Genomic DNA, 72,089 nt, shown 5'->3' with positions numbered 1-72,089 from the left:
TTGAGAGTTGGGTTGGATTGCGTATTGATGCAGAAGGGTAAGGTGATAGCTTATGCTTCTAGACAGTTGAAACCCTATGAGAAAAATTAACCCACCCATGACCTTAAGTTTGCTGTTGTTGTGTTTGCTTTGAAAATCTAAAGACACTATTTGTATGGTGTCGATGTTGATGTTTTCACTGATCATAAGAGTCTGCAGTATGTGTTTGCCTAGAGAGAATTGAATCTTAGGCAGAGATGATGGTTAGAATTGTTAAAGGACTATGATATGAGTATGCTGTACCATCCGTCCAAGGCCAATATTGTGGTGGATGCCCTAAGTAGAGTGTCCATGGGTAGTGTTTTGCATGTGGTAGAAGGTAAGAAAGAGTTGGCTCATGATGTACATCGTTTGGCTAGATTGGGGGTTAGGTTGTTTGACTCTGCTGAAGGTAATATAGGGGTGCAGAGTAGTTCTGAATCCTCCTTGGTTTTGGTAGTGAAGGAAAAACAATACTTAGATGCAAGGACCAAAAAGTAGAGGTTTTCTCCCAAGGGGGAGATGGTGTGTTGAGATTGCAGGGTAGATTCTGTGTCCCGAATGTTGATGATCTGAGAAAGAGGATTATGGCTGAAGCGCATGGGGCGCGATATTTTATTCATCCTGGTGCTACCAAGATGTACCAAGACTTGCGGGAAATCTATTGGTGGAGTGGCATGAAGAAAGATATAGCAGCGTTTGTAGCTAAGTATACAATATGCCAACAAGTTAAGGTTGAACACCAAAGACCTGGTGGTATGATGCAAGAGTTTAGTATTCCCACCTGGAAGTAGGAAGAGATAAATATGGACTTTGTGATTGGTTTACCTCCTTCCCAATGCCATGATGATTCCATTTGGGTTGTGGTTGATAGGTTGACTAAGTTTAGTCATTTCTTGCCTATTTATACTTCATATACTACCGAGGATTACGCTAGACTGTATATCCGAGAGCTAGTCAGACTGCATGGAGTTCCCTTATCTATTATTTCGGATAGGGGTACTTAGTTCACTTCACAATTTTGGAAAGCTTTTCAGAAGGGTTTTGGTACCCAAGTGCTATTGAGTTCTTCTTTTCATCCGTAGACCGATTGTCAGGCTGAGCGGACCATCCAGACCTTAGAGGATATGTTGAGATCTTGTACACTTGACTTTAAGGAAAGTTGGGACGATTACTAACCGTTGATAGAGTTTGCTTACAATAACAGTTTCCACTCTTTTATTGGCATGGCTCCATTTGAAGCCTTATAAGAAAGAAAGTGTAGATCACTTATAGGTTGGTTCAAGGTGGTAGAAGCGGCTATGACTGGTCCTAATGCGGTATTTGAGGCTATGGAAAAATTTATGTTTATTAGGGAAAGGATGAAAACGGCGCAATGTCGTCAGAACTCATATGCGGATATTAGAAGGATAGACCATGAGTTTGAAGTTGGTGACCTAGTGTATCTGAAAATTTCACCCATGAGGGTGGTGAAGAGATTCAGAAAGAAGGGGAAGCTTAGTCTCTGTTATATTGGTCCTTACAAAATTCTTAGCTGTGTTGGTAAGGTAGCTTATGAGGTCAAGTTGCTTTCCGAGTTGTCCTCTGTTCATCTAATATTCCATATCTCCATGCTTAGAAAGCATATTAGGGATGTTGTGGTAGTGGATTCCTGTGAGTGCTGACATTCAAGAAAATCTTTCTTTTGATGAGATTCCTGTTGAGATTCTTGATTTCAATGTCTGAAGACTAAGGAACAAAGAAGTTCCCTTGGTCAAGGTGTTGTGGCGAAACCAACATGTTGAGGGTGAAACTTGGGAAGCTGAGGCAGATATGCGATCTAAGTACCCGCACCTATTTTCCGCAAACTCCGATCAAGCCGAAGCTACATTTCTTTGTTAAATCATGAACTTTTGATAAAAGCTGCAACAATTCAGCTATCATTTATTATGTGTTCAGCTGTAGTTTCTTGAATTTATGCATTCTATGTTGCATTCGGAGTGAGAAACAATGTGGTGATGAGTCTAACGAATGGTTTCAGCTGTATGCTCTATTTCCTATCTAATCTTGGCATGTCTAGGGTCATTCGAGGATGAATGTTTCCAGGGGGGGGATGATGTAATACCCTGGGAAATTTTTCATTGAAATTTTGTGCGTAAACGTGTTGGGTTCTATCTTCTAGAATGAATTATTAATTTTTTCACCATTGCATAGAGTAACGAATAATATTTCCAACGATATGTGGATCATCCTAAACGGACACCCGAACGCGAGTTACGAACATTTCGATCGAACCGTGAATAGTAAAACATGCAGGAAAAAGTAATGAGGCTTGGTGTATTTTTTCTCCAAAGTTAAACGATCATAAATCCTTGTACATATGATCTGGGTGATCTACTATATATCAACGGAAAGCTCTGCGAGTCCCTTTTCCAATGAAATTAGTTTCATCTAATTTTTCAATCGGAGCAAAAAGTTATGGTCGATCTACTTCAGCCTATCAAAAGAAAATTTTTTGATCAAGTCCAAACAATCATAACTCCTCGTACAAAATGATCTGGGTGAGATACTATATATAAATGAAAATATATGAGAGTCCTCATTATAATGAAATTTGTTTCATCCAATTTGGATAACGGTGTAAAACCTTATGGTTGATCTACTTCAGACTATCAAAACAGTCCACCAAAGAACAAATTCAAGAATTATTTGATTTTTAGGGGTGTTTTAGTCATTCCTCCTGACCCAAAATCCGTCCAAACCCTGTATTAAAGTCTATTAGAAGCATTATTTATTATCTTTCATCAAATTCTCTCAAAAAGAAAACTCTAAGCTCCTACATCCAACTTCAAGAACCTCCAAAGTTCACCATTAATTCTGCAAGTTTATTCAAGATTCCAAGTTCCTAGTACTAGAACTCCAAGAACCATCATTCAAAGCCACGATTAACATCTCAAAAATGAGTATCGATCTAATTTTCATCATTTAAGGTATGTAGTGTTTTTCAACAAGAACTCATCATTTAAGGTATGTAGTGTTTTTCAACAAGAACTCATCATTTAAGGTATGTAGTGTTTTTCAACAAGAACTCTCTTTCATTCTTGTGCCCAAAAGTAATTTTCTTTACAAAAGCATGATTTTTATTTGATTTTTACGAATTTGAAGCATGAACCCATATCTTATGATGATTATTATGAAATCGTGATGTTTATCATTTAAAAATATGAATTTACACGTGTGGAGATATAAAGCATGAATTTTGAACGATATTTATCATGATTTTTAAATTTCGGTCGTGAATCCCCATTGAAAATTGTGTGTTTTTTTAGAAAGTGTGTGTTATAAGCACGTTGATGTTGAATATTTGAGATATTTTGAATGATTTGACCTTTTTTTCTTAATGGAGTTGTATTGAACTCGAGTGTGAAAGAAAATCCACAACGTTGTTGATTTTGATAGATGGGAAGCATGATGGCTCCCGATGCATATTTATATATTACTGAAATTGTTTTGATGTGGATTGTCTTTGAAATGATATGAGCTAAGTCCGGGAGAAATCTTTAGCACCGAGTGGGAGGAATAAAGTAACCTTAATTACCCAAAACTACATGCCCCCGTAGCACGTGAGCTTAAGGCTGATTTATATAGTGATCATTAGTGTTTTTGGATTGATATTAGAAGTCCTATTCCGATGGAAAGGATAGGACGACTCTCCCCAATGTGGGTTGTAAGTTGGACTCCATGTAGCTCACATGGATTATGTCGGTTATAGGATCTCCCAGTGTGTGTGTGTTTCCTTGTATCTATGGTGAATGGTGATGTGATTTGAAAGTCGAATTGTGAAAGTTATTCTTTTGAAAGATTTAAATGATATTTACATTATGAGAATTGATATTCTTGAGGAACTGAAAGTGATTGACAAATTATATGATGACTCACATGTGTTATTGTACTTATTTCATCCTCTCATGATTATGATGATTTTTCTTCGAGCTATGTGAGTGTTTCATACATCCTGTGTATTTCTTATAGATATTTATGATGATGATATTTATACAACTGCATACACCCCTATATACAAGGTTCCTTTCCATGGTACTGACCCACATCGTCAGATGTGGGCTGCATTTTCTCGGAATGTAGGTTCAGGTGCTCAGTTTTAGGTTGGACAGTAATTCTTTGGGCACACTGTTCTACATCCTCTATTATGGTGAGTCCTCATGTTCTGAGGACATGATGTCTGATGTTGGTTTCACGGAATTGTTTACATTTGATAACAATTCAACCGAACAAAGTTCAGCAACTAGAATTCTAGATGTTAAGTCATCAAGAAAAATAGTCACTTAGGGGTCAACTGGTTATGAAATAACCAACTATTATAGGCAATATTCCTTAGTTAATCGATTTATCCAATACTATCTAACGTTACTAGGTAAATCCTCAATTAATAGAAAATTTCCCACTACAAACTTTTCCTTGTACATTATCTGGCATATAGCAATTCTACTAACTATTTAACACTAGCAAAAAACATACCGCATAACGAGTGACTAGCATTGAAGAACTGTAACTGACAATACCAAGAATAACATAATACCCTCAAGCACATATAGATGTAATAATATAAAATTATAATCACACACACAACATATATGTACATTCTTACCATGCATATCATCATTATATCCTCCATGCTTATTGGGGATTATCATATCATCATTATTTTTTGGTACTTACTAGGCATCATAATATCATCAATATATCCTCTTAACTTGTTGGCCATACAAATTCATCAATATATCCTCCATACTTGTCGAGCATCACTATCATCAATATATTCTTAGATATGTCAGACATTATCATAGCAGCATTCTATTCTCTAGACTTACAAGTCATGATCATATCATGAATATATTTTTCAAACTTATCAGGCATCATAATTAAATCAACATATCATCCGTACTTGCTGGATATCACTATATCATTAATATATTCTTCGTACTTACTAGGAATCATCATATCATTAATATATTCTCTAGATATTCTGGGCATCACCATATCATCAATATATGTTTCAGACTTATTGGACATTATTATTTTATTAATATGTTCTTTGAACTTGCCGAGGATCACCATATCATTAATATATCCTCAAAACTTGTCGGCCATTATCATAACATAAATATTCACCATAGAATCGATATTCATCATAAAATAAATATTCATCATAACAATAATATTTATCATAACATCAAAATGTAAGTGTGCAATCATATCAAGAATAAATACAAGCCCTACAAGTGATAGAGTGAAAGAAAAGTAAGGAAATACATGTCATCATACCACATCATTTATTATAAACACAACATATTAATAGGTGCATGAACAAGTATATTCATATGGGATTAACACTCACTAGTTAACCAGGCTTTACATAACCATTAACATTTTAAAGTAACAAGCCTTAATTTATCTTTTAGAGCCTCTCTTTAATAGCATAATTTACAATATTAGCATAAGTGAATCATTATAAAAAATATTAGTTTAGTCACTAGGCTTGAACATAATACAAATAATATCATAATCAAAGACCCACATGGTAATTATTTCAATGATGTAAGTGACAGAATATTTATGGGTTCAAAATATTAGACAATTCATCGCTATCCAGACATTACCAATAATCTAGCAACCAATCATGTATACCATTTACACTACTAAAATCATAAACAACCAATTTATTGGGGTTATCCCTTAAATTACCAAAGGCAAAATTCTAAGGGTTTAACAAATATCTATGTCCCTAGTGAAACTACTTAATCAAAACTTAGGCGGGTCAAGTTTCACTTATAATAACCCAATATCCTCTTTATGTCTAACTTCTATCTAGAACTAAGCTAAGACATCTAAGTCATGTCTTAGAGGTTTATCATTCCACACTAGTCCTATGGTAAAATATTTCCTCAAGTATTACTCTTATTTAATCCAAAGTCACTAGGGAAATTTCCATAACTACGCATGACTAAGGTAAACTTATTATTTATCGTGAGTGAACAAGGTCACTCCTATCTAACTAACAAAACTTGATCATTATCTTTCTACTCATGGGATTACAAGTCCAGCATACCAAGGCTCTAGAATATAAGCTAAGTACCACACTCTATGAGTTCAATAGCCTAAATGGTCCAAGTAATCCCAACTTTACCATTTACCCTTTAAATGCCTAAAACCCTGCCCAATCTTATAAAGATATCAAAGTCCTACGATGATAAATATCAATCAAGCAATCAGTAAGCCTAACCTACTTTGAATCAATATATAGCTCACGAACCGATAACCTTTTGCTTTCCCTTTATTCAAAGCTTCTTTAATTAGACAAGCTATTAAAACACTATCGATGCATTATTACGAGAATATCAATACTGACATTGCAGCATTGTACTCTGAGTCCAAAAAGATAACAAAAATCCCTCGACTGGGTCCCACATATGAGAAACATTCTTCTGAGACCAACCCATTGATCAATTACCATTAAGGAGTTATATCCCTCAAGAAATTTGTGCAAATCTATCATATTTAGGCTTAAATCAATCCTCAAGCAATTTGGGGCTTCGGGTTGAATAATCAAGAATTCAACACTTAATAATGAAGGATTCATACCTTAGATTTGATGTTAATCACAAGTATGCATGTTATTCAAGATCCCAATCAAAAATCAAGATTCACTTTGAGTCCAACACACTCTACTATGATTTATAGGACTCAAGATAATGGAGAAATGGCCAATTCTTGGCCAAAAGAGCATTTACATAACCCTTTCCAGGCCCCTAGATAGAGGTATCAACAACTCATATGGGACACAATTATGGCATTGCAATAGAGCTAAATCATCCACTATAGTGGTACTTTTGTTGCACTACATAACTACTTAAACTTGGAATTTATTCCTAGTTTTGGACAATGCATTAGGAGTACAATATAAGAAAATGAAATATATAACCACACAATTTTTGACATTTCGGATACATTGGAGAAGTAAAATTTTCCATCCAATGTTATTTCAACAAACTATGATCCCTACACCCAAAATTTTAAGTTATCAACTTTCAGACTATAAGGTCAAAATGAGTTTGGGTGTAGCGGAACCTAAACCAAGGGTCTACCCAAACCTATAACTGATATTCTTCACTTCATGGCATTGTCTAAATTTTAATCTGACATTGTTTAGCTAAACTTTTAACTCAGTGGACATTTAGAACGAGCAAAGACATCTAAATAGGGAAATAGTTATGAAAACCAAATGAACTGCCTGGTAACCAAACTATTAGTTCCATCAAGTGATAAATGACTTAGGAATCTGTAGAGAAGATCCAATGACAAAAATAAGACAAATCACAAGTATTCGGCTAAAGGGTCATTACAAAAACCCCTAACCTTTGTTTTAAAACCATTATAATTCCATATGAGCAATACTTTAAAATGTATGATTCTAACAAATTAACAATTAGGAAAGAGTAACATGCCTTAAATACCAAGAAATTTGGAGAGAAATTGACCCTTGAGCCCTTACATGACCAACCTTGATGAAACCCTAGCCTGACTTACTTGAGGGAATTTAGAGAGCCATTGGAGTGTTTGAGAAGTAAATTAAATTTGTTTATGAGTGCTAATAACACCCTGAAGGAGTTAAAAAATGTTCATTCAAGTTGGGTAAGAGGTGAAATGTCTAGAATACCCTTAAATTGAAAATAGGAAAAGTGACTCCCTTGATTACGGGTTAACCAGTGGCTCATAGCCACCCCCTACAACTCATCACAAGGAGTTATAACCAAAATAATCTCTAGGACCCGCATACACTATTGAACCTATGGCTCATTGGTACCATTGGTAATGAGACCCTACGACTCATAGGGTCCAGTCATAGTCAATATAGAAAACAAATGGATAAACACTGGACATCCTATGATTTCCACCCAATGACTCATAACAAGTCCTTATGACTCATAGAGAGTCACTCTTAATAAGAGCAGAACTTAGTCATTTACTTAATTGATTCAATTACTATCTCATCAAAATGACTTGCCATGATTCTTTATGACTCATATCCCCAAGTCATTCCAAAGATAGTAAATCAAACATCATTCACAGGAAACCTAACAACTCGGGTCAGCTGACGTATCAAGACATTATTTGACTTATAGGGTGATTCATAGTCAAGGCAATAAGCTTAAAGCTCAAGAATTTTTCAACGATCAAAATTCGAGGTGTTTCATATTAGAAGGTAATATTGAGACATAGTTGAGGTTAGATAAAAATCTTTAGAGTGTGCAAAATTATATAATTACTAGAACAAACTTGTTTGAGATTTTTTATAGATCCTTGAATTTTAACACTACGATTGTAGAAGACACTATCATAGGTGGAGCCTTTATAATGGTATAATGGGAGCAAGCCATTGAATTCTTACACAATATTACAAAAGCCAATATAGAGTTGAATGCTCGAGAGGGCAATGAACCAACTAGCAATTATGCAATTAGAGCCTCCAATAAGAAGTAAAAATTGAATAAGATAAAGGCACAGAATGTGGAATAACTAAGTCTAATATTGGCTTGCTAGCAAAATCACAATGTACTCGTCAAAACAAGAACAATGATACCCATACTGAAATAATGTGTTTCAGGTCTAAAATTACGTAAAAATGTCATGCGAGGATATCACGAAATCTCACATTCATAACCAATAGAATATCCCTCTATGCTCAATGAATTTACCCTGAAAATATATGCATTTCAATCTATAATAGTTCTAAAATTAAGTCACCAGGATTTTAGGGATTTTATCAAAAGTATTAAGAAATAAAACATGAAAACAATGAAATATTAACACAAATTAAATGAGAAACCTCGTAATTTATGATACTAAAACACCTCAATTATCTAAAATTGATTCTCCCAAGAATACCCACTTTATAGGGTTTATGATTCTAGAGAATGGATATAAATAATGAAAAATCAGGCCAAGTGGGTATTTATACCTTTTCCAAGTGCATGGGTATTTTTTTTAGTGAACTTTTGGTATATTACACAATACTTCTGCCCTTTCATTCTTGTCGCTTATGTGATCAGCTGATTGCTTACTCAATATCTGAATGCCTGAGAAGATGTCGCATATGCGGCACTATTATCACTTACACGATAGACCTGCCTCTGCCAAGTCACTGAACTGAATAAAGAGTTAGTGGAACATGTGTCCAAGTCACTCCATCTAGCAACTAAATAGTAAATGTAGAAATAATCATATCATCCTCAAATAAGAAGGACTCACTGCAAACTCTGAACATTAGAATGCTACTGCTGATCTGGAGCTCGTGTCTCTGAACCTATGGTGTAACATAAGAGAAAGCACCATAGCGCAAATGCATCATTTCATCTGAATGTACTGAGTATACGAGTGAGGTAGACTAAATTTAAACAGTTGTATGCATGAACAATGCTGACTAATATGAGTGTGAGAATACATACATGCATACATAACTGTAACTGAACTCGTTGAGATACTGAGTAATGAGTTTGAATACTGACAACATGTTTTACTAATACTAAGATACTAAATAGATGAACGACTATTTCTGACAGTTCAAATTATAAAGAATTGGTCTGGTTGACTGTGTCTGACAGTCCTGAAGCTGCATACTGATATCATGAATTTTGATAAATGATATGACTGATACATGAGTTTAGAAAACAAATATAAATTATATAACAATGATGATCAGCCTAACCTATGTAAATGACACTAAGCGACTATATCTGACAGTCTAAGTTCTGATGGAACTATCTGTGTTCCATTATACTTGGAGTAACTAAATCTGAGATCAATCCTATCTAGCGGGTGATCATGAGTATACTGGTAATAAGGATGATTTATCTTAGTCTGAGATCAATCCTATCTATATGGTGATCTTTAAATCTAATTATTCAGATACTGATTAATTATAGTTGAGATCAGTCCTAGCTAATGGGTGATCTTGAAGTCTATTTACAATGATAAGCATTAATTATATCTTACAGTACTGAATCTGTACTACTAAGCTTAGTTGATTGTATCTGACAGTCCTTAATTTGTAACTGAAATTGTGGGACGTGTTTATCTAACCGACATGCCCCAAGCTAAGCTGATTGGGGTTCAATCTCTGCTGACTGAAAGGGTGTCAGTACCACGCAACCAGTAAAGACATCTGCTGTTGAGTCAGTCCTAATCTTGAGGGTGACTCTTGGGATCAGTCCTATACATATAAATATGCTAACGGGTGACCCCTGAGTATGTCAGTCCTATCTAACGGGTGACATCTTGTACCTACATTGTCTACGTAGTTCTGGAACTTAGGGATTGCTTCTAAGTATCTATATCCTAATCTTGCCGGTGAGTCCCCATCCCTAGGCTCACTCGGTGCTGAATCCTACTGCCATCGAAAAGAAACTAAACTAAATAATTGGGATGAACTGACTAACTAAACTGAACTGATTACCTGAATTGATATTGATTAACTTGAATGATACTAGTGGTATTGTTTAGCGGAGCTAAACTAAGTTTACTAGATTTCAATGACTGACGGAATGTACTGAGTTCAGAGGACTCTTTGAGAGCACTGAATTTACAAAGATTGACTTTCAATACTGACGTTACAGATATTATTGAGAACTAATATCACTGAGATTATTTAACAATTGAGATTACTGAGCTTACTGTATTTTCCTGAGTCACATGATTGACTAAATTCTATAGATCATGGATTGAATGAGAGTACTGTGATAATATGACATGGCTCTAGGCACACAACTATATTTTTCGATATGAATACTCCCAGGAGAAACTGACGCAACATGACTGACTTGATCGTAAGAATGGAGTCCACAATTCAAAATGTCATAAGTAGGGGATATTATACTTCGTGTAGTTCTTCAACATCTTAAGCATGGTAAGGAGTGCATGGATATATTTCAGGTATATATAGTATATCTCCATTATCATACATGCTTTATACAAAAACAATAGCAACACATCAAAAGCATAGAATTTATATTGAAGTATATAGATAACATGGTCTTGTCAATTAGATATCATGGAACCATGTAAACATGAATTTCTAACATCATAAGAATTTTATCAAACACCTTGCATGCATAATATTGAGCATAGGTGTACTTAAAAAATTTAGAAATCTTGAAGCACCCAAATTCATAGGTTTCCAACAAACCTATTCACATGATTCATGAAAAACAAATCAAGACACAACCTTAAATCCAAAAAACAATCATTAACATGAATATTGTCATAAAACGACAAAGAAATCACAATTTATAATTTAAAACATGTTTTTTCAGTTCCATGGATGAAAGGGACCCATGGATGAACACTAAGCATAACTTATATTAAGAATTTGTGAAGATTGATGGCGAAATATCCTTGAAATAGACTCTTCTATGTAAACCCTAGGGCTTGTTCTTGAGAGTTTTGATCTTGAGAGAAAACCCTAATCTTATGGTTGAGAGTGTATGAGAGAGCTTTTTGATATGTTTAAATAAAGTGAATAGAAGATAATATGCTCCTTGAGGGTTATAAGTCGTGGGAAGTGAAGTAAAAAGACCAAAATACCCTTACTAAAATGTCCCTCAATTGCTGCAAAAATATACTTGACGCCATCTGTGACAGACCATCAGGTCCGTGATAGGCCGTCACGAATGGTCGACACAAAAGGGGCCCAAATTATTAATTTTTTGCCCAGGGCAGATGACGTCATTAGAAATGTCGTCATAATGTGATGACGTCATCAAAAAGGTCATCAGAAATGTGATAGCCTATCAGAAACATCGTGACCATTTTCCAACTTGATATGCTGGAATAAAATGGGGATAACTCTTTCCTACGATATCAAATTTAGGCAAAATTAGTATCATTGGAAAGATAATTCAAAGATTTTTCATTTGATATAGATTAAACCTCCCAGTTCATCATATACAATGAGTTATGGTTTATTGAAGTTGACCCATGGTTTGACGCTCACTAAAACTTAAATGATAGGAAAGCTTTCAACTTGTACTTGAGTTAGGGGACCTATATGATCTAAATTCATGCTCACATAGATTACCACATACATAATTGATTAACACACTAAATTTACTTATGATTCTAGGCTTTTGAAATATCTACGCAAAGGAATGACAGATTTTTATCCTAGTCAATAATGTGGGGTATTATAATATCTCCCACTTGGGAACATTCGTCCTTGAATGATACTGGTGGAGATGAGAGAAAAGACCACTTACACGAATATATAGCATGAATGAATGATCATGATTTCATGACTGATATGACTGAAAACTGAGCATATCATAATGTACATGCATATCTGATGCATGGGTAGCTGATTTATGTATGTAGGACTGAGTGTGAATGCATAACTTATGCTTAACTGATAAATTGAATCCATACATATCTGATTTATGATTATATGAATAAGATGATACATGAATGCATGACTAAAAGTACTGATAAGCTAACCACGCATATCTGATGTATGAATACATGACTGAACTAACTCACGAACTTGCAACATAACATGCAATGGTAAAGGCACTAAGATTGAACTGAAACATGAGAACATGACTGATTCTGCTACGTAACATATGGACGAAACATTATTAACTGAACTAAACCTCTGAAAACTTGACATACAGCTGAGGTCTAACTTGAAGGTCAACTTACGAGTACCCTTTATTCAATACTGAATTCGTTATACAAGGAGAAATTAAAGGATCTAAGCCATGAGAGCATTAAGATAAAGTGGTGTATCTCCCTCTAGGGACTCTATGTCTCTCTAAGAATGCTTACCTTAATGAGATACTGGGTGATTCATAGGGCATCTATGAACTAGATTATAACTAAACTTTGGGAGTCTGAAACTAATACATGATGTATAAGATGAACTAAACTTGAAACTACTAGGATGTTTTACCTTTAAATAGTTACATTCTCTGAGATTTTGGATAGCATGAATAGACGAAAGAATGAGAAAATGAGATATACAAATCTGACTGTTCACTGGCATGACATGAATCCTGAAAGAAAGAAAACTGTTCCTAAAACATTTCATAGACTCCTGCACATAAGTGTGGTTCACAACACACATATTTACAAGACTCTACTAGATGCAGCTTTTAGACTTCTTAGGACTCTATTGAACCTTAGGCTCTGATACCAAGTTTTTAACACCTCAATTTTCCAAACCGAAATGCTACATGGTGCTCATCACCCCAAAGGACCACAAGCTAAACCATGACTGATATCTGTACCTATTTACTGCATAATATATCATAAAATACAGAAACATAAACATAAAAGTACATAAGGTTTGAACTAAACAAAAGTTTGATAACAAAATGCCTAAAAAAGGTATAACAATACCAAAATAAGTCACAAATACTGAAAATAATGAGATTGGAATATCTAATCAGACATCTAGTCTGAAAGCTTCTAACTAAACTAAATAAGGAGTTAAAGGAACATATCTCCAACTCACTCCATCTAGCAACTATATAGTAAATGTAGTAATAATCATATCGTCCTCGAATAAGAACGACTTACTGCAAACTCTGAACAACGGAATACTATTGTTGATCTAGATCTCATGCCTCTAAACCTATGGTGTAACATAAGAGAAAGCATTATAGAGTAAATATATCAGTACGTCTGAATTTACTGAGTATACGAGTAAGGTAGGATAAATGCAAACGGTTATATGCATGAACAATGCTGACTAATATAAACGTGACAATACATATATGTATATATAACTGTAACAGAACTCGTGGAGATACTGACTACTGAGTCTGAATACTGACAACATGAATGTACTGATACTGAGATACTAAATAAATGAATGAGTATTTCTGATAGTTTGAATTATGAAAATCTGGTCTGCTTTACTGTGTCTGACAGTCCTAAAGCTGAATACTGATATCACGAATTTTGATAACTAATATGACTGATACATGAGTTCAGAAAACTGATATAACTGATATAACTATGATGATCGGCCTAACGGATGTAACTGATACTGAGCGACTGTATCGGAAAGTCTAAGTTCTGATGGATTTATTTGAGTTCCGTTCTACTTGGAGTAACTAAATTTGAGATCAGACCTATCTAGCGGGTGATCATTAGTATACTGATAATAAGGATGGTTTAACTTAGTATGAAATCAGTCCTATCTAGTGGGTGATCTATAAATCTAATAATTCTGATATTGATTAATCATAGTTAAGATCAGTCCTAAGCTAATAGGTTATCTTGAAGCCTATTTACCATGATAAGCATTGACTATATTTAACAGTACTAAATCTGTACTACTAAGCTGACTTAACTATATCCGACAGTCCTAAATTTGTAACTGAAACTATGGGATGTGTTATACTAACCGACATGCACTAAGATAAGTTGATTGGGGTCCAATCTCTTCCCTGACTGGAAGAATGTCAGTACCACGCCACCAGTAAAAAATTCTGCTGTCGAGTCAGTCCTAATCTTATGGGTGACTCCTGGGATCAGTCCTATACATATAAATATGCTAACGGGTGACCCCTGAGTAGATTAATCCTATCTAACAAGTGACATCTCATACCTGCGCTGGCTACATAGTTCTGGAACTTAGTGATTGCTTCTAAGGATCTCAGTCCTAATCTAGTGGGTGAGTCCCCATCCCTAGGCTTACTCGATGTTGAATCCTACTCCCATCTGAAAGACACTTAACTAAATAACTAGGCTGAACTGAGCTGATTAGCTGAACTAATATTGATTAACTAGACTGATACTAGCGGTATTGTTTAGCAGAGCTAAACTAAGTTTACTGGATTCCGATGACTGACGAAATGTAGTGAGTTCTGAGGACTGGTTGAGAGTACTGAAATTACTAAGATTGACTTTGAATACTGAGGTTACAGATATTAATGAGTACTGAGATCACTGAGATACTGAGGTTACTGGATTTTACTGAGTCACATGACTGACTGAATTCTATTGATCATGGCTTGAATGAGAGTATCGTGGTAACATGAGCTAGCTTTAGGCAAACAACTATATTTTCTGCTACGAATACCCCAGGACTCGATGGAACGAAACTGACACAACATTACTGACTTGATGATTGGAGTCCATAATTCACATTGTCATACGTAGGGGATACTATACTTCATCTAGTTCTTCAACATCTTAAGCATGGTAGGGAGTGCATGGATACATTTCATGTACATATAGTATATCTCCATTATCATACATGCTTTATACAAAAACAATAGCAACACATCAATAGCATGGAATTTATATTGAAGTATATAGCAAACACGGACTTGTCATTTAGATATCATGGAACCATGTAAACATGAATTTCTAGCATCCTAAGTATTTTATCAAACACCTTGCATGCATAATATTGAGCATAGGTGTAGTTAACAAATTTAGAAATCTTGAATCACCCAAATTCATGTGTTTCCAACTAACCTATTCACATTATTTATGAGAAACACATCAAGACACAACCTTGAATCCAAACAACAATCATTAACATGAATATAGTCATAAAGCAACAAGGAAATCAGAATTTATAATTTCAAACATGATTCTTGACCTCCATGAATGAGAGGGTCCCATGGATGAACACTAAAAATACCTTAAATTAAGAATTCGTGAACATTGACGGAAAAATTTCCTTGAAATAGACTATTTTTTTGAAAACCCTAGGGCTTGTTCTTGAGAGTTTTGATCTTGAGAGGAAACCCTTATCTTGTGGTTGAGAGTGTGTGAGATAGCTTTTTGAGATGTTTAACTAAAGAGAATAGAAGATAATACACTCCTTGAGGGTTATAAGTCATGGGAAGTGAAGGAAAAAGACAAAAATACCCTTACTAAAACGTCCCTTAATTGCTGAAAAAATATACTTGATGCCATCTGTGACAGGCCGTCAGGTCCGTGATAAGCCATCACAAAAGGGGTCCAAATTCTTGATTTTCTGCCCAAGTATGACGATGTCATCAGAAATGTCGTCAGAACGTTACGACGTCTTCAAAAAGGTCATCAAAAACGTGATAGCACGTCAGAAACGTCGTCACCATTTTCCAGCTTGACATGCTAGAATAAAAGGGGGATAACTCTTTGCTCCGATATCGGATTTAGGAGAAATTGGTATCGTTGGAAAGCTAATTCAAAGAGATTTCATTTGATATATAGTAAAACATTGTTTATCATATACAATGAGTTATGATCAATTGAAGTTGACCCAAGTATTTAGGCTCACTAAAACTTGAACGATAGGAAAGCTTTCAACTTGTACTTGAGTTAGGGGACCTATATGATCTAATTCATGCTCAAATAGATTCCCACACTACATAATTGATTAACACACTAAATTTACATAGGAATTGAGGCTTTTGAACCATCTACGCATAGGAATGACAAATTTTCTTCCTAGTCTGAAATGTGGGGTATTACACTATGCTACCCTAGCAAATTAAATATTTTAGACTGGACGGTATAGTCAAAAATAGCATCTGAGGTTATTTTGACAAAAAGTGGGTCCCACACTCACTTCAATATTTGGAAGTTGTTTGAACTATCAAACTTAGCATAGGAGGTTATTTGACTGAAGTTTTTGCGGGTATCCCATTTGAACTAGCAAAGTCTTCCTAATGGGAAATTGCCTTAAAAAACCAAACGAACTCTCTAGTAACCAAACTGTCAGTCCCATCAAAATAAAGTAAAGCTCTAAGTAGTGAAAATGAGTAGAAATACAGAAAATGACATAAAGGGTCATTACAATATCCACTACTAAAAGAACTTTTTTTTCATGAAAGTAAATGATTAGGATGTACCTAAAGCCTTGAAAAACTGAGGATACTAGGCTCGTATCTAGGTCTCGATATTTAAAGTTGACTCCTCAACTAGGAGGTGCCTCCACTGAACCTTAAGTACTTGAATCTCTCTAGTGTGTAACCAACTAACGTCACTAGACAACATGAGCCCAAGATTTTCTATAAAGGTCAATCGCTTAGCCAACTGATCTAAGTCCCATCTAATCACAATTAGATGCGTCAGGAATATATCGCCACAACATAGAAACATGGAAAATCGAATAGACAGAAGCAAAATCTAGGGGTAAGGATACCTCATACTCTACCTCACTAATTGTGCAAAAAAACTCAGAGGGTCCTATATATATGGGGTTGAGCTTGCCTTTTCTCCCAAAACTGGTTACACCCTTAATCGCCGATACATGTAGGAATATAAGATCATTAAATCCAACTTTCCAGGTATGATGTCTACGATATGCATAAGCCTTCTTCCTCCGTTCATCTACCCTTAATCTATCCTAAATTACCCTTGCTCTGTCAAATTATTCCTGAAGCAAGTCAGTATTGCGGGGTCTAATATAGGAAGTATCAACCAATCCATTAACGTAATGACATCTCTTATGATACAAAGCCTAAAATAACTCCACCTCAATACTCTATGGTATCTATTCTTATATATGACTCTACCAAGGATAACTGTTTATCCTACTTACCTCCAAAATTCTTAACACATGCTCAAAGTATATCTATGAGAACCTAAATAATCTGCTCGGATTGTCCATTGTTCTTAGGATATAAGGTTGTACAGTGATCCACCTAAGTATCAACTCCCCCTAAAATGTTCTCTAAAAGCTAGAATTTAAAACTGAACCACTATATGGAATGATAGATATAGGCACACCATGCAAACTATCTCACTAACCTACTAAAAATGAAGAACATCTGAATAGAAATGAACATCGGTAAGAGATGTACGTCTGGATCAATCATGAATACACTCAATCTTTATCGAGTCTTCCATAATCCTATTCTCAGACAGCACATGCCCAAGGAATGTGAACAACTTAAGCAAAAAACTCAAACAGAGAGAACATGGAAAAAATATATGATCTGTCAAGGTTTAGAGCACAATCCTCAAATGTTGCATATGCTCCTCTCTACCTGTTGAATGCACAAGGATGACATCGATGAACACAATCACAATAAAATCCAAATAAAGCCTGAACATGTGGTTCATCAAATCCATAAATGTAGCTGGGGAATTATTCAAACCAAAAGACATCACAAGGCACTCATAATAACCTTAACGACTCCTAAAGGTTGTCTTTGAGATATGATTAACCCGAATACTCAACTGATTGTAGAAAAACCAAAAGTCGATCTTAGAGAACACTGATGCTCCATAAAACTGGTCAAACAAACCATCAATACAAGGCATAAGATACAGTTCTTCACCATCATCTTATTAAGTTGCCTATAATAAATATGCATACACATGAAACCATCTTTTCTCTTTATAAACAACACTGGAGCTCCCCAAGGAGACACACTCGGTCTAATGAAAACCTTACTAAGAATATCTTAAATCTGAAAATTTAACTCCTTAAGCTTAGTAAAAGTCATACAATAGGGTTCCATAGATATAGGTTGGGTTCCCAACTAAAGATCAGTAACAAACTCAATATGTTGCTTAAGAGGAAGGCTAGGTAGATCGGTAGGGATAACATCAAAAACTCACAAACTATAAGAATAAAATCAAGTGATAGAGTCTCCACACTAACATCACAAACATAAGTGAGATAATACTCGCAACCCCTAGAAATAAAACTCCTAGCACGAATATAAGAAATAATCCATATCAGTTCACAAATACTAACTCTCTGCCACACGATCGGGCGTCTGTCAGTCATGGCTAAGGTAAAAGTTATGGTAAAACTATAAAGGATTGCATGATAGTGGGATAACTAGTCCATACCCTAAATCACATCAAAATCCACCACATCTAACACAATAAGATTATCCTAAGTATCAAACTCTCAAATAGTTTTAACAGATAATCTAAACACCTGATCAACTACGAAAAAATTACCCATGGATGGAGATACACATAATGGCACAGATAATGAATCCCATGATTACTCTAACCACAAAGCATATAAGAAGATACATAAGAATAAGTGGATCTTATATCGAATAAAGAAAAAGACAACTAATGGCTCACCAAAATCATACCTATAATAACACTATCTAAAAACTCATTCTAATATGTAGCAATTACTGCTAATATCTAACCACACCCTCCACCTGACAGGAATCAAGATCAATTTCTTATCCAACCTACACTACCTTGATAGTTAGAACACTCAGAACTAAAAAATAACTACTCCACAACTGGAGAACTCCCTCAAGTAATAATTAAAGCTTCATAACCATAACATGCCCCAGGAACTGGACTAAAACCAGAATATATGACTGATTTAGAATAACTAACATGACTAGAATAGCCAAAAGACAAACCCTTCAAAGACGGGCCATGACCCTATCTGGAATGATTATTGACGCTAGACCAGACTCTATTGGTAATTATTAGCATAACCTAAATGGGTCTACAAGGTTGACCTTGTTGCTGATATGCTTGATACAGAATGTACCAACCCTGATAGCCATTGCCTCTGAACCAAGGATACTATGACTCCCATTAAACCTACTTTAATATAGAGGCCTTTTATTGCTTCCCCTTTGGTCTCTGTGATGGGTCTCTTCAATAAACTGAGAATGATAAAAAAGATTTGCATAAGACCTACTAGCGGCAATGAAACTTTGAGTAGACATGCAAAGAAGAAGTCTCAATCCATAGACAAAACAATAAACCCTTGCATACTTAGTAATCAGAGTAGATATAATATGTCTAGCACTTATGAAATCGAGCATCAAATTCCACAACAGCCATAGAGCCCCACTACAGCCTTGAGAACTAATATCTCAAATGATCCTTAAGATTGCAAGGCATGTACTTCTCCATGAAAATCTTAAAGAACTAGGTCCATGTCAAAGACGAAGATCCAGTTGGCCTTGAATCAAGATGACCTCTCAAGCAATGTCGGGCTACCAATTACAATTGTAAAATACTGTAATCCATAGAAAGAGTGTGAACTAGGCCTAAATTATAGAGCTTATCCTTACAAAAAATCAAGAACTCATATGTATCCTCTCTCGGTGTACAAGAAAATCGAGGTAAAGTTAATCTCAAGAATCTACCAGCATCTTCTACTCCTCAGTAGACATAGATGGCTGGAAAATTGCCTATTAAGCAACCACTGATGAAAAAGAGACCTCAACTATGAGAGCTAGAGCTATAGGTTGTACCTCTGCCTCATTACCACTCTAATATATAGAGTGTTCAACATAAGATGGTGAACCACCAACAAATCCCAAAAGATAAACAAAATCATCCCTGAGCATGGAAGAAGAAATAAATCCCTGTAAAGACTGGACTAGTCCCTAGCCTACTGCTGTCTATGGTAGAAAAAACACTGGTATAGGATTGAGAATAAGGTCTATCAAAAGCCCCTATCATTGCCCATAGATGGGGACACATCTCAAGGCTGTGCATGGTCTCTATGTTATCCACGAATAGAGATAGGATCCTTATGCTAGGTCACAGGACACTCATCTCATATAGTGGTAGCATGTGTCCTAGCCATCTACATAAGTGTAAAACCAAGGGAATAGTTTTGAAACCATCTCAGATCCTAAGCATGGAATTAGTGAAAGAGTTGAAGAACTTCAAAGAATAGCTTATATCCTCCCAAAGATAAGAAATGAATGTCATTATTCTAATCTGCATGACTTTGATAGACACTTTCCCTTGTACCAATAATGCCGGTCAAACCTAGGCTCTAATACCAATTTTTCATGACCAAAATTTATGAGTCATGATAGTACTTAATCTATCTCGCTAGTAGATAAGCAAAACCATAGCTCAAAGCTAGATGTAATAGGCTACCAAAAATTAATAATTAAAGACTAAAAGTAGCAATAATACAATCATAATGATCTAATGGTAGATACGAAATTAGGAAACATCCTAAGACTAAGAAATGTTGGTGCAAGAGCTACTACTAATGAACTGAGTACTGAATAGTCAAATATAATCCATCTAGAGGATAAAAGACTAGACATAGATAAATAAAAGGAAAAAGGTAACTCCAACTCTAAGAGTTTATCCAATCTCCCAAATCAACCCTGCACAAATGTAAAATTAGTAGCGGCAACTAGTACTTGGATCTATACTAAAAAGGTACAGTAATGTAGTATGTGTACCAAATTCATTGGTACTCAGTAGGCATCATCAGCAAACTATGAAAAATCATAAAATAAATATGATAAGATACATAATAAAAAAAGATAAGTCAAGGCAAAAGGGAAAAACCTAGAAATAAGCTCTTACACTATTTCACATAAATAAATAAATGCATATGAGATAGTAACGTAAAGATCATATTATAACAACAAGATTGGCTCCTATAAATCAATTATTGTGAAAAGTAAATAACCCAATGCAGGCCCCCATAAGCCTTGAGGGTACAATTAAGGAAACAAACCAATTGAATATCCATAAATCACTAAATTATAATGCCATAATAAAGAATCCATCTGAACTATATCATCTCATACGTAATTCCGTATGCCAGACTTGAACTGAAATATAATGGTATTATCAACATTATTATGATTTGCCAAACTCGAATAGAAACATATATTATCAAGATCATTACCAACTATCATACTTAAATCGAAACTTATATAATCCGGATCATTATCAATAGTCGGACTCAAACTAAAAATCATATTTATAAATTACATATACAAACCATATCAATAAGTCATACTAATAAACTAACATAATAGACTATAATAATACTGCATCTATTAAGTCACACCATTCATCATGCCTATAAGCCATGTAAATAATCATGTACATATATGTCATATTATATTTATAAAATATAAGTAATCATGAATATGAGGAATATCATTAGCAATACCCAGAATCAGCATCAGTCTTTCAATATTCAACTACCATACTCAATTAATATATCCAAACTCCTTAAATATAAAATCAACTAGTAATAAGATTATATCATGTATATGTAAGTCTACAAGGCTAACACAAGTCTTGTCCTAAGGTGAGATGAAGGGGCCTACTCTAATCCCAAAAATCTATTTTAGGCTACTTCAACCCCAGATTAATCTATGGTATCTATGTTCATTTTAGATGTCAAGTAAACAAGAAATAGCCTCAAGATACTAATCTTACCCAAACATTAACAACTGAGGTAATCCTACCTAAAACAATAACAACCAAAGAAATTTCCCCAAACTTAAGCTACTAAGTACAATTCCACCCTAAATATGAATGACTGTATCTATTTAACTTGGCGTTAGTATTAAGACACTTCCATTCTAAACATGTACCATGAAGCCCAATTCACCTAAGATATGGCTTACTACACTATTTATTCCTAGTCTATGATTTAAAGGTAGACTAAATAGTCCAACTAAACCAAATATTCTTATTCATACTTTCAACAACTATCCCACCATATATCTAGCATAATATCATATATATAGTATGAGATAGATCAATCTATGAAAAGGCTAACATAACCTACTATGGTGACAAAAAACTCTAAGAATGCACTAAATCACTGATTTTTTCTTTCAAGAAGCTTCCACAAGGTGCCACACTATCTAAATCAGAATCTAGTCATCAAAATAAGAATAATAAAACATATATTTCACAATTATATTTTAGATCCAAAATTACTTACAAATATCATATAGGGCTCATTTATGAAATCATGCATTAGAAACCAACATAATATTCTTGTAAGCCCGAGGAATCTGTACTAAAAAATGGGTGTATTCAAATCTATAATGGCACTAACGTTAAGTTACAAAGAATTTTGGGATTTTAGCTAAATTATTGAGAAATCAAACATGAAAATAATGGAATCATATAAGAAATTCAATGGGGAACTTCATAAATGTATGATACTAAATCTCGACATCACCCACGATTGATTCTCCGAAGAACTACCAGTTTTTAAGGTTTATGATTTTAAATAATGAATAAAATGGTGAAAATAAGGCTAACCGAGCATTTATACCCATCCCAGGTGCGTGGGTATTAGTGAATATCGCTTAAGAAAACATCAAGTTGCTTAACCGATACTAAATCTCCACATCCGATAAATGTTATCCCTAAGCTTGGTTGGTTGATATATGGGGTATTAATTTTATGGGACCCATTGTGAGTTCCCATGAAATGAAGTATATTTTAGTAGTAGTAGAATGTATTTTGAAAAGGGTGGAGGAAGTTTTTTTCCCAACAATGAAGGTAAAAGTGACAAGATTTCTTAAAAAAAACATATTCTCTAGATTTGTGACACCTAGGGTGATCATTAGTGATGGACGATCACACTATTGAAACCATCTATTTAAGGCATTACTTGAAAAATATAGTATGAAATAGAAGGTGACAACACCTTAGCATCCTCAAATAAGTGGGCTAGTTGAAGTCTCCATTTAGTAAATCAAGTACACTTGGCAAAGACTGTGAATTTTAATAAGACTAATTACGAAAATAAGTTAGATGATTGTAACAACCCATATTTCAGGCTAGAACAAAAGCCATCATTTCTATGTGTAGATGATCCAAAATTCATAAAACCTATGCAAATTTTCTATGTTAATCAATTATGTAGTGTGAGAAATTGAATGACCTTTCTATCGATATAAGGCTCACCCAAATCTGATATTCGAGCAAAATGTTATGGCTATTTATGTCTTAGTCGTAAAACATTGTCATTTTAGAGCTTGCCGTATCGCTGAGGGTGTCTATTTTGAGATTATCAAATTCTAGTAGCCTAGAGAGATTGTAGCGTATCATGCTGAAGTTAAAGGTCCCAATCAGTAGGACAACATGATGGCTCCGTAGAGCGGTGACGCTAAAAAGCCAATTCGTCAATTTCAGTGAGCCATTGCGATAGTGGCGCATCGCGTTGTCCTAAAAAATTGGGCTCCAGTTATATTTTATTCTGTCTTATTAAGGGTATATTGGGTAATTTCCACCCCCTTATCAGCTTAAATATGGAATTTTTCTCCCAAGTAACCACATTATTCATATTTCCTTAAACAATTCACAAGAACACTCTCTAGGGTTTCAAACTAAAAATCCAAATAACTCAAGATTCAATTGTGCATTTTTAAAACTAATTGAAGATTTGGAATTTCCAGACCATAGGCTTCACGAATCATTCATCAAATTCCTAAATTGAGGTATGTAGGTTTTATCCTAAAACTAGGTGGGCTTGTTGAAAACACCCAATTATGATTTAAAAATCATCAAGCATGAATTTGTGAATGGGGTTTCGAGATCAATGATTATATTATGCTTTATGCCTATTTAATGATATTGTTGTTTTGGCCTTTAGGCCTTATCCCTTTAAATTGATTTCTATATAAGTATATCTATGAAACTTAAAATTGAAGATTTGTTTGAGAGCACAAATAATGAAAATCCCTCTCTTATGATGATCTTTTATTTATGATCTTATGATGATTGATTGAAATGTATAATTTATGGCTTGAAAATTGTTTACTCAAATACCATTGTATTTTGAACATGATTTAGAGATTTAAGAGAGGGAGTTTCTTGATGTAAATATATTTTGTTAAAAGAAAAAGATTTGCATGAGATTAAGAGTTTTGACATGGCAATCTTGCATCATTGAAAGTTTGACAAAGAGAGTTGCATACAGGTGTTTATATGAGTTTTAGAGAAAGAGTTCTTTGAAATAATTTATTGATATGGTGGTCCCAAATTTATGTTTTGAAAATCGAGAATGTAATATGCTAATAATGGCTCAGAGATGTGACTTACAAGTCAATGGTTTATCGATACCATAAATATGTATGCAATAACAAATAATGTTTTCATAATTTATTTTTAGAGAATGCATCTTTAAAGAGTTAAAAATGGGCTTAAAGAAGGTTAGGAGGTTACTCGAAAAAGGCTTGAATTCAAGTAACACTTAGCCTAAAAACCGTGATTTGCCAATCTAGGTATATTATTTTAATGCTGGTAACGATTGTGTGGTGTAGCAGAGTCAGAGACTCCAACCCTTGCTGCACACTTGGGTATGAGGCTTCTCCACTGAGTAAATAGTGGATTCCATATAGCCCTTGGAATTTTGGAGTTATATGGTACACCACCTAGCGCAGAAGTAAAACAAATAATGTCATAGAGTTCAGATGATTTTATAGAGTCTTTCAAAAATGCACATGAGATTTCTTACTATATGATATATTTATGAACTATTTTAATTTCTCTTATATATGTTGAATATAAATTATTATTTTTGATTTGCTCTGTGTACCACTACATCTATATTGAACCCCCACCTCCTTGGTTCGAAGGCTCAATCTAAGGGTCTGGCTAATCAGTAGAGTATTCTAGAAAGACGTAATTCATATAGTGGTCAACCTTCTTTATTCTAGAAGGCCTATTATTTCTGATTAGGTATTCCATTGTTTCAATCTACTGAGGGGCTTATCCCAGTTTTTAGAATAGTTTTAAGATGTAGTAGAGATTTGGCAGACCGAGTTAGATCTTATTCAGATGTTTTATATTGCAGCTTTCATTCTTATGTCTAGAATCTTATATTTAATGACCATGTTTCCATATCAGATTGTATTTCTGCATCCTCGGTTATTATATGAATATTTGGCATGGCTACCAGGTAGAGTAGGACGTCTGGGCCTTTTGGGTTTGGGATGTCTGTCACAGACAGACCCTATTTTGGGTTGTGACAAATTTGGTATCAAAGTATAGTTTATGGTCCGAGGGTATCTGCAAAATCGCACTGGTAGAGTCTTATTTATGGATATGTATCGCACCACACTTATAAAAAGGAGGCTACTAGGCTTTTAGGAATGTTTCCCTTTTTTCATGTTCTAGTTTATTCTATAAAGTAAGAATATTCCTCTTTCATACTCTAATTTATGGAATGGTGTTACCCATAAGAAAGTAAAGTTATCCTAATTCTTTCCTTACTTTGATGTGTTCTGATATGTCTCATTATTGAGGTGAATCAAGTGTAAAAGTTTAGAATTTAAATGGTATGGCCCTTTCTGATTGAGCCATATAAGATTTTAAAATTGTGCAAGGACTTATGAAGATTTTGTTAGTGCCTCAGAGTGTAGTGATTCTAGTGTGAACTTTGATTATGATTAAATCATGCTTTTTAGCCTGCGGTATTAAGTATATTCAGTCCTTTTCAGAATTTATGTTGCATATGTCATGCTTAAAGGGGAATGATGTGTAGCAGAATATAGGAATTATATTTCCACATGAGTAGTAGCATAAGTTAAGTGTCGGTGTCATGACCTATTGGTGGTGATGTTGGACCAAGAAATTGGTGATGTGAAGTCACAAAGTTTGAAGTTAGAGTAAGGGTGACTTTTGTGTAAATAAATATTTTATTTGAATAATCGATATTTGAGGATGATTTACCTCTTTGTAGTTATAGACTAATGTGGTGGCTAGTAGCATGTGTGGATTGTATGGTAGTTTGTAGGGGGAGTGTTTGACTCGGATTTTTATTCTTACAGAGTAAGATATGTATTCTTAGATCATTGATTATTGTGTCTCAAGTTTTTATCTCTTGTAACCTTGTTATCATTGTGTTGTTGAAACTGAAAGTCTAGTGAAGCCTAGCGAGGCTCTTTCGATTCACTAGCAACTTGTTGTCCATTATGTTGATTCTTGTGTTGGTTGGAACTGGGGGTTTAGAGGCATAAAGGCAATAAAAGTTGTAAGGGAGATTTATTAAATGTATGTATAGCATAACCTTTTTGCATGCGATTGAGATGGTAGTAAAGTGATACGTCCTTGTGTGTTAGTTTAGTAGAATGTAGAGAAAGAGTTATTAGAAAAGGTGTTGTTGTTTGCTCAAAGTATGAAAATGGCTAGATTAGCCAGTAAGTTATAATTATAGACACAAGGATAATTGTGGAATTTGAAGGTAGTCCAAATGTACGCTTGGGTAAGTAAGTGTGATGTGTGAAAGTTGTATATAAAGATAAGATTGTACGGGGTTATAATATAATATTAAGGTTGACTATGTGTATTATGTTACTCTACCCCCCCAACCTCGACCTTCTTTTCTTTGGTAGTTGTAAACTAGTACTACTTGAGAGAAGGTATGTAGTAGATTTTTAGGCATAGCAGTGATGTCATGAAGGTGTTTTGGTTGTGATTTGTATCTAAATAAAATCAGTTATTAGGTAGAATATCCCAATTTGATAGACTAGTGTATTATGCTGCATTCTTCATTGGTGGTAGATGATTGATGCTCAACTATAGGTTTGATGAGGTGAACTAGTGCGTTTTAATGAATTATAATAAGGAAAACCGTAAGGTAATGATCGATCATTGTGGCTATAGAGTTCTAGTGTACTGTTATTTCTTGATGTTTTATTTCGTAGTTTCCAAGTACGAATTGTGTGTAAGGTTTGGTTGTAATCATGTTTATCCCTAGACATTAAGTTTGAATAATTGATGGCCATGAAGGTGGATATAATTATTTTTTAGTTAATGATGCTAGTTTTATGGAAGCGATCTAGTAGGCTTGAACAACATATACAAGAGCTTAAGTTTATTTGATTCGTAATGAAGTATGATGTTGTATGTTTGAAATAGAAGTATGTCAATGTGATATAAGGTTGCATTATTTTTCTAAGGCTATTATATGTTGTGTATGGCTAGTGGTACCGTTGAGTTGCTAGGTGGAGAAAAGTCTAGTTAGATGGTAGATGGTGTTCTAAATAGCCAATTTAAGGAGTTTTGATTGATAATGTTGATACTTTTGATATGATCTTGATTCTCATAGTAGCGAGATATAAGTTTGGAGCCGTGATACAAGTAGACTGTGATAGAAGTGGTATGGTCCATTAATGGTTTGGAGATATCCATATTTAGTGTTAGGAGAATCTGAGTTGGTGAATGTTTGATGTTATATGATGTCTTTTGTTCTATAGAAACCTAAGCATTGAATTTTAGATGAAGGTATTGGTATTTGTTGCTATACATGAAGATACCATCTTACAGGGTAAGTTTATTTTTATGTGTATTGTTATATCCCTGACTGTAGAGTAAAGTGATTTCAGTTTATACCAGAGTGTATATAATGGTTCACAGACTTAGAGTATCGACTTAAATCTATGGGGGAGATGATAGAACGAGTAACCAAGTCAAGTTTTCAAATGCTAATAGATGTGCCAGAAAGTTATGGAATTGGCTGTAAGAAAGAACGATGCTCAATCTATTCTTATTTCAGCAGTTTACTTCAATTATTTTGATACATACTCATGCTTTATGTTTCATCTTAATGATCATAGCTTGTGTTCATGCATATGATAAGGAATCACGTACTCTCCTAGTTCCTAGTATGATGATTTCCCAGTTTGTTCAGCGGTCAGAATCACTTTCCGTATGTTCTGAATTCCAAAAATTTAGGTCATGTAGTTCATAACTCTTGGGGACATGTGATACTCTAAATGATCAGTGAAAATTTAGATTTATATCAGGTACGTCCTCAGATTAGATCACTTTAATGAGTCCATGTTGTGAGTGCTCTATTTCTCACACCTCAGTATGGTATCAAGTTATGTTTAGTACTCCTCTTATGTTCCGGATCCCGATATGCCAATTTACAGTGACATTTTCCTTTAGGTTGAGATAGTGATGATGAACAATTGTTTAGATGGGAAAGAGTAAACGTTTCTTTTTGATGAAAGATAGTTGTATGCTTATTTGAGTTATGGCAGTAATTGTGGAGTAAGATTAAGGCTGAGTCTTTGATACGTCTCAAGGTTAGAAGTATTATGTGTCATATTTGGGAAAAAAGTGTTGTGCACTTATTTTATGTAAGTCTATAAGTTGAAAGAATTTTGAGGTGAAGTTTCGGGTATGGCTTAGTTAGTTGAGGATATTTTATGTGTATTATCTAAATAGTGCAGGGAAGTTGTTATGGATAGAAGTATTAGAGAATATGTGAAATATGCTTTATGAGTGGTTGTTTAGAAGTGCATATGTGTGTATGAAGGTAGGCTTGAATGTCATGTTTGTATACATATGGATGGATACCTTGAGTGTTTGTGAATATCTAATACGAAGTTAAAGGTGATTGCTAGAGTGGCAATAAAAATTAATCAGGAAATAAGGAATAGTGAAATGTAGGGTGTGCTAAATTCATGATTCATACTAGTACTACAATATTATGTGGTGCGTCTTGTGATATTGAGTTAGGATTGAAGATGAAGAGGTAATTTAGTTCAGTTTAGACATTAGTAGATGGAAATATAAACGGCTATGTGAGAAAAATAAGTGGAATCAATGAGCATGGTGTTTAAGGGGAAAGTATAGTTGAGAGAGTATTTTAGAAGTGTGGCTAATTTTGAAAGTAAGAAGTTGCAATGCCTAAGGTTTTGTAATTCTATCCTAGTTTATGAGTTATATGTCTATATTACATGCTATAGAGTAGTGCCATTGTTATGATTCCTTACTAAGATGTCTAGTGTAGCTCATGCCAGAGATTCTTTGATCCCTAATGCTACTAGAACTTCTTTAGATAGAGTGTTGAAGAGATACTCCAGTTAAGTATAAGTGTCCAGTATGATTCAGTTTAACAGTCAGGCAGACAAGTTACTATGGTTTTCCACCTTTTCACCCAGTCCTACTATCTAAAGTACAATGCGTATGACCATACCAAAAAATTATCTATTGCATATGTGTAAGTTGCGAACTCAGTTCAATCTAAGCATCGTGTTTCAGATTCAGTTATTTAGTCATGACTCAATTCATAAGAGTTTAGCATATAATCTCAAATTTTACCAGCTATTTTAGCTCAGACAATGTAATACCTTTGTACAATCTAAATCTTGTTGCCTCATGATTCGTACATAATTTATCACTTCCAAATCCAATGTGTGTGAATTGAACATAAACACTTAGAGGAAAATCCTAAACTGTCAGCATGAATAAGCTCCTTAAAATATGTAAGGGCAAGTCAGCTCAGAATTCAGTTTCATCATACAAGATTAAATGTTTCAGATAAGTTATATCCTTTCTTAGAAGACACATCATGTACGCATTATTACACATCTTTAAGCTTTAATGTTCATACCCATCATTCAGGGATGAATGATCCCCAGGGGGAGATAGTGGAACACCCCGCATTTCCAGCAGGAATGAAAACCGTCATTTCTAAGTGAGGATGATCTAAAAGCCAGAAATCCTCTTTAAATTTTCCATGTTAATCAATTATTCAATGAGGGTAATTGAATGAGCTTTCCATCGATATAAAATTCATCCAAATCTAACACTCGGACAAGATGTTATGGCTAATTTAAGTCCTAGTCGTAAAATGCCGCCATTTTAGTGCTTGGCGTATCGCTGAGGGGTTCTATTTAAAAATTGTTAAATTTTAGTAGCCTAGCGTGATTGTGGGACGTTGCGCTGAGGTTCCAGGTCCCAACTAGGGGGGAAATGCGATGGCTTCGTGTTGCGGTAACCGTAAAAATCCCATTCGTCAATTTCCAGTGAGCCACCGCAATAATGGCGCATAGAGGTGGCCCATAAAATTGGTCTCCTAGTTATATTTTATTCTATTTCATTAAGGGTATATTGGGTAATCTCCACCCCTTATTAGCTTAAACAAGGGATTTTTCTCCAATGTAACCATATTATTCATATTTCCTTCAAAAATTCATAAGAATACTCTCTAGGGTTTCAAACTAAAAACCAAATAACTCAAGATTCAACCGTGGGTTTTCAAAACTAATTGAATATTTGGAATCCCCAAGACGTAGTCTTCAAGAATCATTCATCAAATTCCTAAATTGAGGTACACGGGGTTTATCCTAAAACTGCATGAGCTTATTGAAAACACCCAATTCTGATTTAAAAATCATTAAGCATGAATTTGTTAAAGGGGTTTGGAGATCCATGATTATATTATGCTTTATGCTTGTTTAATTGTAATACTGCCTACTTTTTCCTAGCTAATTTCATCTTAAAAATATCTAGTATTAGATTCTAAATTGAATGATGGTTATTCTATGAGGAATTTTCAAGATTTTCAACTTTTTCATGTGGGAAATTCCATAAGCTATCTATTGATATAAGATTTGCCAATATCCAATAATCGGGATAGAAGTTATGACTATTTCAAGTCCCCGTCATGAAACAGCATAATATTAGTTATTGGCGCCCCACGCCATAAGAAGAAATGACATTTGGAATATTCCAGTAGGGGTCCACGATTGTGGCACATCGCGCTATGGCCAAAATTCAGAATTATCCATTTTCTAGTGTCTCAGTGTTATTTCCCCCGCATCGCGCCAAAGTTCCAGGTCACGAAGGAAGGGGCAACACGATGGCTCCGCGTCGCGCCATCCCTCAGTTTCCCAATTGTCAAATTTCAGTGACACGGTGTGAGAGCACCGCATCGTGCTAGGGGTCCGACTCGGGGAAATTTTACTAAAATTAAAAGATGTATCCTGAGTTAAAAGGGTCAACTTCCCACCCCTATTTAAGCCCTTTAAAACGTGATTCAACCACTTTTCACCCAAAATACACTCTTTTCTCTCAAAAAACTCTCAAGAACGATTTAGGGTTTTCATAGAAGATCCAATTCCAAGAAAATTTCTCCTTCAATCTTCATGAAAACATGAACTAAGTTATGTGTAGTGTTCGTTCATGGACTCTTTTCGTCCATGAAGACCAAGAATCTCTTTTCTAAATTCATGTTTATGGATTTTCTTATGAATTTCATGTTGGTTTTGGTTTGTGTATATTGAGAATGATCAATTGAATTCAAATCCATGTTGGGTGATCAATTTTATGTGGAACTGCATTGTATAGATGTATATTTATGTGAACCATGAATAAACCTTAGGACGATAAAATTAGAGACGGATCATGATGATTAATTATTGTATAATGTTGTCTACATGTCTATGCCTACAATGTATTTGATTAAATGCCTAGAGGAAGGAACAATACCCAACTAGTATGATATCATAAAATCCCCATGTATGTACAAGTTATGCCTATCACATGTTTTGATGGAATGCTTCTATAAATGTATTATGGATTAGGATGTTAGTTATATGTTTATGTTAGGTATATGTTTATGTAAGTTATGCTTGGTCAGTTTTCGTCCATCGAGTCTTGGGGTATGTGTACACAAAATATTAGCTATGTGCCTAGAGCCATATCATGTTTTCACGATACTCTCAGTCAAGCTATGATCCTTACACTTTAGACAGTCTTATGACTCAGGAATATTCTCCATGATCTCAAGGCCTCAGTAAGTTGTAAGATATCTGTAGTATTCCGTCAGTCAACAAAATTTAGAAATTCAACTCATGCTCAGCTCAGTGAATCATGTTTAGTATCCATTTAGATGGGAGTAGAATTTAGCACCGAGTGTACCCAATGATGGGGACACACACTATCAGAAGAGGGTGTGATCCTTAGTAGTCATCTTTGTATTCTAGAACTATGTGGCCACCATAGATTGAGACATCAACACTGTCGATGAGGATTGATGAGGTGGATAAGCGCTATCAGATAAAGGCCCCACCATTATTATACAGGGGACACTATCAGATGAGGGTCACCAACAACTTGTCCTTACCAGTGGCACGATATTGACACCCTTCTAATTAAGGTTACAAATTGGACCCTAACTCAACCATAATTATGTATCGAGGGCATATTGGTTAGATAACTACTTCCCACAGTTTCTTGTTATAGAATTAGGACTATCATATATAGTCAATCAGTCTCCGTAATAGAACTCAGATAGTTCTTCAAATTTCAGGACAAATAGATATAGTCAACTCAGATACAATACGGAACTCAGATAGTTCCATCAGATTCAGTATTGTCAGATACAGTCCCTCATGTTATCAGTTATTTTCAAATTCAATATCATGTTATCACAACATTAGTGTCAGTTGTTTTGTCTCTTGTACGTATTCTCACGTTCATGATTGTTAGTCAGTAATTATTATTATTATACATATAAACCCCATGCATTCATCCTACCTCACGTGCATACCAGTATATTCAAAGTACTGACACAGTTGTGCTACGGTGTCTTATACCATAGGTTCAGAGACATGAGCTCCAGAGCAATAATAGATTCCATATTTCCATAGATAGAGTTAGAAGCGATTCCTCATCTTTTTAGGACATGATTATTTTCCCTATTATCTCATTAATCAGTTTATTAGTTAGAGTTAGTTGGGGACATATCCCATCAACTCCTTAATCAGACAGTTCATTCGGTTAGAGGATTTCTAGGCTTTAATGTTTTAGACTTCAGTATATTCAGTTTTGTTTTGGGTATTCTATTACCCTGCACACATGTTATACCATTTAGATCATGTTTAGTATTGATCATTACGGCCTTTCAGTTCATGTTTCCACATTATAAAGTATTTTATGCAGTATAAAGGTACAAACATTAGTCATTGGTTAGGTTGTAGTCCTTTAGTTTCATAGCACCATGTAGCATTTTGGGTACCAAATTAAGGATTTTATAAACATTGTATCAGAGCCTAAGGTTCAATAGAGTCCTAGGAAGTCTGAAAGCCGCATCTAGTAGAGTTTGGCACATTGGTGTGTTGCGCACCACATTTATGTGCAAGAGACTATAAGATGTTTTAGGAACCGTTTCCCTTCTTTCGGTATTCATTTCATGCTAGTGAGCATAATCTTAAGTCAATCTCTCAGTCTAATCCTTTTGCCCCTTTATTCTACAGAACATGCCTCCTAAATAAAGAAACGGAAATCAGTCAGCCCCTCAGCCTGAAGATCCTTTGGGCTATCATATTTCTTACGCAGAGTTCAGGTTTGTATTCACTACCCTTGCTCAACCAATTCCCACTCAAAATAAATGGCTAGCATTAATTCTGACTAACCTAGTGGCCAATTCAGCCGTAGCTAGGATTTAGGACTTCACCCAAATAAATCCTCTGTACTTCCTTAGGTCTAAGGTAGACAAGGACCCTCAAGAATTCATTGATCTGGTTCAGAAGGTGACAAACATCATGTGGGTGACTACTATTGAGAGTGTTGAGCTAGCTGCATATCGGTTGCAATACTTGGTCCAAACAGTGGAAGTTAGAAAGGTCAAATAATGCAGGTCCTATAAAAAAAGAGGAGTTTGTCACTGCATTTTTTGGATAGATTCTTTCCCCAAAATTTGTGAGAGGTTAAGGTTCTATAATTCATTAACTTCAGGCAGAGAAATATGATGGTGAAAAAGTATTACCTTAATTTACTCAATTAGACAGATATGCCCCTTTTGTTGTTGCAGATAGTAGAGCTAAGATAATTAAGTTCGTTTCAGGGATAAATGATAGCATGGTAAATGAGTGCAGATCTGCCATGCTGAACAGTGACATGACTTTAACTAGGATTATGACTTTTTGTCAGTAGATAAAGGAGCAGAAGGTTAAGTAGAGGTAAAAGCAGAATAAGAGAGCGAAAATAGGTAGTTTCAACTTCGCTAAGCCAAAATTAGAAGGGGTAAACCATTCCCAGTTTCATCCTAAATAATCAGTTCCAGCCCCTTCTTCAGCCAGTGCTTAAGTTCCTAAATTAGGGAGGGTAACAAAGATAGAGCTCCAAGTTCTTGGTCTTAGGGCAGTGTTAGAAATGCCCAAACTAATCCTCTTTGTTAGACGTGGTAAGAACCACAAGGGTACTTGTAGAACTGGTAGCGATGTCTGTTTTGTTTATTGGAAGCTAGGAAATAGAGTGAGAGATTACCATCAGTAAGGTTATCAGAGTTATCTCCGCTTATCAACTCAGCCTAGTCTCCCAAATTAGTAGGGTGCCATCACCAGTGGAACTAGTGGGCAACGCCCAAAATGTTTCTATGCTCTTCAGTCCCTATAGGATCAAGAAATTTCTACATATGTATTTACTGGCACATTATTGATCTTTCATGTTCATGTTTACACTTTTCTAGATCCAGAGATTCTTTCTCTTTTGTTACTCCCTATATAGCAGGCGATTTCAAAATTAGTCCTAAAATCCTAGCAGAGCCCTTTTCAGTCTCTACCCCTGTGGGTAAAACCATCATAGCCAGGTTATAATATTTTAGAAAGTTACTTCAGCAGACTTACTCAAATTATATATGACTGATTTTGATGTCATTCTCGACATGGATATGCTTCATTCCTGCTATGACACATTCGACTCCAGAAATAGAATCGTCGAATTTCAGTTTTCGAATGAAATCGTCCTTGAGTGGAAGGGTAGCACTTCATCATTCAGAGGTCAACTTGATTCCTACCTTTTGGCATGAAAAATAATAACTAAAAGATGTGTTTATCATCTTATTCGAGTTAAGGACACTAGTTCCAGAACTCCAATCCTTGAATCAGTTCCAGTTGTAGGTGAATATTTTGATGTCTTTCCCGAAGAGCTTCTAGGAATTTCTCCCGAAAGGGAAATAGACTTTGGCATTGATCTTCTTCCAAATACTCTGCCTATATCTATTACGCCATATAGAATGGCACCACTAGAACTCAGAGAACTGAAAGAACAATTGAAGGATCTCTTAGATAAGGGATTCATCAGGCCCAGTTTTTCCCCGTGGGGCGCTCCAGTATTATTTTTGTGTAGGAAAGATGGTTCTCTTAGAATGTATGTAGACTACCGTCAACTTAATATGGTCACCGTCAAGAACAAGTAACCTCTTCCCTGAATTAATGACTTGTTTGACCAACTTCAGGGTGCCAGTTATTTTTCTAAGATAGATCTCAGTTCTGGCTATCATAAGCTCAGAGTCAGAGAATATGACATTCCAAAATAAGCTTTCCGTACACGGTATGGTCACTTCTAATTCCTAGTCATGTCATTTGGTCTTACCAATGCCCCAGCCACTTTCATGGACTTAATGAATCGTGTGTTCAAGAAGTACTTGGACATATTCATCATAGTCTTCATAGATGATGTCCTGGTCTATTCCCGTAGTGAAAGCGATCATGCAGACCATCTCAAAATAGTACTTCAGACTCTCAGAGATCATTAGTTGTTTTCAAAATTCAGTTTGTGTGGATTTTTTCTAAGGTCAGTAACATCTCTTGGTCACATTATTTTCAGTGATGTCATTAGAGTAGATTCTCAAAAGACTAAAGTAGTAAGAAACTGGCCTTGCCCTTTACAGATGGTTTATTGAGGAATTTTCTTCTATTGCATCCCTATGTCTCGATTTACTCAAAAGAAAGTCAAGTTTTAGTGGTCAGATCTTTGCGAGAAGAGTTTTCAGGAGTTGAAGACTCGACTCACCTCATGTAACACCTCGATTTGATAACTCGGAATGCTACATAGTTCTCATGACCCTGAGGGACCACAAGCTAACCCATGACTAATATCTGTACCTGTCTACTACAAATCATGATATAATAATGCAGAGTATATGGAACTGTAAGGCCATAAGGTTCAACTGAATAAAATCATGTGGGTGAAAATACCTAAAATAACTCAATCTGAACGTAAATCTGAAAGTAAATCTAAAAGCCTCTAAACTGTCTGAATAAGGAGTTGAAGGAACATATCTCTAACTAACTCCATAAAACTGAACTGAAGAATAAATAAATGAATCAAATCATATTGTCCTCAAATCAATGAGGACTCACTGTGTCTCTGCGAATGGAACAGTACGGCTACTGCTGGACTGGAGCTTGTGTCTCGAAAGCTGTGGTGTAACATGAAAAGAAAGCACCATAGCGTAAATACGTGGGTACAACTGGAGTACTGAGTATATGAGGAAGGTAGGTTGATTATAAAGGGTTTCACACATGAACAACACTGACTGACTAATATGTACGTGGGAGTGCAAACACACATATATAGAAACTGGGATCGTGAATACGTGATAATATGACTTGTAAGCTAATACATGGTTTACTGATAAATGTCGTGATTTATACTGAAATTGATAACATGGACACCTGTATCTGACAGTCCTGTATATATTGAAATCTGAAGAACTCCCTGAGTTCTTTTACTGAGACTTTTACTGAAACTGATAACATGGACAACTGTATCTGACAGTCCTGTATATACTGAAATCTGAAGAACTATTTAAGTACTTTTACTAAGACTGATACTGAAACTGTGGGAAATAAAGGAAATATGATAACATAGAGAAAACATGCTATTAGATCATACTTTATTCAACAAGGCTTTACCTCAACTATTTCATACCTATATCGGTCTTAACATGTATTTGGATTTCACACCGCTTGGGAAACTTCATACTATCATGTCATAGCTTACTTGCTAATCACTTGGCATATATTAAAAAATTAGCATATATCAGAGGTCACATAATGGGGAATTTACAATGATCACATCTCCACTCTTTCACTAAGGTCCTTCAACAAACACTAGACATGCATAGGTTCACACTTATTGGGGATTTCCTACTAGCATGGAATAATTCATTCACTTGTTCATTTTATATAACACTAGGCATGAATAGACTAGCTGACAATTTGGGACTTCCTATTCAACATTCTATAATGGCCCATATTCTTCTTCTAAGCTTTTATCAAATTATGGGAGACATACTCTGCTAAATCAACCAATTCTACACCCAAAAGTCATGAACACATCAACAATCGTAATAGCTAATCGCATCTTAGAAGTCATTAGATCACGATTTAACTACAATGCTTAATTTCTAGTCTCTTAGACATTTTATCGAACACCTCACATGCACTACTTAGGCATAAGTATAATAACCCAACTACTCATCATGAACAACCAAATTTACATGTTTCCACTCATATAATATCATAGATTCATACAAACCATATAAGTATCTCATCTTGAAGGTCATTCAACATCAACAACAAGTAAATAATCCATTTACCACACAAATACCACATACTAAGGCCAAGTCTTGATAATCTTGTAAATAAACATGAACCACAACTCAATCATAGCAAGAAAATCAATTTCAACTAACAAGAATCATTAAAAATTCATAAACATAAATCTTGGAAATTTAGAAAAAGGTACTTGAGCTTCTTGGATGAAAGGAACCCAAGAATAAACATCTGTATACCTGGGGGAAGCTCTTTTCTTAAAGTCTCTTGGAAGAATTCTTGATTCTTGCTCTTGATTCTCTCATAATTTTTGGTGTAAGAAGAGATAATTTTTTATTTTTGAAACCCTAGTTTTTGGGTGAAAGAAGTGAAATGAAAATGAGGCTTTGAACAGTTATGTGGGTATTTATAGAGGCTGGAGAAAGAGTAGAAAAGACCAAAATGCCCTTTAAAGAAAAAGAGTTGAAAATTGTTGATCGGGGTCTGTGATGGTCGATCTGACGATCCGTCAGAGAGATTGACGGTCCACCAGGTCATCCGTCACTCGAGTGCCAAATCTGTGTTGTTCTGCCTCGTTATGAAGGTTGAAGTGATGGTCCGTCAGGAATCTGATGGTCCACTAGATCGTCCGTCACTTAGGGATTAAGAATGGGCCATTCTATTTCGACCTGACGGAACCCTTGATGGTCCGTCAAGTTATTGACAGTACACCACTGTGGCCATCACATGCTGAACAAAAATAGGGGTCATTGCCTTGGATTGACAGGACACTTCACGTCCCACCAAGGACCTGACGTTCCACTAGGTCGACCGTCAAACCTGGGCGATTTCAATACCATTTAGTAGAACAGCCATAACTCCCCCGTTCGATGTTGGATTTTGATAAAATTGGTATTGATAGAAATCTTATTCAATGATCTACATGACAAAAAGTTGAAATTATATAAATTCAACATGATTCAAACTGTTTCACACTTGGGAAGATATTTCTGAAATTTTAAGACTTGGATTTTTGTTTTCCCAAAAATGCTATAAGGCTCAGACTAGGAGAGAACTTTGTGGGGTATTACAGCTTTATTGGAGGAAACCTATGGGATAGTAAGGGAAATATAGTTACCCATCTTATCCATGTCATAATAGAATATTAATTAAAGAATTTATTTAAATGCCAACCTATGTTTTGTACTTTATATTTTATAGGGTGATGTTTTTAATAGTGCAGGGATCACATCGGAAGAAGTAGATATTGCTTTGGTTTGTAGACAAAAACCACAAAGTATTGTATGACTCATGGAAAGAACACATCATTATGGGTTAAGTCATCTGATCACTTTTTGAATAATTTATATGGAACAACCATCTAGGATTCATCCCACGATTGGCTATCACGGTCATATCTAGATGTCACAATCATGATACCAATAATGTCATCACTCTTATGCAACCCAGAATTATGAAGGAACCTTTGATTGTAAGGAGAAATCATGGTAACATACCACGATCATCCTTAAGCTCTAAAAGTTCCTAGGTAAGTTCTTCACAAACATGCAAAGTATGAAAGGAATGTATGATCTTGTAACAAGACCACGATCGTATATTTAGATTGTCTACAAATCCCTCAATTTAAAATAGGCTTGACCCAATCAGACGTAATGATTGCTTTAAAAGTACAAAAGTGTAGTACCATTCACTCAATGCCTCTATTTTCACTTCCAGTTGATATTGCAATTGAAAAATCACAAACCTTAAATAATCTAGCAAGAAATTTCAATTATTTCTAGTGATTACACCTAGATTATTCCATCTCATCTTCATTTTTAACATAATGCCCTTAACATGAAGTGTTTTTCTTAAATTAGGCTTTGTGTGTCACTTTGGGGTTTGAAAGCAAAGGGGATGGTTGAGCACACATAGCGCATTCTCACCGGTCCTACCATGTTGAAAACAACTTTAGATATATTGGGCACCTAAGTCAAGTAATGAATATATAAATCTACTAAGTGCTTGGGAATCCACGACACAACCTACGATAGTGGTTTTAACAACAACCAAGGGATGTTAGTGCTGAACCTTCAGTTGTTCACTAGATTAACTTATCCCGTTAACGTGATGTCAAGATATGATTGTGGTATGCGCTCGTCTGATGTGACATAGTTTCTAGGTCACAAGAACCCTTCCTATAATAGAAAGGTACGATTGTACCTTTATTGTATGATCATAGAAAGGGTTGTCTCATCTAATTTTTGTACCTATTTAAGTTTATCAAAATTTGATTCTAAAAATATTTGATACAGGTATCATAGCAGCAACGAATTAGCAAAATTTTGCAAAAAATATCTCAAAAAAGCATGAACCGAAGGACATACCTCCAGTTATTGATAGTGAGTCTGAATCGAGAAGAAGGACCAAGGTGAGCTCTTTTATAAGTTCATCTCGCAAGCAACACTCACCTTATACCACAAGGAAGTAGTCAAAAGGAAAGGACAAAGAAAAAGTCGCCATATCTACATCCTTGGTTGAGGCATCTACCACATCCAACATCCCTAGTATGAAAAGGGAAGGAAATACACCAAATAAGGTAGAATTGAAATTGGAGAAGGCTCAAGTTCTTTAAAGAAAGAAGATGAGGCTGACTCCAAACCCTCTTGTGTTGCTACTGCACCACCACCTCTAAGAGGAGTCAATCCGAGAAAATATTTTTCCCACAACTCATGGAACTGTTATATTGAGGGTCTGTTGGGCCAACAATAATAGAAGCATTCAGGAGGAACCTTAGGTATGATAGACTCTCTAAAAAATATTTTACAGTTAGCCCAGGCTTTTATAAGGTATGAGTTAAGGTGGATAAGTAGACCCCTAAAGAGTTAAGTGCTGGAGTTGTGCAGGAGTTTTATGCCAACTATTTTGCAATATTGAAAAATATGACACCTTCAGAAAATGGTAAGGACATGAAGAAACAACCATGCCTGGATTCCATACGAGTTAAACATGTAGGGATTGACATCTCCTTTTGGGTCATCTCAATGGCCTTATTCGGTAAAGCTTTTGTCTTTTTTGAGGAAACACCAAAATATGATTTTCAAATAAATGATCTAAAAAAAAGTAAAGGAGTTGACTGGTGATGGAAAGAAAATGTACTATTTATTAATGGAGGTCTACATTAAATAAGCAGTGAGAATGCTCTATGGGTTAAGGGGCCGCTATATACAAACAAAGCCAGAAGTTTACTGTAAAAGAATTATGGTCCATAGTCAAGAACAAAATTGCACCCATGTCCTATGATAAAACATTTGGTTTAACCATCACTTGAATGGTAGTAGACATAGTTGTATAAGTTGATTTGAATATCTGATGGATCATTGTAGAGGATATCTAAGATAGGGTAATTTAGTCGAACACCATACTACCTTTCCTTTATCTTGTGACTCAGTTGATGTGAGATGCAGAAGTCTATCTTGTAAATGATGTAGAACGACTGATTTAGTTGAAAAAGGTTGTTGATAAAGAATTAATCAAATATATATGAAACTTTGTTACTCCTATTAGATGCATGGAGATTTCTATTATAGTGTGGGGTGCCCCAGCGATATACTTGTGTCTAATGTCGATACCTCTTCATCCGCAACACCACCCATATTTTTTCATAGTTTTCCATTAGTTCCCATAGGTTATAAATATATACCAACTTCAAAGTTTGAGGATATTATGAGGTTTATACTATTTTATGATGCCAAGATAAAGAATCTTGAAGTTTTTATGAAGCCTTATATGAGTGATGAAATATGTGGATCTATCAAGATAATTTAGAAATCAACAGATAGGTTTGAACGAAGGGTAATGGATAGATTTGATGTAGTTCAAGCCCTGTATTTGATTGATATTTGGGTTGAGGTAGTTTAGTTGAAGAAGGTGTTTGGAGTTTTGGCTGATAAGGTTGATAAGGTTGAGTCTTTGGTCCTTAATTTTTATACTCTGTCCTAAGACCCTTTGGATATTCCTGTTGAGTTAAAGAACACTAATTTGGATTCATAAAAAAGGCAGAAACATGATGATATTGGTTAGCATGGTTAACCAAATGAAAATCTAAGAAAAATAAATATTAGAGGACTAGAAAGTAGAAGACAATGGCTGAGACCTTTGGGATTACTTTTGCAAAGGGTTAGATGATACCACCTACCATGAAGGTGTGTGTGGATACCAGTGGTGGGATGGATGTTGCCCCTATATTAACATTATAAGTGTACCGACCACCACTAATGGGAGTGCACCGACTACAACTAATGGGATGTTGCCACCATTAATATTGAGAAATGCATCCACAGCCAATACCACTATTGAGGACAAGAATATGAGAGACGCTCATGCATCCCTATTTGATTCGAGTTCCATTGGTGCCTAGGGGTGGGGATGTACCACTACCAAGACTTTTTATTGTTGTGTTTCTTTTCCCTCGGTTGTGCTATCATAGTAAAAAATGGCATAGTTAGGTGCTTTTATTAAATTATTTGTTGTTTTTTATGATATTGTAACTTATAGTAAATTTAGAGAACTTGGTGCAATATAATTTTAATAAGCATGATTACCTAGTTTTTATTGTTACTAAAATGATATCCTCAAAATATTTTGTTTTTGTGATGTAGTGTTTGCATGTACTGTGCTGTAACAAACGTTAGGTTATTGATGTGTCATTAGGATTGTTAATAGAATATCCTATCTATTTTAAGATGTACTGAATAGATGGTAACTTATATGAAATCTTTGAGCCATGAAAGAGTGAGAAGACTAACTAGTCGATGAACTAGAACTTTATCTATTTGTGTCTAAAAAAGTTGTAGGTTAGGAGATTAGGAAAGTTACATAGATCATATTTGAATTAGTCCACCTCAGCCTAAATGTCACACTAAATAATCATTAATCCCTCGAACCGGACTTTTAAGCCTCATCAGACCTTTTTTTTGAACTACTAAATTCATCATCCCAATTTTTACGATGAACTTTTTTTGGCCTTGCTCCCTCCTTAGACACTATGTAGCTCAGCTCATACAAAATTCTTAAGTTGAGGGTAGCTATTGTGTAGTTTTTCATAAAAGAGGGTATGAATAATTAGTATTAACAATAAAGAGGAATCATGTGTGCTATGCTAAAAAGAGAAAGTGAAAGATAAACGAAAATTGAAAAATTAAACTGCAGTTGAGTTTCAAAAGGGGATAAAATTAAGAAAAGGGAGAAAAATAAAAAAAATAAGAAAGTCGAGCCAAAAGTAGTGTAATGCCAATAAGTCATTCCACCAAAATGTAACATACCTACCCTCAAGCCTACAATACAAACCTATAAAAGACAGATAGCGATCCTAACTCGACTATTTAAGAGTAGAAGCATAGAAAATAAAGACAAGCCTCTGGTATCAAATGCACATAACTTGAATTCTTTGTGATATTGAGAGATTTGACACATTATAGTAATGAATTCCATTGAATATTCTGAGTGATTAGGGGCTTCTTTGATGTGAGGGCATATGGGTTGTAGTCTAGTTATTGCTTATTTAGGGAGTGCACAAGTCAACATGTTGGGTCGTTTATTCCTAATGTTATTCCATATCCTGATCACATTTTATTAAAAGTAACTACTTTGCATTTACTGTGCATGAATTATTTATTATAAGAAAATGAGAAGTTGAATCTACTTATTTGGTTTGCATGTGTGAAGAACAAAGTTCAAAAGGATGCCTGCCATAACTGACCCTAATTTTGCTCTAAGTTAAGAAACTTAGTTAGGCGGTTGTATTTTGTTTTCCCAAGGACATGAAAATGTTCTAAGTTGAGGGTGCTGATGTTTCGTGAACATACAACACTTAATATGCTTAAAACAAGAAATATTTTCAAGTATAAGAGCCTTTTGAAGGATTCTATGTGTTTGTTTTGGTGTTTGCAGGCTTTTTAGACTTGGAGAAGAAAAATACTGAAGATTTGGCAAAGTTGGCATCAAAAGAGCCTTACCACAGTCGTGGGATCAATCCACAGCTTAACTTAGGCTTTCATACCATTGAATTAGACATGCTACAAGTCAGAGATATCTCAAAATAAAGGAAAATATGATGAGATCAACCTATGACCATGTCTTAAAATAATGATCATACCATATGGTTGTGGGAAAAGACTCCAGTTATTCCAAAGTCTCAAAACATCAATAGCCAAATGATCAAATGACATCATTCCATGTTCAAACATTGTAACCATGTGTCCATAATTAGAATCATAACTTGATAAACTAAAAGTTATCAAGTCCAAGTACAAACCACGACAGGTAAAGGACAATCGCGGGACCCACGATTGTACCTTTCTCTCATCTATGCAAATCAACATATTTTTTCTTTTTTGTTTACGATAGGATATGTTTTGTCTTAATTACTCTTATATGGTTTTTTTTTAGTTTACACAACTATTACACACATTACTTCATATAATACAATTCTAAGGCCTTTTCTTGGGATTATATGAACATTGCTTCAACGGGTTAATCAAAGTTGACTTTTTGGAGTTTAATTCTTATATAAGTTAATGATTATATCTTTATCTATGAATTCTCGGTGTGTGTTTATAATTATGATTATCTAAATCCCATAACTAGGATTGAGAGATTAATGATGATTTAGAAAAATAGGTTAAGTGCAAACTCAATTTAGAATGGTGTGCTTGCATGTATTGTTATTTCTTTTGATATGATTTCTGCTCTAATGGATCCATACATTTGGAACACCCATGCATTCCAAAATTTCTTGGGAGGGAGGTAAATATTAGGAAAAGGGAAGAACAACAAATATATAAAGGTATAAGCCTTTATCTAATAACTAGAGTCGTAACAGGTATAGTTAGTCTGACAGCATGAACAAGGTTTGTAATGCAATGCTCTGAATGCAGAGAGAGATGAGTGAAATTCATCTATAACAAGGTCAAAAGACGTTTAGTTTACACGTATTTTGTTATATTTTTTATGCAATGGTTCAAGATAGTTTGTTAGCACGAATAACCTGCAGAGTTATAAAGTCGTGGGGATAACAATCCTAGTGCTCATCTCTTATTAATTACTAATCCAACAGATCAACACTCATTTATAGTGATATTTTTCATCATAGACCCCCTGCCTGTTTACTTATTTTCCAATAACTTTGAAAAATATTTAATTAACTTTAGTCCTATTTCTCGTGGGAATTAACCCAACCTAGTTGGGTTGTACATTTGTTCGATGAACATTTTATACTTCATTAAATGGTGTAATTTGGGTGAAATCATGTTTAAGTTTGAAACTGGATTTATATATAAGAAATAAGGTGTGAAGATGGTTGTAAGTTCAATTAAATTTGGGTTAATAACTTGAGGTCATGTTAACAGTTTAGTTGACAGGGTTGGATATTTCCATAAATGCTAGGTTGACTTATTGAAGGTCTTGACACAGGTTAAGGTCACTATAGATGTAGTTTTTTCTTTCTAATTCATGGTAAATCTCAAGGTAAAATACGCGTAGTAGTCCCGAGTAATGTAGTTGCAAGCATAAGATCAGGGTCTTGGGTTCTAAATTGAAAGGTTAGTTGAAAGGAATAGTATCAATTTTAGGGATTAAAAAGTAAGGTTAAGTGATTATAAAGTGTCCATAGGAGAAAATTGGGTGATGTGGAGTTCGGTAATATGAATAATAAGATGTATGTCTTTTTTATATATTTATGTTATGTTTGTGTAATTGATTTTTGGTCAACCAATGATGAATACCACTACGTGTGGTTTGTATTGGTACTACTCTTGTTATACCTTTTTGTGTTATTGTTTTTGTAGTATTGGTTTCATGATCATTGAAGACAGTGATTCTTCAGTAACTTCTGATCATATAACAACATAGCATACAATATCTTAAGAAAAGTTTAATGCATAACTATTACAAACAACTGACAATCGGCGAGATGACCGACCAACACCGCACAATAACTGTAGTAGTCCAAACAAATCCTTCTAAACATTAAACCAAAACTGAATACCAATAATGTGTCGGGACATGCCCCCGACTCTGGCCAAAAATATTGTCCGATGGTCTATATGAAGAAAATAGATACATAATCCTGAAATAGAGCCTTCCAAAGCATGAAATTTCACCACTTAAACTTAACTCTCGATCAATCAATGATCACTAAGTAGGAGAAGTATAATTATGGCCAATTCCTTCATCGCGTAGGGATATAGTGTCCAAAGACGGTTAGTGGAGTGAACACTAGCATGTAACTCTAGGATAAATATAAAATGATTATGTCAATTCAAATCATGTCAAGAAATGCATAATAACCATATGCAAATATATATATACATATCATAATGGGATAAGGAACTAGGTTTAGCATGCACTTTAAAACCTTTACCTTGATTGTGTAGCTCAACTGTCATATAATAGTACCCACGGGCTATATGGGCCCTAGATCTCACCCGTTGGTTGAGCCGTGGTATATGTAGCCACATGAACAAGAGAATAATCTAACATATATGCACATGGGAGACTCGAACCTCCCAACATATACTAAGGTGACTTAAGTACCATGTATTATAACGATTTATAAGGGACACAAACCTCTAAAATCATGAAATAATAATAATAAGGCAGACATGATCCTTTATTTTAACTTTGACCCCCACATCAGCAAACGTGATTTTTAGTGTTGGTCACCCGAACCTCCACCATCAAGACCCACCTACACAACCTTATTTATGGCCCAGTTAAAACATTAATCACACAATGTTATTCTTGAAATATATTCCACATTAAGGCATACATTATTGGTATCGTCATACCGACTACACTTGCATGGTATAAACATCATGCCAAAACAATTTAGATTAACTTAGGGAGAAAAACTCCTTTTGTTCATTAAATTAAACCATTGTGTTTCAAATCTATCTTTATATCATGAAATAGTTCAAGATTAGTTCAATTTTACAAATTCCCACCTTTCAATAACTCCAAACTAATTTCACACTATTGGTTGGGGAGATAACCATTTAAAAAGTCACGTGTTTGGGAAAATCAAAATTCCTTAATTCATCCACCATACCCATGCACCCATAAGTTCAAAAACATATTTAAAGCATGAAAATAATAATAAAATCATGGGAAAACATTGTTCAACAATACAAATTCTAAACCCGTAACCCTTGTTTTCAAAACTAAAACAATTCAATAGGAATTATACTTTAATATAATATGTGTTTTTAACAAATTAACAATGATGGAAGAGTAACATGTCAAAAATAGTAAGATGTACTGAGAGAAATCACCCTTGAAGTCCTTAATTGATCAACCTCTTAAAAACCCTAAGTGTTATTGACCTTGGGGAATTTGAGGGTGTTAAGAAGTTACTTTGATGTGTTTATGAGTGTAATTATACACTAAAGGGGTTATAAGATATGGGTTTCAAGCTGCGTAAGGGATGAAATAACTAGAATGCCCTTAAATTAAATGCTAAAAAAGGATCATCTTTGACTACTAGTCAACCATCGACTCATAACCACTCATTACTACTCATCACCATGAGTCATAACCAAGGTAGTACCACCAAGGCACCCTACACTGTAATTCTTACAACTAAATGGCACCAATTTTAATGGGACCCTATGAGTCATAGGTCCCATTCATAATCAACAAAGAATCCATATGGGGAATGTACTGGACACCCTATGATTTACACCCCATGACTCAAAAAAAAAACCAAAACTCATAGTCAGGCACCCGTACGCAGTGCAGAAACATGCCATAAGCTTATTGTCTTGGCTTTGACTCATCCTAACGAGTCATCAACACACCCTATGACACCAGGGGTTAGGTCGTAACCAAGGCAATAAGCTCAAGGCTCAAGATATTTCAAATTGTAAAAAATTTAGGGTGTTTTAATTCTCCTCCTCCCCCCCCTCCTCCCACATTGATCATTCATTCTAGAATAATGGGACACGGAATTTATTAGCTTGAATTGACTCCATATATCTCTACTCTTACCTTTAACAAAGAAAGAAATAAAAGGATAATAAGGAAATTACAATTTCCTTTAACCAAGATAGAAAAAACAATGTAAGGGAATACTCATATCTTAAGAACTATTTTCTATTGTGGAAAATAAGAACGTATATTTGGACTTCAAGTCCTCTGTCTTCCTAAGTTTCCTCTTCAACCTTGTTGTTCCTTCACAGAATTTTTACAAAGCTATGTCAATAGTTCATAACCGATGTACTCGTTGATCCAAATAACCGATCTTTCTCAGAAGATAAGGAATCTTAAGCGCCTACCTCCTCCAAAAGAATTAAAACATGAAACACTGGATAAATGGAGCTTAATCTAGAGGGAAACTCAAAGTCATAAAAACATTACCAACCCTCTTCAACTAAAAGTACAGAAAAATATATATATGTTGATCTTACTCTACTTACCAAGCATTATCACTCCCTATATGGGGGATACCTTTAACAAAACATAATCACCAACATTAAACTCTAACAACCTTTTCCTAACATCCATGCAGGACTTTTGGCGGCCTTGGGCAGCATTAAGCCTATCCTGAATCATGTTCACCTTCTTCATCGCTTGGTGAACCAAATTCATTCCAAATATATTATCCTCTTAAACTTCAAACCACCTAATATGAGATCTACACCTCCTACCAGACATTGCCTCAGACAAAGCTATCCCATTACTAAAGTGGTTGTTATTATTATGCATAAATTCTATAGCAGGTAAATGATCAACCCAACTACCGCAATTGTTGATCACACAAGCTCTAAGTATGCCGTTCAGTGTCAGAATAGTCCTTTCTGCTTTCACTGCTGACTACGGGTAGACAATAATACTAAGGCTCACCTTAGTTCCAAAATCTCTCTGAAATAAATGCCAAAACTGTGATGACAAGTGACTACCACGATATGACATTGTCAAAAAAGGCACCCCTTGCAACATCACGATCTCTTAGAGGAATAAATTTGTATAATCCTCTACTAAAAAATGAGTCCTCATTGGCAAAAAGTGAAAAGACTTAGTCATCCTATCCACGACGATCCAAAATAAATTAAACTTATTCCAAGACCGAGGAAGACCTGTAATGAAATCCATTTTAATCACTTCCCACTTCCACAAAGATAAGTTAATCTCTTCATAGATCCCTCTGAGCTACAAGTGCTCAACCATTACATGTTAACACACCATATATTTAGCCATAAAATTGGAAACATATTTCCTCATATGATTCCACCAATAAATCTCCTTAAGATCATGATACATCTTTATTGAACGAGGATAAATGGCATAACGTGACTCATAAATATTATCCAATATCCTTTATCACAACCCATCTACATTGGGTAAACATAACCTGCCTTGGTACCTCAAGATAACATCGCAACCAATATAAAAAACTTCAACCTTTTGCTGACCCATATCTTCTTTAAGTTTTATTAAGACAGGATCCAATGCCTACTTCTGTTTTATATCAATACTAAGAGAGGACCGTGCCACCTTTTGCTCAAATGCACCCCCATTGTTAGAGTCCAAGAGATGAACTCCAAAGATAGCCAAAAGGTGAATATCTTTCACCAATTCTCTCTTATCCTCATTTACTTGAGCTAACTCCATATGGATAACCTGTTAAGTGAATCAGCAATTAGATTAGCTTTACCTGGGCTGTAATGAAGGCTCATGTCATTGTCTTTCTCCACCTTAAGCCATTCCTTTTCCTGAGATTTAGCTCCTTCTGGGTTAACACATATTGCAAGCTCTTAAGATCAGAAAAAGATATCTACATGGACTCCATAACAATAGTGGCATCAAATCTTCAATGTAAACACCACAACTAACAACTCTAAGTCATGAGTCATATAATTACTCTTATGAACTTTTATTTGCCTAGAAGAATAGGCCACCACCCTACCATGCTACATCATCATATAACCAAGTCCTACACTAGCTGCATCGCAATAAAACATGAATCCATCATTACCTTTTAGCAGGGTTAAAATTGGAGCTGAAGTCAACTTATCTTTCATATTTTCAAAATAACCCTCACAATTATAAGACCATAAGAATGTCACTTTTTCTAGTTCAACTTAGTCTATGGGGCACTTATAGTCAAGAAACACTCCACAAATCTCCTATAGAAATTGGCTAAACCCAAGAAGCTCTGAATATTTGTTGGAGTCATGGTATTAGGCCACTTCTTAACCACAACAACTTTCTTAAAATCTACTATAATTCATTCACTAGAATGAGATGACCTAGACACGTAATGACTTTCAACAAGAACTCTCTCTTCAAAAACATAGTATAAAAATATTGATCTTTTAAGGTCTGAAACACAATACAAAGATAGTAAGTGTGATCCACCTCATTCTTCGTGTACTCAAAAATATAATCTATAAAAAGGATGACACATAAATCTAGAAACTAAAAAGACCCCTATTCATTAGGTCCATGAATGTCGATGGGGCTTTGGTCAATCCAAAAAACACGACTAAGAACTCATTGTGACCATATTGAGTCTAAAAAGTAGTCATAGGGATATCTATCTCAGTAATGTATAGCTGATGATAGCCCCAAAGATTAATTTTAGAGACACATCTAGCACCATGATGTTGGTCAAATAAATCATCAATTTAAGAAAGTGGATACTTATTCTTCACCATAACCTTATTCAACCTATGGTAATAAATGTATATCTAAAGGGAACCATCCTTTTTACACATAAAAAAATAAGATCACCTAACGGAGATACTAGGATGGATAAAACACTTATCGAGGGGGTCTTTCAACTGTTCCTTAAGCTTTTTCAACATATTCAGAACCATTCTATAAGAAGAGATGGAATTAGGAAGTGTTTGGAATAAGGTCAACCCCAAAATCAATCTCCCTATCAAGAAGGATACCAGGAAGTTCGTCAAGAAAAACCTAAGGGAATTCATTAACCATCAGAATAGATTATAAGAAAGGACTCTTCGAGTTAAAATCTTTAACCCAAACTAAATGATAATTACATCCCTTACAAATTAATGTTTGAGCTCTAAGATATGATTTGAATCTTCCCTTAGGCACTAACGAACCCCCTTCCCACTCAGCGATCGGCTTATTATAAAATATAAATGTGACCTTAAAGGTTCGACATTCTAAGAAGGAATAGCACGAGTGCAACCAGTCCATACCGAATATGACATCAAAATTAACTACGTCTAACTTTGCAAAATCTAACAAAGTTTCTCTTCAACTAATAGATACCACACAACCCTTATAGACTCGTCTACCAACCACAGAGTCACCAAAAGGGTAAAAATAGGAAAGGGATCAGGGACACCCTCTGAGTCACCAAAAGGGTAAAAATAGGAAGGGGATCAGGGACACCCTCTGGATTGAAACCAAAATGTACAACCATAAATGGGGTCATAAAAGAAAGAGTATACCCCGAATCAAGAAAGCAATACACATCATGAGAAAAGAGTCATAATATAGTACTGAATATGTCGAAACATCTCTTGGAGTCCTAGCGATTGCAAGAGCATACAAATGATTTCGGACAGGGATAGTACCAAAAGTAAAAGCAACACTCTTTTGGCAAGAACAGGAATCTTATTTGCCCCTAAAGCAACCTTAGAAGGACAACCTTATGCAAATAACCAATCTGACCATATTTAAAAAATTTGGTCCTCACTCTTCACAAAAACCTTGGTACACCTACCTACGAAATAAACAAGAAGGATATAATGTGACGAACTGAGCCCCACTAGCCTGAGATGAGAAACCCTTTTCCCTAAACTAACTATCAATCTGAGTATGATGATCATCTAATGGTTTCTTATATCAGTAAAGTAGGAACCTGAACTTCCCCACTTCTTCTAGGACCAATTTCCATCATATCTACCACTCTGCTTATGAGTCCCACCCTTATTGGAAAATCTAAACTTCTAGATTTTCCCCTATCTCTGTCTACTTTATTTTTGTTCCTCAATTTAATCCATAGACATAACCAATATGGAGATGTCCATATCCTTGTTAAGCAAGGAAGCCTTACTATCTAAAATCAAATCACGAGACAACCCAAAAGTAAATTTTCACATTCTAACTCCCATGCTAGATACTAACTCAGGAGCATAATGGGAAAATTGATAGAATTTTAAGCCATACTCGTTGACCTTCATACTACCTTGCTTTAAATAAACAAACTCTTCCACTTTTTTCTCTCTCAACTCTTCAGAAAAGAAGCGATCTAAAAAATTACTAGAGAAATCATCCTATAGTGATAGTTTGGTATTATCTCTCCTAGACTATTCTTATTCATCATTCCATTGGTATGTTATATCTTTTAATTAATAGGAAGAAAATTTCACTCTCTCTATATTAGAAAAATCCATCACATGAAAGAATTTTTCCATCTCATCGATGAAGTTTTAAGGATCTTCTTCAACATTAGAACCAGTGAACAAAGAAGGAATCACTATCATAATTTGGCTAACCTTTATGGCTTCAGAAAATGGAGTAACAGAAGCTAAATGCTCAGACTGAGAAGTTAAAAACTGAGCCAACATAAGAATAGGCTGGCAAAATTCTACATTCTGTACATCAATTGAAGGAGCTCGAGGAGGACTAAAGGAGATTGGTGGAACTCTACAAGGGTAATCAGGAACTGGACCCTTAGACCGGGTTTATACTACATAAGTAGGGTGTATCCCAAAAGCATTGTCCTCAAGTGGGATAGAGGAGTTTCCAAGACCTTTAGTATAGGAGGCATGATCAACCATCATATAATAGTTCCCATGTTCTATATAAGCCCGAGGTCTAACCCCCTGGTTGGACCCCTGTCCGTGTAGCTGCATGAATCAGAGAATAATCTTATAAATACGCACACGGGGGACTCAAACCTCCAAATATATGCTAAGGTGACTTAAGAAATTTATCATGTAATAATTTACTGGGGACTCAAACCTCCCTAATCATGAAATATTAAAAATAAGGTGGACTCGAACCTCCCTTGTAACTTTGACCCCGCATCGACAAACATAATTTTTAGTGTCGGTTAGCTGAACCTTTGCTTTCATGACTTAATGACAACCATATTTACTGCCTAGTCAAAACATTCATCACACAATACCATTCATGAACCATAGTCCACATTAAGGAATACATTATTAGTATCATTATACGAACTACACTTTCATGTTATTGATGTCATGCCAACATAATTTCCATTATCTTGAAAGAAATAACTCCCTTTATTCATTAATGTAGGGTGGAGGACATCGAATCTCTTTTTTTATTAAATCAGATCATTGTGTTTCAAATAATTCTTTATATCATGAAATAGTTCAACACTAGTTCAATTTACAAATTCCCATATTTATCATAGCTAAAACCCAATTTGACAATGTAGGTTGGTGTCATAACCATTTCAAAAGTTACAAGTTTGTAAAAATCACTATTCCCTAATTCATCCACCATACCCATGCACACACAAGTTCCAAACCATTTTTAAAGTATAAATAATCATTATTAAATCATGGGAAAACATTGTTTACCAATAAGCATTCAAAACCAACAACCCTTATTTTTGAAACCAAAATAATTCCATGTGAATAACACTATAATAGAAATGATTTTTAGCAAATTAACTATGAGTGAGGAGTCCCATTCCTAGAATAGTAAGATATACAAAGAGAAATAAGTTGTTACAGCCTTAATTGATCAACCTCTTGAAAATCATAAGTGTTATTGTAATACCCCGAGACTCTAACCAATAGTGCAACCATAACTCAAGCTTATGAGAAGTAAATTATAGTTCTTTGGTTGTTTTCTAATCAAGAATAATGTGTATTAAGGCGTCAAAGATGTCTTACCGATTAGGTGAATCAAAACATTCCTTACCGATTGAATTCTTAGGAAGGATATTGCCATATTCAACTTTAAATGAGAATATCTCTCATTATACTATGAATTATTGAGTTCATGACCTACCAAAAGATATGTATTTCAATTATCTTTACAATGATACCAATTTCACCCAAATTCAGTACGGATCCAAGAGTTATGCCCATTTAACTCTAGCATGTCAGGCTGGAAAATTGAGTGACGATATTTTGCGATAAGCTATCACAAGTGTCACGACTTATCGCCAATATCATCAGCCTTAGGTAGCTATTCACCCCCAGTGATGATATTTTGTGATAAGTTGTCATAATTGTGATGGCTTATCACCAATGTCGTCAACCTCAAGTAGAAAATCATAAAATACACGTCTTTGTGATGACTTATCACAAGTCTGACAAATTTTCATGAATATCGTCAGCTATTTTTTTATCAATTAAAGAATGGTTTTTCAAGGGCATTTTGGTCTTTCTCTATCTTTCGAAGGCCCCTATATATATGATAATTCCCATCTAAACCCTAATTTCTCCATTCTCTCCTCCAATTCTCCTAAGAAATATATATAGGATTTTTATTTAAGGACATTAATATTCCCAAATTATCAATAAACCTTCAAAAATTTTTCAAGAATCAAGTTCCTTATAGTGTGATCTTCGAGAATCATTTCTTATAAGTGCAGATCGAGTCTTCAGCACTGGAATTTATCCAATTTCAAAGTTAAGTCACGTAGGGTTTTGAACAAGAGCAATTCTTTCATTATTATGCCTAGAGCTTTGATTTCTATCATGGATTTATATGATTTTGCAAGTGGATTTATACCCAAATTACTTCATCATGAGATTATGAGAAAATAAATTATTCAATCTTTGTTATACATGATTGTTTTACTATTCTCAAGTTATGACTTGATATTTAATATTGTGAATTTCATATTTCTATCATGATTTGATATTTCAAGTGCTTTCAAGATACGTGTCAAGCTTTAATTTTTCTTATGAAAAATTAGATTTTGAGCATACTGATTCATGAGATTGAGTTGTTCCAATGAGTCTTGATATTTTTTTCTAGTTATTGATGTTGCCATGATTTAATGGATTGATACATTTTGATATTGAGAAGGATTGGTTTAAGTTGAGTCAAGTTAGGAAGCTACAAATTGATTATGATTTGATAAATGGGAAAGAGATTTGATTTGATCTTTATGACAGACCCTTGCGATATTTGTGGTGTATTTCTTAATGCGCTTGAGCTTGTGTCTGGGAGTAGAATGCAGCACCGAGTGGGAAATATGGTATTTCCCCTGAAACTACGTGGTACCATAGGATTGATATTGATAATTGTGGGTTAGAGATCGAGTATGAGATTGAGATCACTAAATTTAGCTTGTACTCCCTTGTTAGAGTACGATGCTCCCACCAATGTGGGTTTCTCTAATTAGGAGGGAAAAATGTTGGACGACATGTAGCTCACGTGGTTTATATTAGTTATAATAACCTCCTATGTCCATAACAGTTAAGTTTCTTGAATTGCCAAGTCGCTCCAAGTCTTGAGTCTTGAGTTGAGTTATTTATGATGATTTTTGAGGTTTTTATCATATAATTTATTTACTATGAGATCATGAAAAGAATGTTTCAATCTAACTCAAGTCAAGTGAGCCATCATTGTACATATGCATATTTTTATAAAATTGATGATGATATTGCATTATTGCATGCACCCCCACATATTCAGTACAATCCGAAGTGTTGACCTACATATTTTCCCTATGGGCTATATTTTATTATAATGTAGGTTCAGGTACTCAGTCGCAGCTCCATTAGCAATATTTGAGTGCCTTAACTATGTTCCCTCAGGGTTGAGTCCTCATGGTTCGAGGACCGTGTCTTTATTTTTGGTGATATCGTTCTGCTGTTATGACTTTGCATACTGTTTCAGTCAGTTAGGGGTTTGTCCCAATGTCTCCTTGATTTTGATGTATAGACACTTTTTCATACTAACGAGTTGGTATGTACAAACATTTAATATATTTTGGTTGTACAGTCTAGTATTCCCTGGTATTCTCTTCAACTCAATGTGGTATATCTCTTTGTTTGCATAACTATTATTGAATTGAATTCCTTAAGGTAGTGTTTGGATTTGAGGGTTAGCTTGGGGTTACGTGTAGACCTAAGCTACGTGTGGTATCTCGAGATGAAATTTTGGGGCATTGCAAGGCTTGGTATCAAATCCTAAGGTTTAAGGAGTCCTAGGGAGTCCGACAAGCCACGTTACATAGAGTATTGATTATCGCTATTTAGCGCACCATATCTTTGAGCAAGAGGCAATGAAATATTTTATAAAAATTCATTTTCTTCTTTTTAAAGTTTATCTGCCTACAACTGTGTCTTTATCTGTGATTAACTCATGCTCTCTTATAACAAAAAATTCCTCCTCATCGAGCTCGTAGAAATAATGAGCAACCTCCACCCGTTGATCCCTTCAACGAGCATATGTCTTATGCAGAATTCCAAGCAGCTTTTTAGGCGCTAGCCCAGGTAGTTACATCCAATGCTATAGCTAACACCCAGGCTATTGTTCCTATAATACCCCAATAATTCCTTAAGCCTAAATCTATATTTTTGAATGGATATCTATGAATTCCAAAGTGATTTATGTTTAAACCATGTTTTATTTCTCTATTCATTTAGAGCATTAAATAAGCTTTCTATCGATACCAATTTCATTAAAATCCAACATCGGATGAGTGAGTTATGGCCGTTTTACTGAATGCTATCGAATTACCCAGGTTTGACGGTCGACCAGGTGGACCGTCAGGTTCTTGGTGAACCGTCAAGTGTACCTTCAAGCCAAGGCAGTAGTTCCCTTTTTGGGATGTCCTATGCCGGTCAAAGTTGTGGACCATCACAAAGTTAACAGACCGTGAAGTTGTCCATCAGACTGAGACAGAATATCTTATTTTTGGCCCTCAAGTGATGGATGACTTGGTGGACCGTCACTTTTCTGACGGACCGTAATGTCAACCATCACATCGAGGTAGAACTTTCCAGTTTTGGTGTTCGAGTGATGGAATTTATTTCCGCTGATCGTCACAGACCCTTATCAGCAAATTTCAGCATTTTTCAAAAGTGCATCTTGGTTATTTCCGTTCCTTGTGGCCTTATATATATATCTATGTAGATAAGAAAAGATCATTTTCTCTCCATTTCTCTGCAATTTTCTTTCAAGAATTCTCTAGAAACCTAGGATTTCTTCCAAACCCAAAAATCAAATCATCTCCAAGAAATTCAAGAAATCTCCCAAAAATTTCTTCAAGTTGTTCAAGAACTAAGTCCCTCAAGTCTAAGGCAACATGGTCTTGATCTTAAAGTGTGAGAAATAAGTTTCAAGCAATTTTCTATATCTTCAAAATCAAAATCTAAGCTATGTGGGGTTTGAACAAGAACACTCTTTTCGTTCTTAGGCATAAAGATTTAATTTCTATTATTGATTTACATGATATTGCAAGAGGGTTTACATAAAAATTTCTCTATTAATGATTTATGAGATTTGAGCTGAATAAGATTGATATTTATGATTATTTCACAATTATGTTTCTTAAATTGAGAATTTATTTCGTGAGTTGTATATTATCATTATGTATTGATGATTTCTAAGCAATTTAAGTCAAGTTCCATGAGTTGAATAGTTTTATTACGAATTGATGATTTTTAAACGATTTGAGACAAGTGTTATGAATTATGCCTTTCCATGAGAAATTTAACTAGTGAATGTATATTGATATGTCAACTTGAGAGTCAAGAATGAGTCTTGTGATGTTTCTATGAAGCTTTTGATATTTGAAATGACTTGATAAACAAATATATTTGATGCTGAGTTGAGTCGAGTTTGGGATCCACAAGATATTTATGATTTTTAAATAAGATATATATTTATCTTTTGGTCTTTATAATACAACCATGAGTTGATATGATTTAGGTGGATTTCCTAACGCTTTCTGAGCTGAGTCTGGGAGGAGTATTTAGCACCGAGCGGAAAATATGGTATTTCCCTGGAACTTTGTGCCACCATAGGATTGATGTTTATGATTATGGGCGAAAGGCCACGTATGAGATTGTGATATTGAGATTGAGGTTGTACTCTTTGGTAAGAGTACAACACCCCTGCCAATGTGGGGTTCTCTCCTTAGGAGGGCAAAATGTTGGACTCCATGAGGCTCATATGGTGTAGTTATATCAGTTATAAGAAACTCCCACGTCTATAATGATATAGGTCTCTTGAGTTACCGAGTCACTCTGAGTCATTAGTTAAAGAGTTTGAGTTGAGATAAAAGATTTATGAGATTTATGAAACACGTTTCATTACTGATGATTTATGGAAATAATGTTTCAGATAATTCAAGCAAAGATAGTTATTATTGTCAGCATGTATGATTTCTCATACATTTATAATATTATTTAAAATTTTGCATCCACCCCCACACACTCAGTACATTCCTAAGTACTGACCCCAATCCTTCTTCGTATTCTATATTTCCTCATGATATAGGTTCAGGTGCTCAGTCTTAGTAGCGACAGTGAACTTTGAGTACCTTCCTCTACACTTCTGCAGTTGGTGAGTCCTCATGGTTTGATGACCTGTGTCTCTAATTTTGTCTTATTAATAGATGGTTGTTTACTTTCAGTTCAGTACGAGTCAGTTAGGGATCTGTCCCAATGGCTCCTCAGTCCTATGTAGTAGAGGCTTTGCCTGACTAGTGTACTAGTATGTACAGAGATTTTTGTATTTTGTATTTATAGGGCAGTATTATTTTATGTTTCAGTATGTTCATGACATGATTATTCCTTTTTATCTTAGCATGATTTGTACTATAATGATTTTTGAATGTGATGACAAGTTTAGGGGGTTAGGTTGAGGCCACGTGTGGCCTTGAGCACCATGTGACGTCTCAGGATAGGTTTTTGGGGTGTTACAAGATTTGTATCTGAGACTAGGGTTCAAGGAGTCCTAGGGACTCTTACAAGCCACGCTATGTAGAGTCTTGATCATCGGTGTGTAGCGTACCATATCTATGACCAAGAGGCTATGGGACGTTTTAGGAAAAGTTGTTTATTTCTTTCAAGAGTCTACTGTGGCTATGACTGTTTCTCTCTGCGGTTAATTTTTGCTCTCTTATGACAGAAAATGCCTCCTCGCAGAGCTCATAGAAACAAGAAACAACCTCAACTCATTGATCCTTTAGGTAAGACGGTGTCTCATGCCAAATTCTTGGCAGCTTTCTAAGCACTAGCCCAGGCAGTCACCGCCAATACTCAAGCCAACACCTAGTCTACTATTCCACCTCTTCAAGGGAACAATTTTGCTTTAGCCCGGGTTCGTTAGTTTATGCAAATGAATCCACCTGAGTTCTATGGGTCGAAAGTAGGTGATGACCCACAATTATATTTAGATAAAGTGAGAAAGATCACTCAGATTATGCACGTGACTAAGGAAGAGTGTGTTGGATTGTCTGCCTATTGAATGAAAGATGTTGCTTATGATTGGTTAGAGATGTAGAGAAAAAGTAGGAGGGAGAATGATGCTCCTATTACTTGGCAATTATTTAGGATGCCTTCATAGATTTTCTTTCCCCCGAAGCTAAGACAAGCAAAATTAGAAGAATTTATAAACTTAAGATAGGGCCCCATGACAATTAAGGAGTATTGCCATAAGTTTAACCAGCCGTCTAAATATGCTCCTGGTATGATGGCTGATTCTAGAACTAGTATAAGTAAGTTCTTCGCCAGTGTATCTGGTTATGTCATGAAAGAGTGTAGATCTGCTGTGCTTAATAAGGACATGGACCTTTTAAGACTAATGATCCATGCTCAGTAGATTGAAGTGGACAAAGTAAAAGAGAGAGAGAGAGAGTGAAAGGGAATAAGAGAGTTAGATCTGATAAGAAGGGGTATAGTTAGGATAGATTTTCTAGAGGGATCCGCCCTCAGTTCCAGAGTTGTTCTCTTGTGCCAGCGCCTTCATCAGCCAGTACTTACGCATTTAGAATTAGGCTAGATCAGGGTAATAGGCCTACTATGTCCAGGTCCCAGGATAGTGTGAGTAACAGACCTCATCCTCCCTCATGTCTGAAGTGTGGTAGAGACCATCTTGGTGAGTTCTTAATCTGTCAGAGGGGCTTCTTTGATTGCGGTAAGTTGGGCTACAAATTAAGGGATTGCCCATATGCTAGATAGAGGAGTCGCGATATTCGTCCCCAAAATCCGACTATTAGTGCTTGAGCCTCTTTAGTTTGTCCTACTCCTCTTCAGGGTGCCTCATCTAGTATTGTAGGTGGTCAGCGCCAAAATCTCTTTTATGCTATACCATCCCACCAGGAGCAGGAGGATTCACCAGATGTTGTTACTGGTACGCTCTTTGTATTTCATTTTAATGAGTATATGTTGATGGACCCTGGGTCAAGTCTTTCTTATGTGACTCCATTGGTGGCTGTAAATTTTGAAATCTGTGCTAACAAGATTTTTGAGTCTTTTCTAGTCTATACACCAGTAGGCAAATCTGTTGTTGCTAAGCAAGTATATAAGAAGTGTCCTATCATTGTTCATAATAGATTTCTGTTTGTAGATTTGATTGAGCTAGACATGGTTGAATTTGACATTATTTTGGGTATGGATTGGCTTCAGCCTTGCTATGCGTCTATAGACTGTCATACCCATGTAGTCAAATTTCAGTTTCCTAATGAGCCAACTTTTGAGTGGTCCGGAAATTCAATGTTTCCTAAAAGTCATTTCATGTCCTATCTTAAAGTTAGGAAGTTGATTTCCAAAGGTTGTATCTATCATTTAGTTTGAGTTAAGGACAACAAGTCTGAGACTCTATCTATTCAGTCTCTTAGTGTTGTCAATGAGTTTGCTGATGTTTTCTCGAAAGATCTCCCAGGGTTACCACCCAATAGAGAGATAGAATTCAGAATTGATCTTCTCCTTGAAACACAACCTATTTTTATTCTTTCGTATCATATGGGCCCCGCAGAACTTAAGAAATTGAAAGAGCAACTCAAAGATCTTCTTGATAAGGGTTTTATAAGGCCTAGTAAGTCTTCCTAGGGTGCACCCATTCTATTTTTGCAAAATAAGGATGGTTCATTGAGCATGTGTATTGACTATCATCAGCTTAACAAGGTCACACTCTAAAACAAGTACCCTCTTCCTATAATTGATGACCCATTTGATTAGCTGCAAGGTGTCAGTTATTTTTCAAAAATAGATTTGAGATTCGGTTATCACCAACTTAACGTCAAAGAGTACGATATTCCAAACACGGTTTTCGCACTCATTATGGTCATTTTGAATTCTTGGTTATGTACTTTGAGCTAAAGAATGCCCGAGCAGCTTTTTTGGACCTCATAAATTAGGTGTTCAGACTATACCTGGATATGTTCATTATTGTGTTCATAGATGATATTCTTGTGTACACCTGAAGTAAGAATGACCATGCAGATCATCTTTGAATTACCTTATAGGCCCTTAGGGATCAACAGTTGTTTGCCAAATTTAGCAAGTGTGAATTCTGGCGAAGGTCAGTTGCTTTTCTAGGTCATATTGTTTCTTCTGAAGGTATTCGAGTTGATCCTCAAAGGTAGAAGTTGTGAAAAATTGCCCTAGACCTATTTCCCCATCTGATATTAGGAGTTTCTTGGGTCTAGCTGGCTACTACCATCACTTCATCGAAGGTTTCTCTTCCATTACTGCTTCTTTGACCCGATTAACCCTAAAGAAGGTTAAATTCCTGTGGTTAGATTCTTGCGAGAAGAGTTTTTAGGATTTGAAGACTCGACGCACTTCAGCCTCTGTGATGACCCTGCCCAATGGTGAAGATGTTTTTATGGTGTATTGTGATGCTTCCAGGGTTGGTTTGGGTTTTGTGTTGATGCAGAAGGGTAAGGTTATAACTTATGCCTCCCAACAGTTGAAACCTCATGAGAAGAATTATCCGACCCATGACCTCGAGTTAGCTGCAGTGGTTTTTGCATTGAAAATTTGGAGACACTATCTATACAGCGTTTATGTTGATGTCTTTATGGATCATAAGAGTTCACAGTATGTGTTTACTCAGAGAGAGTTGAATCTTTGGCAGAGGCGATGGTTAGAATTACTGAAAGACTATGATCTGAGTGTGTTGTATCACCCGAGCAAGGCTAATATAGTGGCAGATGCCCTTAGCAAATCGTCCATGGGTAGTGTAGCACATGTGGAGAAAGATAAGAAGGATTTAGATCGTGAAGTGCATCATTTGGATAGGCTGCGCGTTAGATTGCTCGATTTAGCTGAGGGTAATTCTTGGGTCCAAAGTAGTTCTTAATGTTCCCTAGTTTTTGAAGTAAAAGAGAAGCAGGCTATAGATTCTTGTTTGGCCGAATTGAAAGTGACCATCAAAGACCCAAAGGTGGAGGTTTTCTCCCAAGAGGGAGATAGTGTATTGAAATTTTAGAATATATTGTGTGTTCCTGATGTTGATGATCTGATGCAGATAATTATGACTAAGGCGCATAGCGCGCGGTATTCTATTAATCCCGGTGCTACCAAAATGTACTGTGATTTGCGAGAAATTTATTAGTGGAATGGTATGAAAAAAGATATAGCAAAGTTCATAGAAAAGTGTGCAACTTGCCAGAAGGTAAAGATATAGCACTAGAGACCCTGTGGTATGATGCAAGAATTTAGCATTCCTACCTAGAAGTTAGAAGTAGTGAATATGGACTTTATGACCAGTTTACCTCTCTCTCATCGTCATCATGATTCGATTTGGGTCGTTATAGATAGGTTGATTAAGTCAGCACATTTTCTGCCAGTACATACATCTTTCACCACGGAGGACTATGCTAAGCTGTATATTCGAGATTTAGTTAAGTTGCATGGAGTTCCATTGTCTATTATCTCCGATAGAGGTACTCAATTTACTTCTTAGTTTTGGAGAGCCTTCCAGAAGGGTCATGGCAACCAAGTTCATCTTAGCTCTGCTTTTCATTCGTAGACAGACGGTCAGGCTGAGAGGACTATTCAGACTTTGGAGGACATGTTGAGTGCTTGTGTTCTTGATTTTAAGGAAAGTTGGGATGAACAATTTCCATTGATTCAATTTGTTTACAATAATAGTTTTCATGCTAGTATGCGAGTCAAGTACCCCCATTTTTTCCCCTAAAGTTCAAATCAAGTTGAAGGTACTATTCTCTTAATTCAGTTTTCTCCTAATCAAATGCATTCAGCTGTATGGTTATTCCCCCTAAGATTTATGCATTTGGTAACATACTCAAGAGTATTAGAGTAAAGTGAACCATTTTATGTGAGTAGTTCCAGTTGTGCGTCCTCATTTTCTCTTATTCTTGGCCTATCAAGTAATATTCGAGGATGAATATTTCCAAGTGGGAGATATTGTAATACCCCGATCATTCCTTAAGCCTAAATCTATCTTTTTGTCATGTAGAGCATTGAATAAGATTTCTATCAATACCAATTTGATCAAAATCCGACATCGGATGAGTGAGTTACAGCCGTTTTACTGAATTCTATCGAATATCCCAGGTTTGACGGTCGACCTGGTGGACCGTCAGGTCCTTGTAAATCGTCAAGTGTCCCATCAAGTCAAGGCAGTAGCTCCCTTTTTGGGATGTCGTGTGACGGTCAAAGTCGTGGACCATCACAAACTTGACAGACCGTTAAGGTGTACGTCAGACCGAGACAGAATGTCTTATTTCTGGCCTTCAAGTGATGGACGACTTGGTGGACCATCACTTTAATGATGGACCGTAATGTCAACCATCAAGTCGAGGTAGAACGTTCCAGTTTTGGTGTTCGAGTGATGGATGACTTGATGGACCTTTCTGTCCGTCTAACGGACCGTCAGGTTGACCATCGTAGGCCCCAATCAAAAGTGCATCTTGGTCATTTCCGCTCCTGTCGCTTTATATATATATATAGCTATGTAGAGAAGAAAAGACCATTTTATCTCCATTTCTCTCCAATTTTCTTTCAAGAATTCTCTACAAACCTAGGGTTTCTTCCAAACCCAAAAATCAAATCATCTCTAAGAAATTCAAGAAATCTCCCATAAATTTCTTCAAGTTGTTCATGAAATAAGACCCTCAAGTCAAAGGCAACATGGTCTTGATCTAAAAGTGTGAGAAATAAGTTTCAAGCAAGTTTCTATATCTTCAAAATCAAAATCTAAGCTATGTGGGGTTTGAACAAAAACACTCTTTTCGTTCTTGTGCCTAAAGATTTACTTTCTATTATTGATTTATATGCTATTGCAAGAGGGTTTACACCCAAATTTCTCTATCAATGATTTAAGATATTTGAGTTGAATAAGTTTGATATTTTTGATTATTTCACCATCATGTTTCTTAAATTGAGAATTTATTCCATGAGCCGTATAGTATCATTATGTATTGATGATTTATAAGCAATTTAAGTCAAGTTCCATGAGTTGAATTTTTTTATTACGAATTGATGATTTTTGAATTATTTGAGACAAGTGTTATGAATTATGCCTTTCAATGAGAAATTTAACTATTGAATGTATATTGATATGTCAACTTGGGAGCCAAGAATGAGTCTTGTGATGTTTCCATAAAGCTTTTGATATTTGAAATGACTTGATAAACAAATATATTTGATGTCAATAAAACTTGTGTTGAGTTGAGTTGAGTCGAGTTAGGAATCCACAAGATATTTATGATTTTCAGATGAGATATATATTTATGTTTTGGTATTTATAATAGAACCTTGAATTGATATAATTGAGGTGGATTTTCTAACGAGTTCTGAGCTGAATATGGGAGGAATATTTAGCACCGAGCGGCAAATATGGTATTTCCTGAGAAATACGTACCATCGTAGGATTGATGTTGATGATTGTAGGCCAAAGGCCGAGTATGAGATTGTGTTATTGAAATTGAGGTTGTACACCCTGGAAAGGGTACAACACCCTTGCCAATGTGGGGGTTCCCTCCTTAGGAGGGAAAAATGTTAGAATCCGTAACGCTCACATGGTGTAGTTTTATCGGTTATAAGAAACTCTCACGTCCATAATGATATAAGTCTCTTGAGTTACCGAGTAACTCTGAATCACGAGGTAAAGATTTTGAGTTGATTTAGTGATTTATGAGATTTATGAAACACATGTCATTACTGATGATTTGTGGAAATAATGTTTAAGATAATTCAAGCGAAGTTAGTTATTATTGTCAGCATGCATGATTTCTCATACATTTATGATATTATTTAAAATACTGTATCCACCCCCACATACTCAGTACATTCCCAAGTACTGACCCCCATACTCCTTTGTATTCTATATTTCCTTGTGATATAGGTTCAGGTGCTCAGTCTCAGCAGCGACAGAGATCTTTGAGTACCTTCCTCTACACTACTACAGTGAGTGAGTCCTCTTAGTTTGAGGACTTGTATCTCCAATTTTTTCTTGTTAATAGATGGTTTTTTACTTTTATTTAAGTATAAGTTACTTAGGGATAATTCCCAATGGCTCCTCAGTCCTATGAAGTAGAGGCTTTGTCAAACTAGTGTAACAGTGTGTACAGAGATTTCAGTATTTTGTTTGTACAGGGCTATTTTATTTCATGTTTTGGTTTGTTCATAACATTGTTATTCCTCTTTATCTTAGCATGATTTGCGCTATAACAATTTTTGAAAGTGATGACAAGTTTAGAGGGTTATCTTGAGGCCACGTGTGTCCTTGAGCACCATGTGACATCTCGGGATAGGTTCTTGGGGCATTAAAATTCTGCCTCCGCAAGAGAATAATTCTGCTGCAGCTTAAGTTCATGACTTTGTGCGGAAGAATTTGCCTGAATTCTATGGGTCGAAGGTTAGTGATGACCCACAGATGTACTTGGATAAAATGAGAAAGATCACCCAGATTATGCATGTGACTGAGGACGAGTGTTGAATTAGATGCCAATCGAATGAAAGATGTTGCATATGATTGGGTAGATATGTGGAGGATGAGTAGTGGGGAGGATGCTTCTCCCATGACTTTGCAGTTATTCCAGGATGCGTTGTTGGACAGATTCTTTCCTCTTGAGATGAGGGAAGCAAAGATAGATAAATTTATAAATTTGAGAAAAAGATCCATGATTGTTAAACAGTATTGTCTTAGATTCAATATGTTATCCAAATATTCTCCTAGTATGATGACTGACTCCAGGACCATCATGAGTAAGTTCGTGACTAGCATGTTGAGTTACATTATGAAAGAATGTAGATCTGCTATGCTTAATAGAGAGATAAACCTTTCTTGATTGATTAAACATGCCTAAAAAATTAAATCTGATAAAGTGAAAGAGAGAGAGAGAGTAAGAGAGCATAAAAGAGCTAGATAAAAGCAGCAGGGATTCAGTCAGTCTAGATTCCATAGAGGGAACCACCCTCAATTTTAGGGACATCTATTTATGCCCGCGCCTTCCTCAGTTAGTACTCCTGCACCTAGAAACATGCAGGGGCAGGGGAACAGTCCTATCCCATCCAGGTCTCAAGAAAGTATAAGTAACAGACCTCATCATCCTTCATGTGCCAAATGTGGTAGAGATCATTTTGGTTAGTGTTTTGTTGATCAGAAGGGTTGCTTTGGTTGTGGCAAGTTGAGCCACCAACTTAGACATTGTTCGTATACTAGACAGGGGAGTCAAGATGCTCATCCTAAAAGTCATGTTACCAGTGCCCCCGCTCCCATAATCTGCCTAGTTCCTCCTTAGGGCACCTCTTCTAGTACTGCTGGAGGTTCATGCCAGAATCGCTTCTATGCTATACCACTTCACTAGGAGTAGAACTCTCCAGATGTTGTTACTGTTATTCTCTGTGTATTTCATTTTGATGTGTATGTATTGATGGAACCCAGATTGAGTTTCTCTTATATGACAGCTTTGGTTGCTGTAAATTTTAAGATGAACCCTGAATGGATTCCTGAGCCTATTCCAATTTCTACCCCGGTAGGAGAATATATTATTTCTAAGCGAGTGTATAAGAAGTGTTCTACCTCTGTCCTTCATCGGGTCATATATGTCGATTTGATTGAGTTACATATGGTTGATTTTGACATCTTTCAAGGTATAAATTGGCTTCACTCATGCTGTGAGTCTATAGATTATCGTACCCGAGTGGTCAAGTTTCAATTTCTTGATGAGCCCATTTTTGAGTGGTCTGGGAGTTTTGTAACTCCGAAGATCCATTTCATATCCTACATCGAAGATAGAAAGTTGATTTCCAAGGGTTGCATTTATCACCTAGTTTTAGTTAAAGACCTCAAGTCCTAGACTATGACTATTCAGTCAGTTAGAATTGTTAATGAGTTTCCCAATGTTTTCCCATTAGATTTCTCGAGGTCCCACCTGATAGAGAAATAGAATTTGAGATTAATCTCCTTCCCGGCACTCAGCCTATTTCCATTCCTCCATATCGTATGGCTTCCACAGAACTTACAAAATTGAAGTAGCAACTCAAAGATCTCTTAGACAAATGCTTTATTAGAACCAGCGTTTCCCCATGGGGTACACCTGTTCTATTCGCGCGTATGAAATATGGAACATTGCGTATGTGAATTGATTACCATCAACTAAACAAGGTAAATATAAAGAACATGTACCCTCTTCCTCGAATTGATAACTTATTTGATCAGTTACAAGGTGCGAGCTACTTCTCAAAAATAGACCTTAGATCTGGCTATCATCAAATTAAAGTGAGAGAGTGTGATATTCCAAAAACAACCTTTCAAACCCGTTATGGTCACTTTGAGTTTCTTGTCATTTCCTTTGGGTTAACCAACACACCAGCAACTTTCATGGACCTTATGAATCAAGTGTTCAATCAATATCTTGATATATTTGTCATTGTATTCATAGACAATATTCTTTTATATTCCCAAAGTGAGGATGATCATGCTGACCATCTTAGAATTGTCTTGTAAACTCTTAGAGATCATCAATTATTCACTAATTTTAGCAAGTGTCAATTTTGGCTAAGGTCAGGTGCTTTTATAGGTCACATTATTTCTGTCGAAGTCATTAGAGTCGATCCCCAAAAGATAAAAGTTGTAAAAAATTGGCGTAGACCTACCTGCCTATCTGACATCAGGAGTTTGTTGGGTCTAGCTAGTTACTACCATTATTTTGTTGAGGGCTTCTCTTCCATTGGATCTACTATGACCCGATTTACCTAAAAAAAAGTAAAGTTTCTGTGGTCATAACATTGCGAGAAGAGTTTTCAGGAGTTAAAGACTCTACTCACTTCAGCCCCAGTGTTAGCTTTACCCGTTGGTACTGATGGTTTTATGTTGTATTGTGATGCTTCTAGAGTTGGTTTTGGTTTTGTGTTAATGTAGAGGGGTAAATTTATAGCTTATGCCTCATGAGAAAAATTACCCAACCCATGATCTTGAATTAGCTGTTGTAGTTTTTTCATTGAAAATCTGGAGACATTATTTGTATGGTGTTCATGTTGATGTTTTTACTGATCATAAAATCCTGCAGCATGTGTTTATTTAGAGGGATTCGAATCATAGACAACGAACATGGTTAGAGTTGCTAAAAAACTATCACATGAGTGTGTTGTATCACTCGGGCAAGGCCAATGTTGTGGAAGATGCTCATAGTAGGTTGTCTTTAGGTAGTGTAGCTTATGTTGAGAATGATAAAAAAGAATTGGCTCATGATGTACATATTTTGTCTAGGTTAGGTGTTAGATTACTTTATTCCACTGAAGGGAGTTTGTTAGTTTAGAGTAGTTCTGAGTCCTCTTTGGTCTCTGAGTTAAAGGAGAGGCAAGATTGGGATCCTAGTTTGGTCAAACTGAATGAGTCAGTTAAGGACCAAAAGGTAGAAGTTTTATGCGAAGGGGAAGATGGTGTGTTGAGATTGCAGGATAGATTGTGTGTTACCAATGTTGATGATCTAAGGAAGAGAATTATGGCTGAAGCGCATAGCGCGCGATATTCTATTTATCCCAGTGTTACCAAGATGTACCGCGATTTACGGGAAATCTATTAGTAGAACGGTATGAAAAAAGACATAGTAGGATTTATGGCAAAGTGTTCTACTTGTCAACAGGTTAAGGTAGAGCACCAAAGGTCTGATGGTGTAATGAAAGAGTTTAGCATTCCTACTTGGAAGTGAGAAGGAGTGAATATGGATTTTTTAATTAGTTTGCCTCCTTCTCGTCGTCATGATAATTCAATTTGGGTTGTTGTAGACCAGTTGACTAAATCAGCTCATTTTTTGCTAGTACATTCATCTTATACAGCTGAGGATTATGCTAGATTGTATAATTGAGAATTCGTTAGATTTCATGGAGTTCCTTTGGCTATTATCTCTGATAGGAGTACTTAGTTTACTTTATAGTGTTGGAGAGCTTTTCAGCAGGGTCTCGATACCTATGTTCGTCAAAGTTCTGCTTTTCATTCATAAATATATGGTCAGGCTGAGTGGATTATTCAGACTTTAGAAGATATATTGAGGGCATGTGCGCTTGATTTTAAAGGTAGTTGGGATGAGCACTTCCCATTGATCAAATTTGTGTATAACAATAGTTTCCATTATAGTATTCAGATGGCCCCATTCAAATATTTGTATGGGATAGGATGTAGATTACCTATAGGTTGGTTTAAAGTTGGAGAAGCAGTTGTGATTGGGCCTAATATTGTGTTCGAGGCTATGGAAAAAGTTAAGTTGATCTGAGAAAGATTAAAGACAGCTCAAAGTCGTCAAAGTCATATATGAATGTGAGAAGAAAAGATCTTGAGTTTAATCTTAATGATTTAGTTTACTTAAAGGTTTCACTCATGAAAGGAGTGAAGAGATTTGGGAAGAAGGGACAACTTAGTCCTCATTATATCGGTCCATACAGAATTCTGAGCTGTGTTGGGAAAGTAGCATATGAGGTGGAGTTACCCATAAAGTTGTCTAGTGTTCATGAGGTATTTATTATTTCCATGCTTAAGAAGTGTGTTGGTGATTCTATCATGGTTGATTCTTCCTAAAGCTTAGATATTCAGGATAGCTTTTCATTTGAGGAGATTCCGGTTGAGATTTTGGATTTTCAAATACGTAGGCTAAGGAACAACGAAGTTCCTTTGGTTAAAGTGCTTTGGAGAAATCAATTTGTTGAGGGTGTTACTTGGGAGGCCAAAGCTGCTATGTGAGCCAAGTACCCTCACCTCTTTTCTGTAAGTTCAGAGAAAGCAGAAGGTACCATTCTTTCTTAATTCAGCCCCTTTCTTATTAAAGATTCAGCTATGTGTCTACTTCCATCATGAATTCATGCATTTGGTATGGTATCCGAAGCTATAGAGTGAAGTAAGCCCTTTGAGTGAGTCTTTCAAGATATATGCCCTCATTTTCTATTGTTCTTGGCCTATTTGGCAACATTTGAGGATGAATGTTTCCAAGGGGAAGAAATTGTAATACCCCAAGACTCTAACCAATAGTTAAACCATGACTCAAAATCATGAGAAGTAAATTATAGTGATTTGGTTGTTTTCTGATCATGCGTGATGTGTATTATTGCCTCAAAGATGTCCTAGTGATTAGGTGAATCAAAATATTCCTTACCAATTGAATTCATGGGAAGGATATTGCCATATTCAAATTCAAATGATCATATCTCTCTATATTCTACGAATTATTGAGCTTATGACCTATCAAAACATATATAATTGAATTATCTTTCCAACGATACTAATTTCACCCAAATCTGATAGTGGAGCCAAGAGTTATACCCATTTTACTCAGGCATGTCAGGCTGGAAAACTGAGTGACAACATTTTGTGATAAGCTGTCACAAGTGAGATCACTTATCACCAATGTCGTCATCCTTAGGCAGATTTGAACCCTAAAGCTATGATTTCTATCATGGATTTATATGATTTTGCAAGCTGGTTTATACCCAAATTACATCATCATGAGATTATGAGAATATAAATTGTTCAATATTTGTTATACATGATTATTTTACTATTTCCAAGTTATGACTTGATATTTAATAATGTGAATTTCATATTTCTACCATGAGTTGATATTTAAAGTGCTTTCAAGATTTATGTCAAGCTTCAAGCTTCCTTATGACAAATTGGATTATTGAGTATATTGATTCATGAGATTGAGTTGTTAAAATGAGTCTTGCTATTTCTTCAAAGTTATTGATGTTTCCATGATTTAATGAATTAATGCATTTTGATATTGAGAAAGATTAATTTTAGTCGAGTCGAGTTAGGTATCAACAAATTGATTAAGATTTGATAAATGAGAAAGAGATTTGATATGATCTTCGTTATAGACCCTTGTGATGTTTATGGTGGATTTCCTAACGCGTTCTGAGCTTGTGCTTGGGAGTAGTATTTAGTACCGAGTAGGAAATATGGTATTTCCCCTACCACTACGTGCCATAGTAGGATTGATATTGATAATTGTGGGCCATAGGCTGAGTATGAGATTGTGATCACTAAATTTAGGTTATACTCCCTTGACAGAGTATGACGCTCCACCAATGTGGGGTTCTCTCCGTAGAGGGAAAAATGTTGGACTCCATGTAGCTCATATGGTTTATGTCCGTTATAAGAACCTTCCATGTCCATAAGTATTGATTTTCTTGAATTAACGATTCACTCCGAGTCTTGAGTTTATGAGTTGAGTTATTTATGATGATTTATGAGGTTTTTATCATATGATTTATTTAATATGAGATCATGAAAAGTATGTTTCAATCTAACTCAAGCCAAGTGGCCCATCATTGTACATATGCATATTTTTATGAAATTGATGATGATATTTGCATTGTTGCATGCACCCCCACATACTCAGTACATTCCGAATTGTTGACCATTATAATTTCCCTATGGGCTATATTTTCTCGTAATGTAGGTTCAGGTACTCAGCCTCAGCCGTGTTAGCTATATTCGATTGCCTCAACTACGTTCCCTTAGTGGTGAGTCCTCATGGTTCGAGGACCGTGTCTATATTTTTGGTGGTATCATTCTGTTGTTATAAATTTCAGTGCTGTATGAGTTAGTGGGGGGTTTATCCCAATGGCTCCTTGATTTTGATGTACAGAAACTTTGTCAGACTAGAGGGTTGGTACTTACAAACATTCAATATATTTTTGTTGTGCAGCGTAGTATTCTCCAGTATTTCTCTTGAACCCGATGTGGTATATCTCTTTGTTGTACATGACTATTGTTGAATTGAATTCCTTGAGGTAGTGTCTGGCTCTGAGGGTTAACCTT

Source organism: Capsicum annuum, chromosome 5 (assembly GCF_002878395.1).
Source record: "Capsicum annuum cultivar UCD-10X-F1 chromosome 5, UCD10Xv1.1, whole genome shotgun sequence".
In the NCBI taxonomy this organism is placed as follows: Eukaryota; Viridiplantae; Streptophyta; class Magnoliopsida; order Solanales; family Solanaceae; genus Capsicum; species Capsicum annuum.
The sequence above is the reverse complement of the archived record's forward strand: the minus strand, read 5'-3'. Positions refer to the sequence as shown.